The sequence below is a fragment of the Periplaneta americana genome, chromosome 3, assembly GCF_040183065.1.
Source record: "Periplaneta americana isolate PAMFEO1 chromosome 3, P.americana_PAMFEO1_priV1, whole genome shotgun sequence".
Taxonomy (NCBI): domain Eukaryota; kingdom Metazoa; phylum Arthropoda; class Insecta; order Blattodea; family Blattidae; genus Periplaneta; species Periplaneta americana.
In genome coordinates, this window is record NC_091119.1 from 206,401,501 (window position 1) to 206,473,589 (window position 72,089).

The 72,089-nt window shown below is 35.2% G+C and overlaps 3 protein-coding genes across 4 annotated transcripts; all 3 read left to right on the forward strand.

Annotated features, from left to right (window-relative positions):
* Window positions 1-389: 389 nt before the first annotated feature.
* LOC138697185 (uncharacterized) lies at window positions 390-14,899 on the forward strand. The gene is made up of 9 exons (XM_069822751.1): window positions 390-523; window positions 3,535-3,653; window positions 5,274-5,373; window positions 5,497-5,540; window positions 5,652-5,687; window positions 10,554-10,671; window positions 12,484-12,569; window positions 12,828-12,855; window positions 14,714-14,899. The coding sequence occupies exons 1-9, from the start codon at window positions 397-399 to the stop codon at window positions 14,770-14,772; spliced, it is 717 nt and encodes a 238-aa protein (XP_069678852.1). The 5' UTR covers window positions 390-396; the 3' UTR covers window positions 14,773-14,899.
* A 4,328-nt stretch (window positions 14,900-19,227) lies between these two features.
* LOC138697186 (uncharacterized) lies at window positions 19,228-42,938 on the forward strand. Of its 2 annotated transcripts, XM_069822754.1 has the most exons (10): window positions 19,258-19,368; window positions 25,202-25,271; window positions 26,304-26,422; window positions 28,617-28,704; window positions 30,656-30,699; window positions 30,801-30,836; window positions 34,849-34,966; window positions 36,614-36,699; window positions 37,808-37,835; window positions 42,776-42,938. In XM_069822754.1, exons 1-10 carry the CDS (start codon window positions 19,354-19,356, stop codon window positions 42,832-42,834), a joined length of 663 nt encoding a protein of 220 aa, XP_069678855.1. In that variant the 5' UTR covers window positions 19,258-19,353; the 3' UTR covers window positions 42,835-42,938. The 2 variants fall into 2 exon arrangements, with proteins under 2 accessions (XP_069678853.1, XP_069678855.1); XM_069822752.1 differs by lacking the exon at window positions 25,202-25,271 and having other exon boundaries at window positions 19,228-19,368.
* Window positions 42,939-48,533: 5,595 nt separating this feature from the next.
* LOC138697187 (uncharacterized) lies at window positions 48,534-66,611 on the forward strand. Its single transcript, XM_069822755.1, has 9 exons — window positions 48,534-48,649; window positions 50,896-51,005; window positions 53,582-53,690; window positions 57,071-57,117; window positions 58,213-58,248; window positions 59,712-59,832; window positions 62,505-62,584; window positions 62,691-62,718; window positions 66,393-66,611. Exons 1-9 carry the CDS (start codon window positions 48,571-48,573, stop codon window positions 66,440-66,442), a joined length of 660 nt encoding a protein of 219 aa, XP_069678856.1. The 5' UTR covers window positions 48,534-48,570; the 3' UTR covers window positions 66,443-66,611.
* Window positions 66,612-72,089: the final 5,478 nt, after the last annotated feature.

Genomic DNA, 72,089 nt, shown 5'->3' on the forward strand with positions numbered 1-72,089 from the left:
AAGATCAATTTTAGGCCATTTTTAAGGACATTTTTGAAAGATTTTAGGTCATCATGATTTATAGGCCATCAAAATCCTAGCCCTACTTATCAGAAATATAATTGTATTTTTCTGTAGATTTACAATTAAATCATTCGAGATATTTAGCTGGCAATAAAGAAAACGAATCACGTTTCCATCAAATACAGAGTTTTCAAGTTAGCACTTGTCACAGAATTGTGTGGCTCGTTAGGGCACTTCATAATCATACAATGTGACACACAAATTTAATTTAACTTCATTTCATTTCCTGCGAAACAGAATAAGCGTTATTATTAGAAATTTCGATGACAGTGCAATACAGTCACACAATGCCCTAAGGTCAATCGGAAGTGAGCTTCCGTGGCCGACATTTATATGCACATATCTGGCTATCTACTCTGCTTATTCTCTTCCATCATGCACTGGGGTTCGGAAGTATTTCTCGTCATAGTCACGCATTTCGTCACATCCGGTCACGGATTCGAAGAGGTTTATAATCCAGGTAAGTTAATGATTACTCAGTTATGTCAACATATTTCACAATACTTCTATATATGGATTAAATGTTAATAATTCAATACAATAATTATTAATATGTTCCCAGCCTTAAAATGGGATGTAATAATTTTCGAGGCGATTTGAAAGAAATCTTAAGTTATCAGTAACATAAGACATATTATTCAAAGTCCCAAGACAGTTATGCAAATCTAACTTTCAGGTAAAGCTATCTGTGAAACAGACTTGAATAATTTCAAAGGAAAATTGTTCCGGGGCCGGGTGTCGATCCTGGAACCTTTGGCTGAGCGCGCCAACGGTCTACTGACTAAGCTACCCAGGAAGACACCCAACACCGTCTCAATTTTTCCCAGATAGTTGTTTATTTTATTTATTTAGTAGTTTATTTTACGACGCTTTATCAACATCTCAGGTTATTTAGCGTGTGAATGATATAAAGGTGATAATGCCGACGAAATGAGTCCGGGGTCCAGCACCGAAAGTTACCCAGCATTTGCTCTTATTGGGTTGAGGGAAAACCCCGGAAAAAACCTCAACCAGGTAACTTGCCCCGACCGGGAATCGAACCCGGGCCACCTGGTTTCGCGGCCAGACGTGCTGACCGTTACTCCACAGGTGTGGACGATAGTTGTTTATGTTACTACGTTCGAAATTAAGGTTTTACGTATAATTTGAGAAATTTACTGTTCCTTATAATTTTACAAATTAATATTAGAATTTAGTCATTGTGTGATACATAAGAAAATTCTTTCATTCACACTTACACTGATTTACAAGGGGTAATGCTGTACTCTTAAATAAATCCTGCAATACGAATTTCTTCTAATGCGGTGCTTGGTTTCTTTTGTGAACCTCTGTAATCATATGCATGCAATTCTGAATTGCATTTCCCTTCTTATTGGACTTCCAATAGCTTTACGTATATTATAGCCCTTGAAGTTAGACTGAAACGTGTTTTCCTTTCGAATTTTGTGATGGAGTCCAACATAAATTTTGCTGCATTTTCGTACAATATCGTATAAATTATAAGATTAATAGTGGTGGTGTTTAATTATAGGCAATATAGTTTAAATACACATACAAACATATTTTCATTTACAATTTAATTATGAGTATTTTCTTGAAGAAACAGAAGAGGTATTATTGCTTAAGTTTCTGTAATTGTCTTCTAAGTCCATATTCAATACATTATTTCACTTTTATAGTTTCTCCATCGCTCATTGAAGTTACGGTATTAAAATAATGTTGTATGAACTAAAAACCTAGCATAGCCTACACAATGTACAGTAGGATTATTGCATTTCGAAATATAATAATAATAATAATAATAATAATAATAATAATAATAATCAGTATTAGTGGTGTGAGAAGAATTCGCAGTAGTAGTAGTAATAGTAGTAGTAGTGGTAGTAATAGTAATAGTAGTAGTAGTAGCAGTAGTAGTAGTAGGGGTAGTAATAGTAGTAGTAGTAGTAGCAGTAGTAGTAGTAGGGGTAGTAATAGTAGTAGTTGTAGCAGTAGTAGTAGTAGTAGTGGTAGTAGTAGTATTAGTAGTAGTAATAGTAGTAGCAGCAGTAGTAGTGGTAGTAGTAGTGGTAGCAGTAGTAATAGTAGTAGTAGCAGTAGTAATAGTAGTAGTAGTGGTAGTAGTAGTAATAGTGGTAGTAGTGGTAGTAGTAGTGGTATCAGTAGTAATAGTAGTAGTTGTAGCAGCAGTAGTAGTGGTAGTAGTAGTAGTATTAGTAGTAGTAATAGTAGTAGTAGTAGTAATAGTAGTAGTAGTAGTAATAGTAGTAGCAGCAGTAGTAGTGGTAGTAGTAGTGGTAGCAGTAGTAATAGTAGTAATAGTAGTAGTAGCAGTAGTAATAGTAGTAGTAGTGGTAGTAGTAGTAATAGTGGTAGTAGTGGTAGTAGTAGTGGTAGCAGTAGTAATAGTAGTAGTTGTACCAGCAGCAGTAGTAGTAGTAGTAGTAGTGGTAGTAGTAGTAGTATTAGTAGTAGTAATAGTAGTAGTAGTAGTAGTGGTAGTAATAGTAATAGTAGTAGTAGTAGTAGTAGTAGGGGTAGTAATAGTAGTAGTAGCAGCAGTAGTAGTAGGGGTAGTAATAGTAGTAGTTGTAGCAGTAGTAGTAGTAGTAGTGGTAGTAGTAGTATTAGTAGTAGTAATAGTAGTAGCAGCAGTAGTAGTGGTAGTAGTAGTGGTAGCAGTAGTAATAGTAGTAGTAGCAGTAGTAATAGTAGTAGTAGTGGTAGTAGTAGTAATAGTGGTAGTAGTGGTATCAGTAGTAATAGTAGTAGTTGTAGCAGCAGTAGTAGTGGTAGTAGTAGTAGTAGTAGTAGTATTAGTAGTAGTAATAGTAGTAGTAGTAGTAATTGTAGTAGTAGTAGTAATAGTAGTAGCAGCAGTAGTAGTGGTAGTAGTAGTGGTAGCAGTAGTAATAGTAGTAATAGTAGTAGTAGCAGTAGTAATAGTAGTAGTAGTGGTAGTAGTAGTAATAGTGGTAGTAGTGGTAGTAGTAGTGGTAGCAGTAGTAATAGTAGTAGTTGTACCAGCAGCAGTAGTAGTAGTAGTAGTAGTAGTAGTAGTGGTAGTAGTAATAGTATTAGTAGTAGTAATAGTAGTAGTAGTAGTAGTAACAGTGGTAGTAGTAGTGGTAGCAGTAGTAATAGTAGTAGTTGTACCAGCAGCAGCAGTAGTAGTAGTAGTAGTAGTAGTAGTGGTAGTAGTAATAGTATTAGTAGTAGTAATAGTAGTAGTAGTAGTAACAGTGGTAGTAGTAGTGGTAGCAGTAGTAATAGTAGTAGTTGTACCAGCAGCAGTAGTAGTAGTAGTGGTAGTAGTAGTAGTAGTAATAGTAGTAGTAGTAGTAGTAGTAGTAGTAGTAGTAGTAGTGTTAGGAGCAGTAGTAGATTACGTTGCTTACGACGAAGACGGATCTTTTACTTAACAGCTATTCATGTCATTTCTGATTATCAATGACGCTACGTTTGTTTCAGATGATTTAGATGTCTTACAGTTGAACTTCAATGAGGAGGACAATCACCTTTTCACACTCTCCAGACATGTGAGACAGACTGAACAAGACGAGTATGCCGAAACTGTTGAACGCAATATGGTGAGGAATCAGTTAATCCTTTAATTCTAAGTTTACTTTCGCTCTCGTATCCTTGTATTGTGACTTTAAATGAAGTGAAGCGAGACCGAAGGTCATGTTCAAGGTGTGTTCTATCAAGGAAAGTGATTAATAATATTCCTTTTAATTGGGTATTTTAATTTTCTTAAATATTTCAGGCGATTAAAATATAATCTGTTTTGCGTTGATATTTGTGTATACAATTTTGAAATTAATATTCAAATCCTATTTCAAGTGACTTTATTACTAAATATAAAGTATAAATAGACTGTTCTGTGATGCCTATTAGTTTATATTATTGCTACAAGTAGGTCTATACAGGGTGGAGGTGAAATAACCCTGCAGATTGTAAGGAACGATATGGTATACTCAAATGAATAGAAAATCTATATTACGTTTTGTGATTAAATGCACTTTTAAATATAGAATTAAGTTGGAAGTTTCAGCAGCCTGACAACATCACCGCTAACACAGTCTTATTTCTTCTCGTAATTTAGGTGTAAGAATTAAAATGTGCCTCAGTGGAACGTACAGCAGAGTCCGTATAGGTCAGTTTCTGTCAGATGCGTTTCCAATTCACTGTGGACTAAAGCAAGGAGATGCACTATCACCTTTACTTTTTAACTTTGCCATTAGGAAAGTCCAGGATAACAGAGAGGGTTTGGAATTGACCGGATTACATCAGCTGCTTGTCCATGCTGATGACGTGAATATGTTCGGAGAAAATCCACAAACGATTAGGGAAAATACGGGAATTTTACTGGAAGCAAGCAAAGAGATAGGTTTGGAAGTAAATCCCGAAAAGACAAAGTATATGATTATGTCTCGTAACCAGAATATTCTACGAAATGGGAATATAAAATTTGTAAATTTATCCTTTGAAGAGGTGGAAAAAATTAAATACCTGGGAGCAACAGTAACAAATATAAATGATATTAGGGAGGAAATTAAACACAGAATGAACATGGGAAATGCCTGTTATTATTCGGTTGAGAAGCTTTCGTCATATAGTCTGCTGTCAAAAAATCTGAACGTTGGAATTTATAAAACATTTATATTACCGGTTGTTCTATATGGTTGTGAAACTTGGACTCTCACTTTGGGAAAGGAACAGAGAGTAAGGGTGTTTTAGAATAAGGTTCTTAGAAAATATTTGGGGCTAAGAGAGATGAAGTTACAAGAGAATGGAGGAAGTTACACTGCACAGAACTGCACGCATTGTATTGTTCACGTGACATAATTAGGAACATTAAATCCAGACGTTTGAGATGAGCAGGACATGTAGCACGTATGGGTGAATCCAGAAATGTATATAGTGTGTTAGTTGGAAGGCCGGAGGGAAAAAGACCTTTAGGGAGGCCGAGACGTAGATGGGAAGATAATATTAAAATGGATTTGAGGGAGGTGGGATATGATGGTAGAGACTGTATTAATCTTGCACAGGATAGGGACCGATAGCGGGCTTATGTGAGGGCGGCAATGAACCTCCGGGTTCCTTAAAAGCCGTTAAGTGAATAGTACAGAAGAAAACATCACATGCTGTAATTCAATTCATATGAATTTCTGGATCTTGTACTAAATTCACCTGTCAAATTATTTCAGATGTGCTGCCAAATCAAGCGTGATCCGAAACGTGCCAGAAAGGAGCGTAACTGGGAAGAAGAAAGGAAAATCAGGAAGACATGCGAAGCATTGGCTCCTCGTAAGTCCTATCTGTATCATACAATCAGTGGAACAAAATGTAAAGTGTTGGACTTCAATTACGTTTTGAGTTTATTTTTTAATACAAAGTGATTTCACTTGTTTGTTCATATTTTATCGACAGAAAATGCAAGCGAGACCTCTGAGGAGAGATTGAATAAAATGACGGTGAGTTTTAATTCCTAGTTCCCTTTCAATAGACTGGAAAATTATAGATGTGTCATAATTCCATATGAACTACCATGACTACAAATTTATAAACATTTCTATTCCTTCCAGTGTTATGTTGATTGCTCGTTCAAGAAGCACAATGCTGTAAGTATTCCATGTAACATTTGCTTTGGTTACAGTTAGAAGAATAATATTTCAATACAGAAAGAGGAATTCAGTATCCTAGCAACAGAGTTTGAAATTCTGCCCTTGGTATTGTGCAGTCTAGGCTAGTGTTTAATGTGATATCAGCGGTTCAATTATTGAATTATGAATTGCAGAAATTAAATATGTCCATTTGAGTAAATTTTTAGGGACACAAAATACTGTTTATGCTCGACCATGCCGAAATGTAGTAATTATACACCTGGTAGTAGCCCTTTAATGCACCTCATTAAAGTACACCTATTCATATAGTTCAGTTGTTCAGCCAATGAGAAATCACCATTGTAGCATCATAAAACCGCAATTATCGATTATTCTCGGATATGCAATCGAAAGACAACTAACGAAACGTCACGGAGGCTGGAAATCCAATACTGTCGCAGAAGGTTATATTCTGTTACTATAATAATTAGTGTTAACTGTAAATAATATTCAAATAAATTCAATTTGTCATCTCGTTTTTGAATTCTAAATCAATTTCCAGGTTATATCAAGATTAATATTCATGTTATTCTCTAGATTACTGCCACACTGACTACTGCGATGTTATATAAAGTAACCACAATGCAAATTTGAGCAGAAGGCTACAACGTGTGCATAATGCGTGCGTCCGTTATATTTGTAATATTCGTAAGTATGATCATGTTTCCCCGTCTTTCCAAACTCTGTCTTGGCTAAGGCTAAGCGATCGACGAGCCCTGCATTCTCTTGTTCTCTTATTTCAAATTCTGCGCACCGCTACCCCAATCTATTTGGCTTCTCTTTTTCAAAATTTATCCGCATATCATCGGCTAATTACAAGATCTCATCATAACAATTTACTCATTATACCTCACAACAAGACATCTTTATATTCTTCATCTTATACAGTTTCAGTTGCTAGAAATTGGAACTCGCTTCCGAGTGATGTAAGGGGTTGTTGGACAATAACTTCATTTAGGTCAAAATTACATAAATTCTTACTTAACAGATTAATTGCTGATTAATATTTGTTACTTATAATGAAACTAACATCTGTCCATTCTTATTATTATCATTAATTTCTCTAAATATATTTACAAAATCTCTAATGGCAATTACATTAATATTCTTATTATAGAAATATATTTTAGATTTACATACATATATTTTTTTTTCTCCCTGTAACATAGTTCTAGTAAGCTTATATTAAATTAATTTTCATCATTTTACTAGCTATCCCCAATATTAAATTAATTATAATTGATTGAATTAAATTAGCTCATAAATTAAGTTACTACTTTACCTTATAGGTGTATCTAAATTTAAATAAATATGTAGTCTACTAGTCGTTAAATTGAACAATATAGCTGGAGAGCCTTTTAAGTGTAGTGTAAATATTTGTAATTTAAATATGTATTGTATTGATTAAGGCTGGTTGAGTGGAAGAGAAGACCTTAACTCTGCCAGCGAAAATAAAACATTATTATTATTATTATTATTATTATTATTATTATTATTATTAAGGTCAATGACATTCGTTCCTCGGAAAAATCAATACTTTCGCGTCTGCGCACATCTCAAATTTAGAAGGTCAGTTCCGCTCTTCACTTAAATAACCATAACATGAATATTTATGAATAATTTCAAGTTAGAAATATGATCGAGCATAAAAAGTCGTATGGAACTTGCCTAAAATGGTAATTAAGACGCTCGTATGAAAATTATGAACTCGCCTGCGCTCGTTTCATAAACAAACATACTCGCGTCTTAATTACTACCAATATAGGGTAGTTGCATAATGTACTATTATCTTCAAATGCGTTTGGTATTTGGAAGCGACTATTTTCATTAAAGCACATCAATAAGTTCTTGTGTTTGACATAGGCTACATGAAATTTATTTTTTTTTTCAATGTTTTTCCGAAAAAAAAATTGAATTGCCTGGACATATGGAGTTTATGAAATTCACGACTAGTAACAATTATTTAATTTCTACAAAATAACTTCTAGGTGAAGAAGGCAGAGAAGGACATTTTTTTTTATCTTATAAAGCACTTTGAATGTATATTTAAGCCAAGAAATTGAAAAGAGTACACACACACACACACACACACACACACACACAAACATGCGGAATTATATGTGAATAGCATATTTAATTATTCAAATTTCTTCACACCTATACTTACTTACTTACTAGCTTTTGAGGAACCCGGAGGTTCATTGCCGCCCTCACATAAGCCCGCCATTGGTCCCTATCCTGAGCAAGATTAATCCAGTCTCTATCATCATATCCTACCTCCCTCAAATCCATTTTAATATCTTCCCATCTACGTCTCGGCCTCCCTAAAGGTCTTTTTCCCTCCGGCCTCCCAACTAACACTCGAGTTATGTGTAGGCTCTCTTTTCCAATAGTCGGTTTAAAAATATCCTTCCGTCCTACTATAGCATTGAAATCCCCCAATAAAATTTTCATGTGATATCTAGGTAAGTGATCAAAAGTCTGTTCCAATTCCTCATAGAAGCTATCCCTATAAAAAAACAAAGAAAAACCATCTAAATTCTTTTAGTTTTTAAAACATTCCATATGACTTTGACTTCTAGTGTTCCTGCAATTCACCGTAACTTAGCCTATTTTCTGCCTTCCCCTTAGTGTCCGCATATGATCTATATCATATCGTCTATCATTTGATATCTTCTTCTGCCCCGAACTCTTTTCCCGTTCACCATTCCTTCCAGTGCATCCTTCAGCAAGCAGTTTCTTCTCAGCCAGTGACTCAACCAATTCCTTTTTGTCTTCTTTATCAGTTTCAGCATAATTCTTTTTTCACCCACTATTTCCAACACAGCTTCATTTCTTATTCTGTCTCTCCACTTCACACGCTCCATCCTTTTCCATATCCACATTTCAAATGCTTCTAATCGCTTCTCTTCACTTCGTTGTAATGTCCATGCTTCTGCCCCATACAATGCCACATTCCACACAAGGCACTTCACTAGTCTCTTCCTTAGTTTTTTTTTCCAGAGATCCGCAGAAGATGCTCTAACTTTCTTTAGCCATGCTATCCTCCTTGTAGGTATCTAAAATGCGTTCAATTTAAAAGAGAAGAAAATATTGAAAAGTACGTAACATACCTGACTATGAGTAAATTTATACGTCTCAATTAAATTAGTAATCAAGCAAGAATCAATACTTTGTGGCACAAATGCACTGAAACGGAGGGACATCATTTCCAACGTATTATGCTGTTGCTGACTATGGTTGTGTCCCTTTTAAATTGAACACTCTGTATTACTTTAATTTCGGACTTGGTTATAACTTACGTGTAGAATTTTATTATCAAAGCGATTTTGTAATTATTCATTAAATACGTGCAGTCTTAGAAAAACGTTTTGTCTCACAGACACTTTATAAGTTCCAGAAAGGAGGCAGTGCGCATGATCAGACATACAACGAAACAAAACTAATTTTATTACCTCCACTACCTCTTGTGAACCAGGTCGCACGTCCTCTGATCATACGCACTTCCTCCTTTCTGGAACTTGTAAAGTTTCTGTGCGACAAAACTTTTTTCTAGGACTGTACGTATTTAATGAATAATTACGAAATCGCTTTGATAATAAAATTCTACACGTAAGCTATAACCAAGTCCGAAATTAAAGTTTCTGTGCGACAAAACTTTTTTTCTAAGACTGTACATAATTCAAGACGTAGATGGGAGGATAATATTAAAATGGATTTGAGGGAGGTGGGATATCATGATAGAGACTGGATTAATCTTGCTCAGTATAGGGACTTATGTGAGCGCGGCAATGAACCTCCGGGTTCTTTAAAAGCAATAAGTAAGTAAGTACATGATTCAAATATTTACTTAAAAGAAGACTGATTTAAGGCAAGCTACACATTTGTAAATGTCCAAACATCTCAAACAACTTGTCGAATATTAAAGGGTGGCTAGTAAATTATAAAACTGTATAGGTATGGAAAGTATCATACAATGGTGCACATGATATTAATGGCAGTTTTCTTTTACACAGTAATAATGACAAAGTTCTGGGTAGAAAATTTTGAATTCCAAGTAGAGGTTCAGCATGATGTAAACATCTATGGTTAACGACAAACAGTGTATTGCTAGAAGTTAACATATGAGGCTATCAAATGCAAAACTCGCCTTATCCAGGTAAAGTGATTTGTCAGAAAACAGGAAAAACCTCTGCAAGACAAACCGTAAAGATTTTGAAATGTATTTTAATGCTATCATTTTCTTACAAAGCCCTACAACTAACATGCATCATATGAAAAATCAGACACCAATATTACGACAGTGAAACACAATTTAATTTTGGATAAGGCGAGTTTTACACTGTACTGTTGTGGATAAGACATGCTTTGGTTGTTACAACATATGCTTTTATAAAAAAAATAGCTTTACTTTTCTCATTTACTATTCACTATCTTTGCTTCACAACATAAATGAATAACTTCTTATAATTTAGTGCAAATACACATACTATTCTTTATACAGAATGTCCCATTTATCTCGTGCGCCTATTTCTTAATGGTAGTACAGCAAACATTGGATAAGAAGAGTTTTGCTCTAAATTATTAGATGGATCAGACTTGGTTTTGTACGAAGAACTGTTATGGATATGGACAGTTTTGCATTTATAGTAGTTTTCTGAGCTCTATGGAAGAGGAATTAGACAAGATTTGCACAAACCGACTATATCAGTGGATAGAGAGCTGCAAGTAGTACAACATTCCATATGTAACTCACTTTTTTTTTAATTTTGGATAAGACGAGTTTTGCACTTGATAGCCTCATATATACGCAATATTTTCCAGACTGATTCCAGTGGAAACATACTGCTCGATGAAGCCATGACGTTTTTGGAAGATGAAGGTCTGAGCGGTGAATTAATTTTAGATAAAGTAAAGTTATTCTGCGGAAACTATAGTTCAGGTAAGCATATTTAACGTTTTATTTTTGTTATTATGTCATACAGTAGGAAAGACTATCGGAAAAGTCAACAGTAACAGGTAAAACACAAGAAAAACAATCGCAATATTGCCTAAATCTAAAAATCTCGGTCAACCAACAAGAGACAAGTCGTTTTAAGGTATTCTTTTCAAGATCAAAAATTTCATTCGGCAATTTATCGTATATTTATCGAGTAATTATGCATTGCCTTTGACAGTCTACATTTAGGAATGTCAAAGTAATTCTTCTTCCTAAGATCATAAGTGAGTGAACAACTTACAAGGGAACCTGACAATTCATGGTGCTTGAATTGATTGAAAATACATTTTTAAGCTAATATTCGTTTGTTAAGAAACGTGGTGATAGTCGTTCGTTTCGCTTTTTCCTCGGTGTAAGTAGCAACGATTTTCAAGTCAGTATATTTCGTAAACGAGGCAAAGATGAAACGAAAGATTAACGTTCTTAAAGAACCAAAATTATCTGAAATATGCATTTTCATTACATTCAAGCACAGTGACCTGGGACGCTTCCCTTGTTAGATTTACTTGGAAAAGATTCACATGAAACGTTTTCTAACGTGTGAAAGCTGAAACAAAATATTAAATTTAATTTTAATTTAATAAAAAATATCATTCGTTCACAAATGGGGGTACTTAATAAACGTGAGGAGTATAAAAACAGCCAATGTAACACAGTCTAATGTGAAGTACTTAACTGTGATATTAATTTCCAAATGAATCCAATTCTCTGTAATGACAGGATTATTATTATTCATTACAATTTCAAACAACTCATTGGCGTCATATTGATGCGTTAATCCTTTCGACTATCAATTGCATTGTTTTCTGCAGACTAGGCCGCATGGAATGAGGAAGCGATTATGAAGTAGTTAACGAGAAGGCCCCGCCTTGTTGAATTTAAATGCGGGGAGTATGAAAACAGAAATAAAAAGAAACATCAAACTCTCCAAATTCTTACAAACTTTTATTTCAAATCGTTACTATGGCAACCATATTCTCAATAGCAATCACGAATAGCCTAAAAGTTTTACGCAATTACAATGGATTACTCCAATTTCTTATCATTTTTTTATGCTCGACCATGCCGAAATATAGTAATTATACACCTGGTAACAGTTCTTTAATGCATGTAATTAAAGTTCAGGTTTTCGATTATTCTCGGCAATCGAAAGACAACTAGCAAAACGTCACGCAGGCTGAAAATCCAATACTGTCGCAGAAGGTTATGTTCTGTTACTATAATAATTATTATTATAATTAGCGTTAATTGTAAACAATATTCAAATAAATTCAATTTGTCATCTCGTTTTCAATGTCGAATTCAATTTCAAAGTTATATCAAGTTTAACGTTTATCTTACTCTCTAGATTATCTCAAGGTCGTCGACATTCGTTGCCCGGAAAAAATCAATACTTTCGCGTCTGCGCACATCTCATAATTTACGAGATTGCACAAGATTAGTTCGCTCCCCAGTCACATAAGAATAACATGAATACTTATGAATAATTTCAAGTTAGAAATATGGTCGAGCATAAAAAGTCGTATGAAACTTGCCTATAGGCCTAATGGTAATTAAGACGCTCGTATGAAAATTATGAAACTCGCTTGCGCTCGTTTCATAAACATCCTCGCGTCTTGATTACTACCATTATAGGCTCGTTGCATAATGTAATTGTTAAATTTCAGACTAGTGAAAGATAAACCAGCTAAGTTGATATGACAATATTAATAATATAAGCTTGATGAGACGAAACCTACGTTTTATGATTTGCAGAAATGACGTCGAAAGATGCCAAGAAGTACACCTGTCCCCGTCAGTCACTTCATTTCATGCTTTGTACGAAGGACATTATTCATAAGGTAACCACTATTCAATTCAATTCAGAATTGTTAATTTAAATTAATGCTAGCATAATTACGAACTTAACGTCGCCTATGGATACGTGATATAAATAAGATAAAAATTATAGAGGATAGGGGAAAGTAAAATATTATAATAAAGTCTGTCTGTATAAAACATAGCTACGATTGTGACCTTTTGATAAATGTTGATGGACTGCAAAATACAGTCCATTTACCTAAGATTTTATTTCCAAATATTATTTCCTTTTTTTACAGTTCTGTCCAGAGGAAATGTGGAATAGACGTAAGTAGTTTTCTTCTTACAAGAGTGTAAATCTACGATATCCATTAAAAATGAATTAAACATCAAGATCACATTACGCCATTATTGGCATTCGGCACAATACTAAACATAACGGTATTGGCAAAAAGTGGACGTAGAACTGTTGTAAATCCCAGCGTCTACAGCGACACAAGATTATGATCACTAGGTCTATTGTCAGCTAATTCAGGTGTGGAAGAATGAGTAGGTGAAGCGCCGACAGACCGATGGACGATGGATCAATATTTAAAGAGCGGGGGAGAGGTAATGGTTGGGAGGATTAGGTACATGGGTGGACGAATGGAAGTAAGACAGGTGAGAGGGTGAATTGATGCAAGAGAGGGAATTGGTTGGAGAGGAAACGGAAGAGTTATTATTATTATTATTATTATTATTATTATTATTATTATTATTATTATTATTATTATGTCTCGTCACCAGGATATTGTACGAAATGCAACTATAAAAATTGGAGATTTATCCTTCGAAGAAGTGGAAAAATTCAAATATCTTGGAGCAACAGTAACAAATATAAATGACACTCGGGAGGAAATTAAACACAGAATAAATATGGGAAATGCCTGTTATTATTCGGTTGAGAAGCTTTTATCATCCAGTCTGCTGTCAAAAAATCTGAAAGTTAGAATTTATAAACAGTTATATTACCGGTTGTTCTTTATGGTTGTGAAACTTGGACTCTCACTTTGAGAGAGGAACAGAGATTAAGGGTGTTTGAGAATAAGGTTCTTAGAAAAATATTTGGGGCTAAGAGGGATGAACTTACAGGAGAATGGAGAAAGTTACACAACGCAGAATTGCACGCATTGTATTCTCCACCTGACATAATTAGGAACATTAAATCCAGACGTTTGAGATGGGCAGCCACACCTGTGGAGTAACGGTCAGCGCGTCTGGCTGTGAAACCAGGTGGCCCGGGTTCGAATCCCGGTCGGGGCAAGTTACCTGGTTGAGGTTTTTTCCGGGGTTTTCCCTCAACCCAATACGAGCAAATGCTGGGTAACTTTTCGTGCTGGACCCCGGACTCATTTCACCGGCATTATCACCTTCATATCATTCAGACGCTAAATAACCTAGATGTTGATACAGCGTCGTAAAATAACCCAAAATAAATAAAAATAAATAGATGGGCAGGGCATGTAGCACGTATGGGCGAATCCAGGAATGCATATAAAGTGTTAGTTGGGAGGCCGGAGGGAAAGAGACCTTTAGAGAGGCCGAGACGTAGTTGGGAAGATAATATTAAAATGGATTTGAGGGATGTGGGATATGATGATAGATAATGAATTAATCTTGCTCAGGATAGGGACCAATGGCGGGCTTATGTGAGGGCGGCAATGAACCTCCGGGTTCCTTAAAATCCAGAAAGTAAGTTTCCAAAGCATTCTTTTAATCCCCGTAGACGGTCGTATTATCTTCAGACAAGAATCTAGTTCTCTGTAGGACCACCGAAAGTTCTCAACATGGTTTCCCTCTTCCCAGTTAATACTTTCGTTCCTCAGTAAAGCCTCTGTAATTCTGTAAACACAGTACTGTAAAATTTGCTGTACAAAATTCATAATTCTTAAGTAATGCAGCATTATTTTAATGCACTGTTGAGGATTCATCATTTTCAGCGCAATTTCTCAGCACAGATTTGTTCTTTCTCTGTTATATATTAGAAGAAAATACCATGAGATTACTTCAGATTTATTTTGTTGCAATAGTTAATAAATTTACGCTTTTGAAGACATTTCTTTTCGAACTGAAGTAAAGCCATTATTTTAATAATCTTGTAGGTAATATGAATGGCCAAAATCAACCCAACTTCTGTGTGTTTCAGGAAATATTGACGATTGTGAGAAACTTAAAGAGAAACTCAAAGACGAGTACAACGAGTAACAACTGTACGTAGAGTCAAAACTCATTCTCAGAAACTCAACTGAACATGTAAAATAATTGTAATTCAATAAAGTGAAATGTTCGAAAACTTTTGGTTTCGGATATAATAAATGGTCAATGCCTGCAGTTTCAAATGAATTCTTTAGCTGACAAGTTGAACACAATTGTGTTATTTACTAGGGCATTTGATAAATATTGGTAAGAATACTGTAAACAGCGCTTCTAGTGGTGAGCATCGGAGTCTTTTAGTACGTAATAGAGGAGCAATTGTTGCATAAATGTGGAGTTTTAAAAATCTTTATGCTCGACCATGCCGAAATGTAGCAATTATACACCTGGTAGTAGCCCTTTAATGCACCTCATTAAAGTACACCTATTCATTATAATTCAGTTGTTCAGCCAATGAGAAATCACTATTGTACCATTATAAAACCGTAAGTATCGATTATTCTCGGATATGCAATCGAAAGACAATTAGCGAAAAGTCACGGAGGCTGGAAATCCAATACTGTCGCAGAAGGTTATGTTCTGTTACTATAATAATTAGCGTTAATTGTAAATAATATTCAATAAATTCAATTTGTCGTCTCGTTTTTCAATTCTAAATCAATTTCCAGGTTATATCAAGATTAATGTTCATGTTATTCTCTAGATTATATCTAGGTCAATGACATTCGTTCCTCGGAAAAAATCAATACTTTCGCGTCTGCGCACATCTCACAATTCAGGTCAGTTCCGCTTCTCACTTACATTACCATAACATGAATACTTATGAATTATTTCAAGTTAGAAATATGGTCGAGCATAAAAAGTCGTATGAAACTTGCCTATAATGGTAATTAAGACGCTCGTATGAAAATTATGAAACTCGCTTGCGCTCGTTTCATAAACAAACATACTCGCGTCATAATTATTACCATTATAGGCTCATTGTATAATGTACTATTAAGTAACCATATTATGTTAATAATGTCTGATTTTTAGCACATACAATGGCCCTAATAAATGTTCAGTACGTGCTTCATAAAAATTCAAGTTGCAAGAGGTAAAACAAAAATTCAACTGTGTGCTTCATGGTATTAAATTAAGCTTATGGGACAGAAGTTCTACCACAACGAATACTTGCAAGATGGGTGGAAGCGAGAATTTCACTTTCAATCAAGAGCTGACAATCAGAGTGCTTTAGATCAATCAGTGAGAGAGACATTCAGAAATGATGCTGCAGATGGAGTTCGCCATCTCCCAAGGATTTGGCAATATATTGTTGACATGGTAAGGGACTATATTTTAAGTATGTACAGCCAAAAATATACTTAATAAATTTAGTAGGAAACAGTAACTATGTTGCCATTACTTTTTTAATGCCCTAATATACAGGGTGTATCTAAACTGGTGTCAAATATTTCGGGGACGTGTTCCTAACATCAAAACAACTAAAAAAGTTAATAAGAACACGGGTCCGAAAACCATTCGTTAGGGAGGTATTAAAGGATTTGTCCCCTTCATTGACCGCTGATTGTTTGGTGGTTTTTTGTTTGTTTGTATTTTGTAGAGCGAAGAAATCAGAAGAAAATGTATTCTGTGAGTGAACAGAACGAAATGATTTGCATCATTTAATTGATGATGTGCTTCTGGACGTCATCCAACGAACGTGTTTTAACACGATGCTGCTCCAGCTCATTTTAGTCTGATAGTTCGTAATTTTTCAACGATCGATTTTCCCAAAGATGTATTGGTCGAAGGGAATTCATTGCATGGCCTCCTCGATCACCTGATTTGAATCCAATGGATTTCTTCGTCTGGGGACATTTAAAGTCCCTGGTTTATGCGACTCCTGTACTTAATGTTGTTATTCTGAGAGCGTATCCAAACTGGGTTTGACGAAATACGAAACACTCCAGGGATTTTCAACAGAGTACGCCAGAGCATGTAACGCAGGTTTAGGGGACACCAAAGCAGGAGGAAGCCACTCCGAGTAATTTTTGTAAGATTAAATTTTGTCTTGTAACTCTGAAATAAAATATTTTGAGACCAATGTCCATATGAACCTTTCGTAATATTTTTGTGTTACGAACACATTCCCGAAATATTTGACACGAATTTAGATACACCCTGTATTGCGATGCGTAACTATACAGGGTGCATAAAAATTTAATGAGGATATAAATTAATGTAGGGCAATAATTTTGAACAATATAGCTATAGCCGAGATTGTCACACTTGTTCTATGGAGCGTCGAAATTATCGACGTTACATTTAAATATGACCCTATGGTTAAAACTTGATAGTAAAGGTTGGATAGGCTGTAACGAATCAGCTGCTGAAAGAAGAGCAACTTCACATTGAATGAAAACTACGAAGGGTTTTAACACGTGGCAGTTACATATAACAAAAAAAAGCTAAAGGAAAACTATAAGCCGAAAGTATAAACAAAACAAAAAATACAAACAAATATAAGAAGTATAAATAGAAATTTTTGCAGTCGTGGCCCATATTTTAAGGAACAATCCCGGAATTTATCTGGTGTGACTGAGTGAGACCACGATAAATTACAGCCAGGACTGCCTGATTTCAATGGAACTCAACCTGATTTCAAGGCAAGTCACTCGCTTACTGCACCGACACTAAAGGCCCATTCACAATGAAAATTAAACATAACCGTAACATAAACACAGACGTTTACGCTCAGACTACCAAATGGGATCATTCACAATGATTCACATAAGCATTAACATAAACATTACCGTAAGACGTTAACATGAAAGTTTCCAAACTCCAAACTTTCATGCTTATGCTTACGTGATTTGCAAACAGAACACAATCGTGGAGCGCTGAAGTATACGACAGAATATGAGGAAATGGCGTCGTTGTTATGTTTCCATGGTTACCAAGTATGTTTGCTGTTATGTTTATGTTCCCATCGCGAATGATCTTGATTTTACCGTAACGTTTATATTCTTAATTTAACGCTTACGTTATGTTTAATTTTCATTGTGAATGAGCCTTAACACGTTTCACTATAACCATAACATTATCGGTATTCACTGAGATTGCAAAAATTTTAATTTCGACTATAGGCCCAACACTATAATTTCACTCTCACAACACACTTCGCTCTAACCATAGCTCAAATCACTATTCGGATTTAAGTCATTTCTTGATGTAGCCTATAAAAACACCTACACCACTGTCTATTAGTAAAGTTTTAAGCCCGGGTTTAAACAACTGGATGGTTCTTGAAACATTCTATTATGTCATAATTCTGCAGGTAAAGCACTGCAGTCCCTGATAAGTTGGTTGAAAATGAACATTTTCCAATATCCATTCTCTGTTTTCTTGGGTTTATCTTATGAGAATTATAAGTTTTTTAATAAGTTGGACTCTATTTTACTTTTCATTTCTTTCAAGACAGGCTCACTATTGCATATTTCGAACAGTGTACACACGATTCGATTTTTTCCTATGCATAATGAAATTTAAGTTATTCATTCATTCATAGTTTCCTGCCCAAGGACAGGTCTTTCACTGCAAACCCAGCTTTCTCCAATATTTCCTATTTTCCTATTTTGCGTCTTCCGCCATATGATCCGTATATCTTAATGTCGTCTATCATATGATGTCTTCTTCTGCCCCGAACTTTTCTCCCGTTCACCATTCCTTCCTGTGCATCCTTTAGTAGGTAGTTTCTTCTCACCTGGAGATCCAACGAATTCCTTTTTCTCTTCCTGATTAGTTTCAGCATCATTCTTTCTTCACCCACTCTTTCCAACATATCTTTATTTCTTATTCTGTCTGTCCATTTCACACGCTCCATTCTTCTTCATATCCACATTTGAAATACGTTGTAATGTCCACTATTCATATACGGGAAAAATCTAACTGTGTGTAGGCTGCTGTCCACGAGAAATCGATTCGAATTTATTTATTTATTTATTTATTTATTTACTCATTCATTTATTTTATTTATTTATTTATTTATTTATTTATTTATTTATTTATTTATTTATTTATTTATTTATTTATTTATTTATTTACTTATTATTTTGCTAATAACTGTAACATAAAATATAATATATACAGAAAAGCTTTAGCTCGCCCCTTGAAAGAGTAGAACTCATGTCCATGCCCATTTCGAGAATTTCCCGTACAATATGAAGGGGCCCTCAATACCAGTATGTAATGTTATACCAGTTTTTTAGTCCATATGAGGCACACAATATTTTCACGGGACAGTTCTTCGAACTTAAGACCGTGTAGTAATGCAGATTGAAGTCTTCTGACTCTTTTAATTAAAAATTACATACATTGCTTCCGTTAGTGATTTCACTATGTTTGTCGTTATATTTTTTCAACATCCTGTATTCATACAATTCTCGAGTACAATGCAGCACATTCATATGTAAAGCTCCGAGGTCAATCGGAAGCAGACTTCCGCTACGTCTTCGGGGTTGCACCTAACATTTACAGTACTAAACAAATTTCAAAATATACTACGTTCACTCCGCAGCATCATGTGTTTCGGATATGGTTTAGTTCTTGTCTTCGCTACACATTTCGTCTTATTCAGCACCGGACTTCAATATGTTTATGGAACTAGTAAGTAACTGATTGTATTTCACTTCTGTGTATTTCTTTCACAATATTTCGACATGTAGAACTGATATCATGGAATTATTACATTTATATGATTGTTATTGTTGTTCAGTCAACTGTCCAAAGACAGGTCTGAACCTCATAGGTGATAACCAGACAATGGATGCGGGATGACTTAAGGAAAAGTGAAGTTGTTTCGTATCGGAGTAGCCTATATGGCACGTGCCGCGCCGTCCGTCTTTTGTGTACCTGGCGAGTACAGCAGCGTACAAAACGAAGGAACCCCGGTCCGTTCATAGTAACATTGCAACGCAATATGTGCAGTTGTGTTATCCTGCTCAAGTATTTAGTACGAGTTGAATAGTGTAGTGCTGATCCATTCATAATGTCGAAGGCAAAACGTTAAATTCGCTCAGAGATACGAAATGCAATTAAGAAGTATGAGAGTGACATGTTATGTATTAACGAAGACAATATCGTATGTAATGTATGTAAAATTGAAATAAAAACCAGAACAACTCAGGCTATAGAGAAACATTGCGTCCACACCTGTGGAGTAACGGTTAGCACGTCTGGTCGCGAAACCAGGTGGCCCGGATTCGATTCCGGGGTTTTCCCTCAACCCAATTTGAACAAACGCTGGGTAACTTTCGGTGCTGGACCCCGGACTCATTTCACCGGCACTATCACATTCATCTCATTCAGACGTTAGATAACCTAAGATGTTGATAAAGCGTCGTAAAATAACCCACTAAAAAAAAAAAGAAACATTGCAACAGTACATCGCACAGGAAATGCGTTTAAATGAAATCTGAGAAACTATCTACATCATCATCATCATCATCATCATCATCATCATCATCTAGTTGTGCGGGTCTAAACGACACGTGTAACATGATGCTCAGTTCAAATATTCCTCTAAAGAAATTGAGTGATCCCCCATTTTAGAGGTTTTCTTCAGAAATTCTCTCTATACAAAAACTGTTTAAGCGATAGGCGAAGACGATTCAGCTTCGACAACTTACGAGAATATATCGTCGTTTACTGCAACGCTGGTAATTGCATCAATGATGACGAGGACTGAACCTTTGCAAGGTATGTACTACAGTACGTTATTTTTCTTTTCCTTCTGACTGTACGGAGATACAGTAGCATGTTGAAGTCGTCTGTTTACGTTTAAAACCTGTTGAGCCAATGATCTGAATGAAAAAAATACAACAAATAGTAAATGTGCACCTACATTCAACGATAAGTCATCCCGCATCCTCTGTCTAGTGATAACAAAAGGCAACACTTATGAGGCAACTAGACCAGGAGATAATGGGGTAGGGTGGTCAGTTCCTTTCCCCCTTCATAAAGTAGGTAGGCAGGCAGACAGACAGACAGATAAATGAATTTATTCACCAATATCATACATACAGATGCACTACACTATTGGAATTTTCTCTTAAATCCAATGCACGGGTCTTTTGACCGCACTTGCTTCACAAAGCAAGTCCTACTTTGTAAGTTTCACCCCCACCCCTCACCTGTGACTAAATCCAACCACTCTCCATAAAGTACACAGATTAATATGTAAATGGTACAAATAAAACAGATTATATCATATATCTTAACCCAGTGATCGCCGAAAGCTGTGTCGCGACACATGCCCCTGTCTCCACTCAAGCGTAACCATGGCATCATATCCCCACCCTCTGTTTACAGCCTTCACTTCGATATAAGTAAAGACATTTATCAGCAGCGGACGTACGCATGTATTGTTACAAGTGTGTAGGATAATATGTTTCGATGTCTTTTCCAAAACAGATAGTAAGTGAAAATTTAATTTTAAGGAGCATGGGAGGAAAAGTATTTATTTTGTGCAGATGGCAAAAATGAGATAATTAATTTGTTGTAAAATTTTAAATGAAGTATAAAAGAACATTGTACGTTGTGATTATTCTTCTTGATATGAAGACTACCACTCCCTTACCTGTAACTTGGATATTTTATTAATAAACGAACAATAAAAAGTATTCGCTTCTATGTCTTAATCGGGGTAAAATACTTCCACGTTTTTTCCAACGTATGAGTGTAATTTGAATATTCAATAAATAAATAAACAATACAAAATATCGGCTTCTAGGTAAGTCCTAATCGGGGTAAAATACTTCAACGTTTTTTCCAACGTATGTAGTGTAATTTGAATATTTCATAAATGAATAAACAATAAAAAGTATCGGCTTCTAGGTAAGTCTTAATCGGGGTAAAATACTTCAACGTCTTTTCCAACGTATGTAGTGTAATTTGAATATTTCATAAATATATAAACAATAAAAAGTATCGGCTTCTAGGTAAGTCTTAATCGGGGTAAAATACTTCCACGTTTTTTCCAAAGTATGTAGTGTAATTTGAATATTTCATTAATAAATAAACAATAAAAAGTATCGGCTTCTAGGTAAGTCTTAATCGCAGTAAAATACTTCCACGTTTTTTCCAACGTATGCAGTGTAATTTGAATATTTCATAAATAAATGAACAATAAAAAGTATCGGCTTCTAGGTAAGTCTTAATCGGGGTAAAATACTTCCACGTTTTTTCCAACGTATGTAGTGTAATTTGAATATTTCATAAATGAATAAATAATAAAAAGTATCGGCTTCTAGGTAAACCTTAATCGGGGTAAAATACTTCCACGTTTTTTCCAACGTATGTAGTGTAATTTGAATATTTCATAAATGAATAAATAATAAAAAGTATCGGCTTCTACGTAAGTCTTAATCGGGGTTAAAGACTTCCACGCTTTTTCCAACGTATGTAGTGTAATTTGAATATTTCATAAATGAATAAACAATAAAAAGTATCGGCTTCTAGGCAAGTCTTAATCGGAGTAAAATACTTCAAAGTTTTTTCCAACGTATGTAGTGTAACTTGAATATTTCATAAATAAATAAACAATAAAAAGTATCGGCTTCTAGATAAGTCTTAATCGGGGTAAAATACTTCAACGTTTTTTCCAACGTATGTGGTGTAATTTGAATATTTCATTAATAAATGAACAATAAAAAGTATCGGCTTCTAGGTAAGTCTTAATCGGAGTAAAATACTTCCACGTTTTTTTTAAGCACGCAGTGAAATTTATAACTTCATGACCAGCCTGGTATGTTTTTCTAATTTCAAATATCTGCTGATGTAAAGTACACGTTCTTTTCATGGTATATAAGAAAATAAATTCATTTTATTTTATTTATAATACAAAAATAATGAATAGGAGGATAAAAAATTAACATGGAAAAAAGTGTGTGTAGTTAATAAGTAGAAGAATATTATATTGCTTTTGTTTTTTGGTCACAGTCCGTCTCTGCACTGTTATTCACTGCATTACCTGAGGAGATACCCACTCCACCCTTCTCCCTGCGATAGTGGTGTGCGGGTTGCATTTCTATTATGTCACAATTCCGTGGTGTTTGGCAACCAGTGTCTTAACCTAACACACAAACAGGCATAAAAGTGTATAGTAGGACCTCTATTATCCGTTGGAATTAAGGGGGTGAACTGAACGGTTAATCGAAAAAATCGGATAATCCGTACCATAAAATATTTTCGTAAATTTAGTGAATAATGCTTGCAATCTCCTAAGCTCCTCCATGGTTTTGTATTGAATTCGCTGGGTAGTGGATCAGAACTTCACTGATTTAAGTCTGGTTGTTTGTTAAGTTGCAATGTAGCTCCTTATAATGGCTATCTCTTGAAAGACAGGAAGAGTGGGCGTCTCATGTTGTAGATTTAGGTACTTTATACTCTTTATCCTTGATTTTTATTAAATTGCATACAGTTGTGATTCCAATTTCGTATTCTGACATGAGCCACATTTTCTCGTTCCCCAAACAACTCTATCTGATACTTAGTACAACACGATTTCTTTTGATACTCGTGGAAGACATTTTATATAGATATTATACAGTACAACAACTTGAACAATAGATCATACTGTGTGAGGGTAAAGTCTTGTAATAATTCTCTCTCGAAGAAAGTAACGTGTTAATATAATGTACAGAACTTCATATATTTATGTAGCAAAAAAAAAAAAAAGAAAGAAAGAAAGAAAGAAAGACAGTCGGATAATCCAACAATCGGTTAATACGGTGACGGATAATCGGGGTTCTACTGTAATTCAAAAGTTACCATTATCCCTTCGTCAGTTCGCATCATAAACTTCAACAGATGTTCTCAGCTGTCTGATCTTCAAGAGGAACAATCCCGTCTTTTGTTCGCATTCTCTGTTCCCCATGAGGTCAAAACATGCAAGCGAACCGCTATGCTGAACTAACATCGAGGGTGGTAGATATTTTCTCCGGATATGTTATGTTCCTTTTTTTTTTTACAACTGGCTAAAATGTGTGTCCAAGAATCCTTTTCTACACATAATGGGCAGATGCGCTCTCATTCTTCCTTGACAATTTTATTACCCTTCCATGCCCCCAGTCTTAGCCACGCTCAACCTACCCTACTGTCTTTGTTACAAGAATTTATGTAGTCACACCTCCCCCAGTTAAGCATGAGATCTGATTGTAGATGTAGTGAGGACTTTTCCGAACATTGGAGCTCAATCTCTTGCCTCTCGATATCAATTAAACGATTGTAATTTTATTGTTCATGTTATAATTGTAATCCCCTGGTAGAGGGGCAGAGAAGGCCTGACGGCCTTGTGTCTACCAGGTTAAATAAATAAATACTAAAAATACTAAATCTTCACATTACGCCATGCATTTCTCCTATTATTTTCTCCTTTTTCCCCATACCCATCCCATTTCTATATGATGCAGCCTTCTCTGCAGTTTATAAATCCATCCTTTTTCCCCACCTCTCTCTTTGCTGAACTATAACAAATCAACCGTAAAAGCGAGTGGTCATAAGATTATGGAGATATTAATACAGTAGTCTGCACTCAAAGTGATGTGCAAAAATTGTATGGAATGAGGGTTGGAAACAATTTTATTGAAAGCAGATCTGAATTACTAGCCAAAATGTACTTCCAAGAAAATATGGGACATAACTTAGTGTAATTCTTATTGAATGCTTATTTTCACACCTTCCTTCTCTCATATTATAAGACTGGTCCAGCACAGAAAAAAGTTTAAATTGGGATACAGAACATTATCGAGGATATTTATAACCATAATAATTATTTCACTGTCATATGCATCAAACATTCTTTCCTGCGGAAGATTTTGAAAGGAGAAACAGTCGAAATCAATTCAATTTCGGCAATATAAGTTTTACAGGAATATAAAACTTTATAAAATACGGAAATTAAATAGTTTACCTAAACACAAAAGTACATTGAGGCTGTAATTTGGTCCTGAAGTTTTAACTACGATACCCTATATATATTAAATTATGAAAGAACTCAAATAAAAAAATGTATATACAAATTGCCTCAAAACAAAATTATGAAAACTATATACTTTATAGGCCTACAACGACGTTAAGAATTCGTGAGAAAAAAATGTTGGTAAATAACATTTAAACTGTAATAAATACTCAAAAGTCAATTTTTACATTTTTGAATCCTATTTTCTGAATATTGAATCCTCTAGATTCAAAACCCCTAAAGACCATTTTGTTCGTAATTGAGTTACGCCAACATATTGCTTGTTAAGAAAGAATTCGAATGATTTATGCAGTTTCAATTCAAAAAGTCACTGTTAGGTTGAAAATTTCCTCTATTTCCCACCAGTTACTGTTAAAATCCTTCAGTTTGTTAGATAGTATATAGGGGGTTTTGAATCTATAGGATTAATTTGTGCATTACAAGTACCAGCAGTAGTGAAATAATCAATTTTTATTCTAGTGCACTTTTCTGACGAGAGTGTCTCCAGTGTTTTCCTATGGCGACCAAACACCGGCATGCAAAGCGGTGGGTTAGTTCCAGAAACATCCGTCGGTATAGATCAGGGATGTCAAAACGCCTTAACAGCGATTATTGTATTTATCTTGCTGAAAAGCGAACCTGATTGGATTTGTATTGCTTGTAGTATTAGCACGTAATTCAGGCGTATTGACATCCCGGCATAGATAATACAACATGAGTGTTAACAGTATACTGTCAGCAGTACAACTAGTAGTTAGCATAACAGCTGTTGTAATACTAATGATGACAGTGGATTGTAATGATTATGTCTAAGCCGAAGATATTCTCGTATTTTTTCCATTATACTTTAAGGGGAGAGGATGGTATTTTTGAAGAAAAATGACTAAATTTTCAAAACAAAAATCTTTAAAATACCCTTTGATATGTCTGGAATGCATTGCATAACATTTTGTGGGTATTTGTGCCCTTATCGGATGTTGAGACGTCATTTTTAAACTTCCTGCGCTACGGATTTTTAAATCACACGCCCGCTTTTATCGGTTTCCAGTAACTTCATTGTTTTTGCTACATTGCCAGACAAAAATGGATATAATTTCTGTAACTGTTAAAGATACATACATGAAATTTAGAACACACATTCTTTAGACTATTAGGAAACTTTTCTCTGTAACAGAATTTTGTTAATTGATTTCATTTTAAAAATACGTCCGTTTGTTTGCAAGAAAGGAAATCAGGAAATTGTTATTAAATTTTAATTGTTTATTTTACAAACGTAGGGACTAATATCAAAATTCTGTTACAGACAGTTTGCAGAACATACTTTTGCAAATACATTGCAAAAACTGTTTGAATCTATCTTTAAAAACGGTTTAGATATATCGGTTTTAGTACAATCCTGCATTGGGTATATTTTTTTCAAATTTGAGCCCCCTAATAATTTTTTTAAATATTTTTATTTGGTTGAGTTGCCACAGCTATGAGCTCTCTAAATACAAAAAAATCAATAATTTACACCAAATAGGAAAAGAGTTTTAAAAAATACCATCCTCTCCCCTTAGTGATAACACTGTGTATGTTACAGATATTCTTAACATGTTGGAGTTAAACTTCAACAAGGACAAAAATGAACTACTGGACCACTCAAGACAAGCGAGACAAACTGGCGAAGAAGAGTACGCGCAAATTATGGAACATTCTCTGGTAATGAAGCAGTAAAGTCTGTCATCCTAAACAAATTCTGTTTGTCCTATTAATTATTAAGTTAAAACTACATACAAAAATTTATCATCTCCTTTCGTATTGGGTCTATAAATGTACAGTATATTTTGTTTTCTCATTTGGAAATACATTATATATAATATAATGTAATATTGCAAGTCTAAATTCCGAGTGATTGTTTAGAAGTTGTTTCAAATTCAGTAATTTTAAGGCGGAGTGCTCAGTTTTAGTCATGTTGAAGTGTTTATTGATTTCTTGTGGAAGTTCTAGAAATAGTTCTCCACAGTTTACCAATATTTCAATATTGATGGAATAAAGTATTAATGTATGTTATTTCTATATATGATTTCATAAAAATTTGTTGGGTATTGTTTAGTTAAGTTTGAATACTTATACAAAATTAATAAGTTTCAATTGTGTACAAATTGAGTTTAAAAAGTTATAAATAGAAACACTCTGTGAAAAATTAATTACTACAATTAATGAGAGCTAATTTATTATCGTTTGAAGCAGATTAATTCGTTTCTAAACTGTTCTAAACTTGACGGAAAATGAACATCTCTCCTCCGAGCTGGAATTTTGTCAAAATCGCTGCGATGCACTTAGCTGTGGGCATACATGTACGAGGAAGGGTCAAAAAGTAACCTTAATAACTGTTTTATTAATTGATTATGTACAATAAGACTACAGACACTTCATCACTTATTTTAATATTCGATACACTTTTCTATTTCGTTGACTTAGCAACACTGAATTTGTACAGAAGTATCAGGTGTGGGTAATTTTTGAAAAGCTCTTAATGAGCATTATTCAAAAATAAAAAAATTTCTTGGGTGTTCCATTTAAATAAGAGAGTTGGAGGTACTTCCGGTAAAACCGGAAGTAGAAAAAACTCGGTAATACCATTATTGAGTTCTTAGCATATGGTTATCCCCATGTACCAATTTTCATGTCACTGAACCACATGCTTCAAAAGTTATTTAAGTGGTTATTAAGGTTACTTTTCGACTCAGCCTCCTATAACGTATTAATTGTATTGTATTGTATTTATTAACATTCCATGGTATTCATACATGCTTACAGCTAGAATATGGAACAAGTCAAGAAACTTAATACTATTACAAAGTCTTAATTTATAGTCACAGTCTAGATGAAATATATACAGACGAGATTTACAATATAGTCTACTAGTACAACACAAAGTTTTAGTATCAATTTCATGAAGTGTTATTGAATGTCATGAATTCACCTACAGAATAGAAGCCGTGAGAAATTAGGTACTTCTTTAATTTGGCCCTAAATAATCTCAAGTTTTGAGTTTCATTTTTTATATCGATAAGGAGGCTATTAATAAAATTACTGCCATAGAACGCACTCCTTTTTGATAGCACGATAGACTTGCCGATGGAGTATGAAAATCATTTTTTGACGTGTATTTATGCTATGAACTGTTGAATTAGTTACAAAGTTTTCAGGATTGCATACGAGGAAGATTATTAATGAAAAGATATACTGACAAGGCATGGACATTATTTGTAGTTTTTTGAACATAGTCCTACACGATTCCCTAGATTTGGCACCTACTATTATTCTAATTACTCTTTTTTGTAATAGAAATATACTGTTACTATCCGTGGAATTTCCCCAGAATATTATTCCAAAAGTCATTACCGAGTGGAAGTATGCAAAGTATATTGTTTTTAAGGTATTGATATTTACTATCTTTTGCATAGATCTAATAGCAAAACAAGCTGAATTTAGATTGGGGGTAATTTCTTTAATATGATTTTTCGAATTTGACACATTATCGATTTTTAAGCCAAGAAATTTGGTTGTTGTTGTTTCTAAAAGGGCTCTATTATTAATTATTGCGCTAGAAATTTGCGACATTCAATTTGGACAGGATTTAAATTGAATTATGTTATTTTTGTTACAATTTAATACTAATTTATTGACTGAGAACCAGTCACACATTTGAAGAGAATTTCCCCTGTTGAAGATTGGAATGTGTTGGAGTTATTGGCTGTAATTACTATACCTGTGTCGTCTGCAAATAATATGGGATGACCTACATCTTTTACTAGGGGGGCAAGATCATTTATAAACACTAGAAAAAGTAGGGGACCTTATAGTTGCTATCAATAAGAACGAATTCATTTCACTTCTATTCTTTCAGATATGTTGTCAGTACCGCTCAGAAGGGGAACATCACCAGAAGGAACAAGAAGGAAAAATAACTGAAAAATGCAGTGCCCCCTACACAGGTATGTTTCGTGCTGTGACAGTTGTATTTTATGACAGAGGTTTCCAATTGCGTACAGTGGTCACTTTCTCTCTGTTGACTGCCAATTTATGTTCTATGGTACCTACTACTAATAATTCTTTAGCCACTCTGAAATTATCTATCGGATCAATCCAGTACAAATGTGTTTCTAACATCTTTTTAAGTCTTAAATACGATATATTCTTTCTTTTTGTTTTTATTTTAGTTGACATTACACGTCTCGTAATCTTTCTTTTTTCTTTCTACTGTATCTTCGTTTTTCTTGCTTTTTTTTATTAAGTTAGATTAATTACAGACTATAAATTCACCTAAGTGATTTATCTGTGTTTAAATTTAAGTTCTTTTATATTTATATCCTTGTGTTTTATAACTAACTTTTTTGTGTAATAATAGACTATATTTTTACCTGTAAATTTATTTGTAATTTATAATTTTTAAGTAAATAAAATAATATTATTTCAATGTACCGAAGTACATATGATATTTCCATGCAGATATTCTGCGTCATCATACGATGGAAGAGTAATGGAACGGAGAAAAATTCTCTCCGGCGCCGGGACTTGAACCCGGGTTTTCAGCTCTACGTGCTGATGCTTTATCCACTAAGCCAAACCGGATACAACCCCGACGCCGAACAGAATCGTCTCTGATTGAGTTCCAACTCTTGGGTTCCCTCTAGTGGCCGCCCTTTGCACTACGTCATAGATGTCTATGAACATCGGACCGAAGTCCACACATGTGCTCAGGTGCACTCGTTATGAGTGACTAGTTGGCCGGGATCCGACGGAATAAGCGCCGTCTTAAATCACTTCGTGATTTACGCATATCATATATGATAAAATAAATTTTCGTTTATAAATTCGCCTATGCCACTATGTATTGGTATGATGCCGATATCTTTATATAAGATTCTTAATTTTCGTTATTCAAATTCTCATAATAAATGTTTTAAAATGTTGAAATGTTAAATACTACTGATTTGAATTTCGTGTTTAATTCTAGTACGGAAGTAGCTTTGATGTATCGATAGTTATACGATGATTTATAAAAAGTTTCAACAAGCGTTTTCCTGTTATTTAGTTAAATGTCCGAAAACAATGAAGAATACTTATTAGAAAATTTCGTCATTAACTTGTAATATCTGAAGGTAAAAAGTTAGCCCCTTCTCATGCCTTGAAGACACTTGAAGAACATGATGGTAGAGCCCCATGCACTACAATGAGGTGGTGTGGCCGGCACCACGCCTTTTACCCCCGGGAAAGACCCGATAGGCTACTTAATTGGTAGGAGGCTGGGTGAACTTCGGGGCCGTTCTGGAAGTTTGACAAAGAGAAAATCCCGTCATCACCCGGGTCGAACACTGGACCTTCCACCCCGTTGCCAGCTGCTCTACCAACTCAACTACCAAGTCGCCCATGTAGTTTGTAAAAAAATGTAATAATGCAAACACTTGTACATTAAAATTTATATTTTGGAGAAACGCTTTCGTCAGTTCAAATGTCATCAGGTCCTTCTTGTTGAAAAAAATGTTCAATGAGCACTCCATTTACACCAAGTATATGACGTTGGTCATTAACTCTAGTAACATGATGTTATTTTTAAAGCATGTTTAAGACTTTAACTCAAGGTTAATTCTTAACTCTTCTAGAAATGTATTTTGTAACAATAATGATTTAGGGCTTGGGATAGATGATTTGAATTTGCAATTTATAAATTCAGTAACAAATTTGACAAATACAACAGGTAATTTTAACACCTCGTTCAACAAAATAAATGTTGACCGCTGTTCGCAAGTAGGATAGCCCGTTTTAAGATACCTGTTCAAATTTCCATGGTTGAAGTCTGCGTGCAAGATTCAGCTAATTAAACTTTTGATTTTGTGATTTTAATACAAAGCGATACAGATTAATTTATTCGAATTCTGTTCACAGAAGATGCACACAAACCTGGCGCCAAAGAAGTAAACGACATGACGGTAAGATCAAATTAAGGATTCCGCGTTAACATCATAAGAATGTTGTTATTTCATACCTAACACATAACTTCACATTTATCGAGATTTTCAATTTTTTGCAGTGTTACCTTGAGTGCCTCTACAAGAACCACAACTCTGTGAGTACTCCACCTAACGTGGACGTTTCTTAAGATTATGGAAGAAAAAAAAATCAATTCCTGTAAGATTTTCAACACACAAACAATTTGCGCAACAAGAGTCGTCATGCAAACACGTTGGCTGTGTATGTTGTGGATTAAGTTTCAATTCAGTCGAAAGTGTTTGAAATTATTTACGCAACACATTGTTGCGCAACAGTCTGAAACGTGTGTGGCAGTGATTAACAAGACGCACACAAACAAGACAAAGTAAAGTGGCAAATAATTCCTGTACGGACGATATCTCTACTCTCATATTTGAATCTATTGTAAAAGGATATGTAACCATTTCCAGTAGCTCACCAAACGAGGTAGGATTCATCCGTATATAATTTTTGTAAGCTGCAAGTAAATACAGATGCTTGTTTATGCGGATGACGTGAATATGTTAGGATAAACTCCACAAAAGATTAGGAAACGCACAGGAATTTACTTGAACCAAGATAGATTTGGAAGTACATGCCGAAGTATATGATTATGGTCCACACCTGTGCAGTAACGGTCAGCGCGTCTGCCTGCGAAACCAGGTGGCCCGGGTTCGAATCCCGGTCGGGACAAGTTACCTGGTTGAGGTTCATTCCGGGGTTTTCCCTCAACCCAATACGAGCAAATGCTGGGTAACTTTCGGTACTGGATCCCGGACTCATTTCACCGGCATTATCACCTTCATTTCATTCAGACGCTAAATAACCTATATGTTGATACAGCGTCGTAAAATAACCCAATAAAATAAGTATATGATTATGTCTCGTGACAACATAGTACTAAATTCAAATTCAAATTTTTTACAATTTACATTTGAAATGAATACATATGAATAGATACCCGAAATGAGCATATGCTCGTGCTCGGGTACAGTCCAGTAGTCTACATAAATTTTACAGGGATCAAATAATAATGCTGATGATAGAAATAATAGTAACAATAATAATAATAATAATAATAATAATAATAATAATAATAATAATAGCATAATCGTGACATAAATGATACAAAGATTGTAATACAAAATAATTAAATAATAATAATAATAAAATAATAGTGATAAAACAAAAATATTTACAATAATAAAATAAATACTAAGACGGATAAAATAAAATATAAAACCACTAGCGAGAGTTAACACAACTTAAATAAGCATATAATAACCGGAAAAAATGCCAAACTCGAAAATCAACAGAAAAGTTCGTTGTATCGTAGACGACAGCAACCGCCGTATTGACATTGTGTTGTGCATTAATGGTAGTAGGGGGGAGCCGAAAGTAACTGCCGTTCTCTTCGAATCTTCTCGTACAATCATGGGAAGTTAAAGGTGCAAAAACAAAATGTATACGAGTCAAACTGTTCATTATTACCAGGATAACTACAAATAATACTGAAATATATTAATCTAGTTTCAGTTATAGATCTCCCCTTTTGTGCAAGAGGTATCATATCAAAATATTTTATGAATGGCGGGGAAAATACAAATTTCAAGAACTCTCTAGTGACAAGAGATAGCAATGAAAATATAAAAATTGGAAATTTATCTTTTGAAAAGGTGGAAAAGTTCAAATATCTTGAAGCAACACAAACAAATATCAACGTCACTCGGGAGGAAATTAAACGCAGAATAAATATGGGAAATGCGTGTTATTATTCGGTTAAGAAACTTCTGTCATCCAGTCTGCTGTCAAAAAACCTAAAAGTTAGAATTTATAAAACAGTTATATTACCGGTTCTTCTGTATGGTTGTGGAACTTGGACTCTCACTTTGACAGAGGAACAGAGGTTAAGGGTGTTCGAGAATAAGGTGGTTAGGAAAATATTTGGGCATGAGGGGAGTGAAGTCACAGAAAATGGAGAAAGTTACACAGCGCAGAACTGTACGGATTGAATTCTTCATCTGACATAATTAGGAATACTAAATCCAGACGTTTGAAATGGGCACAGCATTTAGCACGTATGGACGAGTCCAGAAATGGATATAGAGTGTTACTTGGGAGGCCGAGATGTAGATGGAAGGATAATATTAAAATGGATTTGAGGGATGTAGATAGAGACTGGATTAATCTTGGACAGGATAGGGACCGATGGAGGGTTTATGTGAGGGCGGCGATGAACCTCCGGGCTCTTTAAAAGCTATTTGTAAGTAGTAGTAATAATAATAATAATAATAATAATAATAATAATAATAATAATAATAATAATGGCTTTATTTAACCTGGTAGAGCTAAGGCTGTATGACCTTTTATACTCAACCAGGATTAAAACTTGCTTACATAATTGAACATACAACTATATCGGATTTAACTAATTACATACAGATAAGATTTACATAATGAGATCAAATCAAAAGAGGTATTTAAATAAAAATTTACCTAATAAAGTAAAAATAAACATAGTGGAATGCATATTAATATTATTAGAATCAAACACGAATCACATAAAATCAGAAGCGGATAATTCTATAAAGTGTACACAATAAAAATAAAAATAAACACATTGGAATACATATTAATATTAAATTAGAAGCAAGTAGGATTCACATAATTGAACCAGAAACCGATCACTGAATAAAATGTACACATAATAATAATAATAATAATAATAATAATAATAATAATAATAATAATAATAATAGTCAACACCTGTGGAGTAACGGTTAGCAAGTCTGGCCGTGAAACCAGGTGGCCCGGGTTCGATTCCCGGTCGGGGCAAGTTACCTGGTTGAGGTTTTTTCCGGGGTTTTCCCTCAACCCAATATAAGCAAATGCTGGGTAACTTTCGGTGCTGGACCCCGGACTCATTTCACCGGCACTATCACCTTCATCTCATTCAGACGCTAAATAACCTAAGCTGTTGATAAAGCGTCGTAAAATAACCTAGTAAAATAAATAAAAAAAAATAATAATAATAATCATAAAAAGAAGAAGAAGAATAAATGAAACATAGTGTAATATAACTCATCATAAGATATTCTTCTAATTAATAATTGGAAGAAAAGTTCGCTAGCCCTTGACTTCAGGAGGCAGAGAATTCCAGTGACGAGAAGTAGCAACAGTGAAAGATGAGGAATACAGAGATGATGTGTGGAGTGAAATTTCTAGCGTGTTATCGTGTTGTGACCGAGTATTTAAGTTATGATAGCGAGGAAGATTGTGGAATCGAACAAATAAGTAATAAGGGGCAGAAGTGTAAAAAATTCGGTATAGCCTAAGAGAGAAAGAAAATGTAACTTTCTCGTCTCGTAAAACCTGAGCCACGATAATTTATCGAAGGAAGTTGAAAAGTGTTCGTAGTAGTGTACATTACAAATGAAACGAACACACGCATTATGAACACGTTGCAGTTTCTGGGATAAATCCACCCCGAGATCACTGAATAAAGCGTCACAATAATCGAAATGAGGCATAATAAGATTCTGTACAAACATCTGCTTTAATTTAGCTGGATAGTGGTACAATCTTTTTAATGAGTGAAGAGTGAAAAATACTTTCTTGCATGTGTGTTTGATATGCGTGTCCCAGGTAAGGTTAGATTCAAAATGAACTCCCAGGTTTTTTTACAGTTGAATTGAATGGAATGATCGCTTTATTCAGAGTCATTGGAGGAAGGTTCAGCTTATTAATATCGGGGATTAATCTCCTGCCAAATCCTAATTAATCACATGGTGCCACATTAATAGCAATTGTAATTTTTCACACCCTTTTCTTCGTTTCCCTTCATTAAAATTTAATATCTATGTTTACATAATATGTATAATAATTTTTTTGAGGATATATTGAGTCCGTAAGAGCTACCCTCAATGGGAGGCAGTTTACTATTATTATTATTATTATTATTATTATTATTATTATTATTATTATTGCCCTCAGCTTCATTTTGCAAGACCTTTGATCTATTTTTATCATTCTGCTTTCAAATATCTGGATACCGTTGTAAAACAAATTAATTCAACTTAATTTGTTTACACAATCTTTTCTTATTTTAGACGGATTCAAATGGAGACGTCGTGCTTGAGGCAGCCATGAAATTGTTGAAATCTTCTGGGTTCAATGTAGACTCAGTATTGAACAAAGTACAGTCCTTCTGTGGAAAGTACAGTAAAGGTAAGGATGTACAGTTACGTTAAGTATCACATATCTGCAGAAATTTTCCAAGTTATATCCGTTTTAAGAATACACATATTGGCATAGAGCTGGGGACGGAGCGGTTCGGTTCGTAGCAGGTACTGTGACGTCATTACTCGGTTGATCCGAGTACAGTACCGAGTACAAATTTGTGGCGGCAGATTTAAAATTTTGATGGATTGAGTCGATTTTAGAACGTACTTTGAAAGTGAAAGCAGACGTATTTTAAAAGCGTTGTAGTAAAGAACTTTTGCTTTGCCAATTGACGAGAAAAAAAAGTTCTTCGCTTCATTGCAAAATGACGGTTGCAAATATTATGTGCGTGATTATAGCTATTTTCGGAGTTATTTTATATGAACGGCATATTTAACCTTCAGTATTGTTATATATCGTCGTCTGAATGCAAGAACTAGGTAACTCGAAATTTGCGTTTTTTAGTTACCTCTTTTATAGCTTAGCAAAAATCGCACAAAATGTAATGCAAGAACTTGGTGACTGATCGAACGATACCAGCGACATCTATTTTCCAATATAACAAATAGGTAAATGAAAACGAGACATATTCCTTAGTGTAATAAATAAGTAAATAAGTAATGTCACAAAATATGGAAAATCAAGTTACCTAGTTGTTGCATTCACACGACGATATGACAGACGAAATAAAACTGATAAAATAATTTATAATACTAACGGCTAATAATGCCCTTTCCTGTTATAATTGGAATGGAGAAACGCTGAAAGATGATATCAGACTTGTATGGGATATCGATCTAGTGAACAGTGTGGCCGGGAGAAAAAAGGTCTTAAGTAAAAAATTTTATACTTTTCAAGAGAGCAGTAGAAACATTGAAATTGGTGTAAATTATAGACCTTTTAATGAAGAGGTTTTTCCTGAATATTATTTGTTTTTATTTCTTCTAAAGTAGGTAATGTTGCTCATTTAACAATTTTCTTGATTATTTTCAAAGATAGCCGCACTTAAACCCTTTTAAGACTAGAATTCAAACTGAGTAAAAGGGACTATTTAAACGTAAGACCTTTCCCATGCCAAAATAAATGAGAAATGTAAATTATTAGGAATGCAAAATGGGTCTTAAACAATTATAAGACTGTTTACCCTGGTGCTTGAAGTTTTAAAAGGAAAGGGCATCAGTATATGATAAAATGACTAAAATACAAGTTAGACCTTTTAAATAGGGAAGCATGGAAAGTAAACATGTGATGGTTTGTAAGGAATAAAGTATTAAATATTCTTAAGTCCTTTATTCTGTGTGTGCTCGATTCAAAAAGTATTTAGGACATTTGGTAACGCTCTGTAAATCTAGTCAGGAGTCTTATTTGACTTCAGCCGTTTTACCAGATTGTAGAGAATTGTTTCCGCTTTCAGAATATATAAAAGTCTCATTTTTACAAAAAATTGACTTAAGACATTTTTCCTCCCGGCCACATTATTAGAGGTAAATTGAAAATCAACTTTTTTCTGCGAAAATGTGTTAAAAGTGGAAATTTCAAAAGTTACGTTAGGACTACAGACAGATAATCCGGCGTACTGAGTTATGTTAATGTTTCGCTATTTATTGAATACAACCTTGATGAACTAAAGGTGTAAATTTTTTATAATTATAGAAATGACGTCGAAAGACACTAAGAAATACACTTGCCCCCGCCAGCCACTTCACTTCATGCTGTGCGTGCAGGACGTTGCTGTCAAGGTGGGTTCTTATTCCGATTAGTTAAATGACTGGTTAAATATTAAATTATGTAGCTAATATTTTATTTAAACTAAAGACTTCAAAGATAATGATAGAGCAATATACAGGGTGATTTATTATTACGTGTAAATACTTTGTGTGTGTAATGTAGAGGTGAAACTAAGACTAAAACGTTCTATGCAACTTTTTCTCAAAACCTTTAATTCCAGAGTTCCAGTAGATGGCACCTAAGTCGTAGTAACTCCACAGGCATTACTGTTCTCCCACACATTTGGTGTGGTATTGTGGGGAATCAGTTACTCGGACCTCGAGTTCACCTCTGCGGTTGACTGGGGAAATCTACCGCGCATTCTTGGAATGCGAATTGCATGGTCTGCTACATGATATCCCTTTTCCAACGCGAGTGAACTTATGGTTTATGCACAATGGTGCTCCTGCGCATTACTGCCACAACGTAAGGGCGTATCTCAATGCTGCGTATCCAGGTCAATGGATAGGTCGCGCAGGACCAACTCCTTGGCCAGCCATGTCACCGAACATGAACCCTCTGGACTTCAAGTTGAGGGACAGCACTTTGAACATGCGTTACACTAAGAATTGTGCAAATGTGTAAAGTCTAGAAGAAATTGCTTTACATTCTTTACTGTGTTTGGTTTCAGTTCACAAAACGGGCATAAGTGGACTGCCGAGGATATGGGTTTAGTGACTTTGGTTGTTTTTGTATTGAAGTCCAAATGCACTGTACGAAAGTTTACATTTGGCGTGTTATCCTTTATTTGTTTGGGAGCGCAAGTTCCACGAAAAATGACGTTAACTATGGAAATAAAGGTTTTAAGAAAAAGTTGTATAGAACGTTTTAGTTCTTAGTCTCACCTCTACATTACACACACAAAGTATTTACACGTAATAATGAATCACCAGTATAAAAAAGACAAATGAAACCGCTGTGCATAGAGGATAACCTGCTTCAAAGAATACGCTCCAGTTGATCTCATGTCCATTTGATGGTAATTCGTAACCTGGCTATGCTATGGAGATCTAAATGTCGAAGCTTGCTGCCTATTAAATGTAAACCTATTATTTAAATAGTAAATCTGTTTTTTTACAGTATTGTCCCAAGGAACTGTGGCAATCAAGTAAGTACCGCTTCAGAATAAGATTAAATTCAATATTTTCACCATCTATTAAAAATGAATTTCCCATTGTATTCTATACAATGATTATATCAGAGCTCGGATTTTTGTAACATGTAATATTTTTATGTCTTTTCGCAAACTTAAGTTGAATTAAACACATTACTAACTTTTAATGTGACATGAAGAAAATTGAATTTGAGCTCTGTTAGTTACAGCTGCTATAACTACAAGAAAAGAAATAATTTCTATTTCAAATCTACTCTTTAATAATTCCAAATAATAAATATAATTCCATCTACCAAAATGTTATATTCATGAAATCGCTATTAATATACAAACGTCCCCAATCCGATTAGATAAGCCGTAATTATACCAGAATTCCTTTATTAATTTGTTTACCTTTTTATTTAAAGACTTTAGTATTATTAGTTAGATTCTTAGAAGGTTGACATTATTTTTATTGGTCATATAATTGCATGTTTTAGCATTAAGTCTTATTTGACGAAAATGGTACAAAATCATATTTTTTTGTTGTACTACAATTTTTTAACAGTTTTCTAAATATTATTCACATGTTTTCTGCCAATAATAGGTAGAGATTTTGCTTCCGTTTAGTTACTTATTTCGTATTTCATTTATTTAGAATATCTGTGTTTAAATGCAGTTTGAAGGTAAATAGATTTGCCAGTAGTAAGTTGTCAAAACATAAAGTACAAAACAATTTAAAGAATATGGCGAGATTGTTGCTAGTCGGTCTTGCCTTCTCCCAAACATATGACGTTTAAGATGTTCCAATCCCGTTGTTTCAAGGTAGTAATTCATAAACAGTCAGTGGCCTTGTTAACATAGCTACAGAAGAATTAGTCACGGAGGGGGCAAGCGTTCGACAATTTTCACTCCTATTTCTCCCCGCCTTCTATTTTATAGGCTGAACAGTTCGCTATGCCCAATACAAGGAGATAATATTCACATAAAAATGCTGTAGAATGATGAATATAAATTCTAAGTAAATTTAGGATAACATTGAATTCGTTTTGCGTTATATATTCAAGAAGTTATGTTATATCTTGGTATTTAGGGTATAAGTGCAAGAATATCTCCAAATTATTTTTAGGTCATAGAAGTTCGACACTAATTATATTTTAAATATTATTATAATGTACCGAAGTACATATGATATTTCCATGCATATATTTTGCGTCATCATACGATAAAAGAGTAATGGAACGGAGAAAAATTCTCTCCGGCGCCGGGATTTGAACCCGGGTTTTCAGCTCTACGTGCTGACGCTTTATCCCCTAAGCCACACCGGATTCCACCCCGGCGTCGGAAGAATAGTCTCAGTTTTAAGTTCCAACTCTTGAGTTCCCTCTAGTGGCCGCCCTCTGCACTACGTCATAGATGTCTATGAACCTAGGACCGAAGTCTACACTTGTGCTGAGGTGCACTAGAAGGAACCCAAGAGTTGGAACTTAAAACTGAGACGATTCTTCCGACGCCGGGGTGGAATCCGGTGTGGCTTAGTGGATAAAGCGTCAGCACGTAGAGCTGAAAACCCGGGTTCAAATCCCGGCGCCGGAGAGAATTTTTCTCCGTTCAATTACTCTTTCATCAACTAATTATATTGCCAGACACTAACTACAGAATTAATAATAGACCTAATGAAAGCTTTGTACTAACTTTTTCATGAAGGTGAAGTGAAAAAATAACTCAAATATCTCATTTTTGAGATGGACGGTTAGATAAAAATAAGTTGGTTGAGAAAGCTACGCAAGGATGGAAGAATGGTTACTGTATGGAGTAAATTATACAAATTAAAAAGTCAAGAAACTTAGGATTGCATTTAGATTGGAATTTAACTTTTCAAAATAAAATAACCTACAAAGTTATGCAACAAAAATGTTTGTATAATTTATTCCCTCGAAAACTTATCCAAGTTCCACCACTTAGTCTCAAAATGAATTTCATACAAACGTTAGTGATGTCTCGCTTAGATTCTATATTAACGAACCTGAATACTGATCTCGTCGACCGACTACAATATCTGCGTTCCTGTCGTTTGCAAATTTAGAAAAATTCGATCATGTAATAATAATAATAATAATAATAATAATAATAATAATAATAATAATAATCTATACTAATTTTCCAAAAATAATTGGTGTTAACATGTATAATTAACCACCCTGATACCGAAAATCGCTTTTTTGGAATTTTTGTTTGCATGTCTGTCTGTCTGGATGTTTGTTACCTTTTCACGCGATAATGGCTGAACCGATTTATATGAATATTGGAATATAAATTAAGTTCGTCGTAACTTAGATTTTAGGCCATATGGCATTCAAAATACTTTATTTAAAAGGGGAGTTATAAGGGGGCCTGAATTAAATAAATCGAAATATCTCGCTTATTATTGATTTCATGACAAATATTGCATAACAGAAGTTTCTTTAAAAATAATTTTCGATAAGTTTTATTCTATACAAAATTTTGATAGGACTGATATTTAATGAGATAAATGAGTTTTAAAATTACAATAACAACGCCATCTAAGGCGCTGTACTGAAATAAAAACAAATGACTTCGTCTATAAGGGGGCTTGAACAACAACATCGAAAGCTATTAAACACAGCCTAAGAGAATGTTTCTGTGTTTGTATGAAGTAATATCGGAAGCTAATTAATTGTTTAATTATTATTTCACCATTGGAAAGTGTAGTTTCTCTAGATGGACATAATTCTACAATGTTATTACAGTAACTTCTGAAACATATAGCAAGTAATATAAAGTATACACATTAAAATTAAATGATATGATAATCTTCATTAAACTATGGTTGCATGTAATAACTATTAAGAAACATGTTAAAGGAATTGTCATTGCACCAAATGATTGCTCTCTGGACCAAAATGACCGCATTTTAATTATGTACATACAATTTAAATTAAGTAACATATTAAACGATTTATCCATCCATCAAACACGAATGTTCCCTGGATCAAACGTTCTATTTTAATTATGAATTACTTTAGGCCTATATTTATTTCTAAGAGGTGCAGCGGAACGCACGGGTACGGCTAGTAATAATAATAATAATAATAATAATAATAATAATAATAATAATAATAATAATAATAATAATTGTTTATTTTAAATGGCAGAGTTAAGGCCATTAGGCCTTCTCTTCCATTCAACCAGTAACCAGTAACGCCGTAATTAGAACTCTTGTCCTGGAACACACTTAAAGAAATTTCTCCAATTCTCTCTTTTTGCTATTTAAAATCATCCTCACCTCCACACCCACTTTCCTAGTATCTCGCTTTGGTTACCTTTCACTACCTCGAACTTCGAACATGTCCTTTCTCTCTATTTCTCTGCACAGAACATCCTTCTACTTGTCATCTTTCAGTATATCACTTCCAGTGCTCTAGAATTCTCTCTCTGACCATATCCAGAGGTTGTCTGTCAGTATCACAATTCAAATGTAAATTACAGAATAATATTCCAATACTCAAGCCACGAAGCGTACTAGACCAAAAGATTATGACGTCATTGACTGATCTACGATTAGTTGAACGCCAAAGCCAATATACGCTATAAAACATAGTCCCGTAAATGTTTAATTATAACTAACGATTTACACATATTTTGTCAGTTCAAATCAGTGCATTGTATTAACCATTATGTCAGATTAAAAGAAAAGTAATGTATCTATAAATTAATGAGTACTTGATCTTATCTGTTTACCACGGCGTAGTGATACATTAGTATGGTTCTTGGCTTGGTTAGATAAAAAGGGCCATATTCATGGACATTCTTAGCGCGGGCTTTCGGTGGATGATCAGCGAACTAACGTTTTTCGTATTTATAAACCAGTGTCAGCGATATGATATGAATCCTGTTTAGCACGCTCGTAACCCGGGCTAGCGAAATGTCTATGAATAGCACCCTATGGAGGCGCACAACTTCGACTTACATCATAATACACGCTATTATAAATTAACTGTCTTGTAAGTTTTATTAATTTTACCCTTAACGTATAATGTACTGTATTCCTTGTATTGTATTGTATTGTATTTGTTAACATTCCATGGTATTCATACATGCTTACAGCTAGAATATGGAACAAGTCAAAAAACTTAATACTATTATAAAATCTTAATTTATAGTCACAGTCTAGATGAAATATATACAGACGAGATTTACAATATAGTCTACTAGTACAACACAAAGTTTTAGTATCAATTTAATGAAGTGTTCTTGAGTGTCATGAATTCACCTACAGAATAGAAGGAGTGAGAAATTAGGTACTTCTTTAATTTGGCCCTAAATAATTTTATGTTTTGTGTTTCATTTTTTATATCGATAGGGAGGCTATTAAAAATTTTTACTGCCATATAACGCACTCAATTTTGATAGCACGACAGACTTGCCGATGGAGTATGAAAGTCATTTTTTGACGTGTATTTATGCTATGAACTGTTGAATTAGTTACAAAGTTTTCACGATTACATACGAGGAAGATTATTAATGAAAAGATATACTGACAAGCCATGGGCATTATTTGTTTTTTTTTTAATAGTCCTACACGATTCCCTAGATTTGGCACCTACTATTATTCTAATTACTCTTTTTTGTAATAAAAATATACTGTTACTATCTGTGAGCATACCACGCTTAGGTTTGAAAATATTGATACTCACTACGTACGTATTTTGAACTTTGTCCATTACCACGCTGGGACAAACGAATAGTGAGGATGATGCTAAATTTTAAATGAACGAATGACGTATTAAGGACATTATTATTATTATTATTATTATTATTATTATTATTATTATTATTGTTACTAAAATTTTTCGGAATGGATGAAAATATATCATTTTAACAGTTTCATTCCCTAAAACATGATTACGAAGACTCCTGCTTGTATATTTCAGATAATCTTGAGAGATGTGAGAAGCGCAGAGAAGAACTCAAAGACGTGTTCAACGACTAAGGTCAGCAGCAAGAGCTCCTGCAGATGACTATAAACTCTGAAAATCGTTCAAATATCGATGCATGTAGTGCAATAATTCAATAAACTGTAAAAAGTAAAATGTACTGTTTCGTATGCAATATTACATTCAATTCTAACATTTTCATCATCATACAAATATAACTTAACTACTTTGACAAAAGTAATTCATTCATAGTTTTCTGCCCAAGGGTACCCTTTCACTGCAAACCCAGCATTCTCCAATCTTTTCTATTTTCTGCCTTCCTCTTTGTTTCCGCATATGATCCATATATCTCAATATCGTCTATCATCTGATATCTTCTTCTGCCCCGAACTTGTTTTTTCGTCACCATTCCTTCCAGTGCATCCTTCATTATGCAGTTTTTTTTAGCTATTGTCCCAGCCAATTCCTTGTTTTTTTTTTTTTCCTTTCTGATCAGTTTCAGCATTATTCTTTCTACACCCACTCTTTCTAGCACAGTTTCATTTTTTATTGTCTGCCAATTTCACACACTCTATTCTTTTCCATTTCCACATTTCAAATGCTTCAAATGTTTCTACACAATCTGACAAAAATTCCATCGAAGAACAGCTTTGAAGAATAGGAGATATGATTGGATGATTGGTACGTGGGATCTGATGTGAGTATATCTACAAACTGGTGTACACGTTAGGAAAAAACTTCAAATTTTAGACTTTCTTACGGAAGAATAGTTACTCCTTTGAATATATCAGCATTGGCAGCACAGGACGACATCAGCATTAGGAGCACAGGACATCAGCATTAGGAGCACAGGACATCATAATTAGGAGCACAGGACATCATAATTAGGAGCACAGGGTGACATCAGCATTAGGAGCACAGGACATCATAATTAGGAGCACAGGGTGACATCAGCATTAGGAGCACAGGACATCAGCATTAGGAGCACAGGACATCAGTATTAGGAGCACAGGACGACATCAGTATTAGGAGCACAGGACATCAGCATTAGGAGCACAGGACATCAGTATTAGGAGCACAGGACGACATCAGTATTAGGAGCACAGGACATCAGCATTAGGAGCACAGGACATCAGTATTAGGAGCACAGGACATCAGCATTAGGAGCACAGGACATCAGTATTAGGAGCACAGGACGACATCAGCATTAGGAGCACAGGACATCAGCATTAGGAGCACAGGACGACATCAGCATTAGGAGCACAGGACGACATCAGCATTAGGAGCACAGGACATCAGCATTAGGAGCACAGGACATCAGCATTAGGAGCACAGGACATCTGCAGTAGGAGCACAGGACATCAGCATTAGGAGCACAGGGTGACATCTTCTAACACAAAATAGAAACATATTATTTATTAATGAATGTCTTTGAAAGGGCATGATATTGTAAACTTGAGTTTCAGCAATAAAATAAAAGAGAGATAGCATGAAAAAGTTAACATGTTTGTGAGTTATGAGGGAAACGCTTCATCACTGCACATTGAACTGCCACCATTTTGAATTTTAAAAACATATATATATTATTGTTTTTGTTTCCATATAGTTGAAGGACAGAGTTTTACACATGCCAGTTTTCATTATTGTACAAGATACAGTAATGGAGGAGAAAAATGTTGAATATTTCCAAACATTTTACTGCTGCAAGCTGTACCTAGCCCCTTAAGACATCTACTGGCACTTCATAAACATCCTATCATAGTATATCGGGGCAGCGTAACTCCGCCTTCCAGGTGCCCCAACCTTAAAAGTAGGTTACAAATAAGCCACTGCCAGGAGAGACCAGAAATGTAAAATTACAACCTGGTGACAGTGGGGAAGAATAATATTAAATCCCTATATGCTATACTCAGAAAAATTGACGGTACTACCGTTTAATAATTACGAAGCTAGATTGATAATTAACTTGCTTCTTATTTATAAAATCAGTCCTCATATCCGGGTGGAGAGAATTGTTGGGGAACGAAAAGAAATCATGGGAAATCATGTGCTTATTTATTTAATGACCCTTTTCTTAACATTGAAGCAATTTAAACTTTGTGCATCAGACATACAGACGTGGAGAGCTTCTGTCAGTGTATGCATGGTACCAAGTTTCACACGTGACGTCGCATTGACAGCAGACAGTCGGTCATGATGGCTGAATTTTAACCAAAAAGAATGTTCTATTCTAAGGGAAGAATATGAGCTAGTGCTTAGGAAATAAAGAATAGAAAAGCAAGAGGAGATGATGGAGACCCCACTGAGTTAGTGAAATGATTGGGTGAAGACACAAAGGAAATTGTATTGTTATGCACTAACATTATATGAGAACGGTGAATGGCCTAAAAATTTTACAGAGACAGTGTTGCTGCCGAAACCGAAGAAAAAGTTTTTTTAAGTAACTTATTTTACGACGCTTTATCAACATCTAGGTTATTTAGCGTCTGAATGAGATGAAGGTGATTATGCCGGTGAAATGAGTCCGGGGTCCAGCAACGAAATTTACCCAGCATTTGCTCATATTGGGTTGAGGGAAAACCCCTGTAAAACCTCAACCAGCTAACTTGTCCCGACCGGGAATCGAACACGGGCCACCTGGTTTCGCGGCCAGACGCGCTAGCCGTTACTCCACAGGTGTGGACTCCGAAGAAAAATAATGCCAAGAAATGTAAGAAATCCAGGATTATCAGCCCGATATCGCACTTGGCGAAGATTCTCCTGAGAATAATGAATCAACATGTCTATTCTAAGATGGACGGGGAATTAGAAGACGAGCAGTTTGGCTGCAGAAAGGAAAAAGGTACGAGAGATACAATTGGACTGCTGTGAACAATCGGGGAAAGATTCCTAGAGAAGAATAAAGAAGCGTATGTAGTACTTGTAGATTTGGAAAAGGTATTTGACAAAGTTATTGCATTAAACATATGGGGATCCTCAAGAAAATTGGCGTGAATTGGAAATATAGAAAACTATTCAGTAATTTTCCTATGAAACGAGTCGAAAACAATATCGAGAGAAAAAATGTCAGCGGCAAGTGGAATAGGGAGAGGAATACCACAAGACTGTCATTTATAACCTAGTCTGTTCAACATCTACTTGGGGATTTAATGATTTTGATTTATTTTATTGGGTTATTTTACGACGCTGTATCAACATCTAGGTTATTTAGCGTCTGAATGAAATGAAGATGATAATGCCAGTGAAATGAGTCCAGGGTCCAGCACCGAAAGTTATCCAGCATTTGCTCGTATTAGGTTGAGGGAAAATCTCGGAAAAAAACCTCAACCAGGTAACTTGCCCCGACCGAGATTCGAACCCGGGCCACCTGGTTTCGCGGCCAGACGCGCTGACCGTTACTCCACATGTGTGGACCGGATTTACTGAAGAACTGTTTTAGAACATGGGAGGAGTGAAAGTAGGAGGAAGAAGAATTATGTGCATAAGATTTGCTGATGATGCGGCGTTGTTAGCAGAAGACGAAATGGTACTAAGAGATATGACAGCTGTGAGCAGTATGAGGTGAAGATAAATGCTAAATGCTAATGCTTATTAGAAGAAAAAGGAAGAAGGTAAACTTGAAAATTCTAACTGAGGTTGTGGAATAATTTGACAGGTTCAAATACTTGGGATGTACTATAAGCTGCTGGACAGGAGGTCGAGAGGAGGATAGTAATGGCAAAGGAAGCTTTTAATACAAAAGAAATATTTACTGTGCACCTCCGAAAAAAATAACTGAGGAAGAGACCAGTACGAGTAAATGCTTTGTGTGAAATATGGCATTGTATGGGGCAGAAACATGGACATTACGACGAAGAAAGAGAAACGAATAGAAGCATTTGAAATGTGGATATGGAGAAGGATGGAGCGTGTGAAATGGACAGACAGAATAAGAAATGAAGCTGTTGGAAAGAACGGGTGAAGAAAGAATGATGCTGAAACTGATCGGGAAGAGCATAAGAAATTTGTTGGTCAATGGCTGCGAAGAAACTGCCTACTAAAGGACGTACAGGGACATTATTTTATTTTTACTAACACTTTTAATATTAACCTGGCTAAACCTCTGGATCAACGCCATTTGCTACCCCTTTCAACGATTGGAGTTCGATGATACTGGCGTAATATACAAACAAATCACTTTATTAGATATAGGAGGGAAGAAAAGAAGTTCATCCATTTACGTAAACTAGGAAATATCGCGCTTTTGAGTTTGATCATTTTCATTAGGTTTTTGTTTAATCAAAATACAGTACAGTATTAACAATGACTGCTTTTACTCACGAACTGAGCTATCCATGCGGACGTATTCATTATGCAGTGTATATTATACTGTCTACAGCACATTAGCGTACACTATAGAGACTGAAGTTAAATTGAAAAATAATCATAACATGGATATTTAAACACATTTTTTTAAATGGTGGCCGTTCATTTCGATACGGGCTTCAGTTCTAATGTGCATATTATCGCACTATGGACTATTGTACCTAATCCCAATTACCAGTTTCGTCCTTCGTACTAGTAACTCATGTTGAAATAATTCTGTACCTACTCTATATTAGAGTACCTTACGTACTGTAAATTCAGTCTTCACTTCTGCCCGATCAGAAAAGATAAAATTACTCAGACATACTATCTACTGTTCGTACAAGTGGTTATGTCGTAGGGTCCTAGAAAGGGAGGAAATCACGTGACAGTTAATTACTTAACGAGGCCCTTTTAATTAAGTTATTTTAAACAGTTGTATAATATTACGTAAACGTCCAATTCCTAACAGAAATTCATGTTTTCAGAAAAGAGCTAAGTCAGCCCAGCCAGTAGCTGGCGAAAAAATACGACGTAGGCAAATGGACAACAGTACCTATGCCAAAATGATTCAATATTGAAAGCTCTTTCGTCCCTGGAAAACGTGAACATATTTTTGGAACGTACTGTTTGCTATGACCGTAAGGCTATTATGACTGTATATGCGGTCTTGGATCTGTGTGGAGGACGGTTGAACTTCATTAGTAGAAGGGGTGGGAGTGAAGTACATTCAAAAACTCAGGTACAATAAAAATTGAAGTAAAAATAAAATGATGTCTCTGTACTAGTAGGAATGGTAAACGGGAGAAGAGTTCGGGGCGGAACAAGGTATTAGATAGTAGACAACATTAAGATAATTATATGAATCAAATGCGGAGTCTAAGAGGAAGGCAAAAAAAAAAGGAAATACCGGAGAATGCTGGATTTGTAGTGGAGTGAGTGAGTGAGTGAGTGAGTGAGTGAGTGAGTGAGTGAGTGAGTGAGTGAGATGCAGTCTTGTAATAAATATGGAATATTAAACAACGTAACGGATACAGACTCGCATTTAACATTTAAATATGACATCTGAAGGTAAATCTAACTACTAGTGCCACGTGACTGAACCAGATATTAAGCATCTGTTCAACACCACAATGGAACAATCAAAAAGGGAGGACAGTTGTTTAAAATACAACACAATGGCGCACAATTCACTACTCCTAAAATGTAACTACACAAATTTTTTTGACATATACGCTCTTTTGTTAAAAAGATGATATTGTTGCCAATTTGGATGCGTTTTGTACTCCCTGTCTAGTTAACACAGGAAATATACTGTCGCATTTGAACAAAATTTTCTGTTGTTCGTGGAGCGTCAAGAAACAGGAAAATAAACATCCGCTGGAGACGATTGTAGTCAGGTATAAAAGCTGCAGCTGTTAGGAGCCTGCCACACTCAACACTCCACAATGGAATGCCTTCTGCCACTGATTCTGGTGACGTGTTTCGCAGCAAGCACCACAACGTTTCACATCAACACGGAATTCGGTGAGCAAATATTTTAATATACCTGTCTTTAGATTAAATTTAATAACTTCTGATTACTCAAACACTCTGTATATAGAAGAAGTACGAAATGGAAATATAAAAATTGGAAATTTATCTTTTGAAGAGGTGGAGAAATTCAAATATCTTCGAGCAACAGTAACAAATATAAATGATACTCGGGAGAAAATTAAACACAGAATAAATATGGGAAATGCCTGTTATTATTCGGTTGAGAAGCTTTTATCATCCAGTCTGCTGTCCAAAAATCTGAAAGTTAGAATTTATAAAACAATTATATTACCGGTTGTTCTTTATGGTTGTGAAACTTGGACTCTCACTTTGAGAGAGGAGCATAGGTTAAGGGTGTTTGAGAATAAGGTGCTTAGGAAAATATTTGGGGCTAAGAGGGATGAGGTTACAGGAGAATGGAGAAAGTTACACAACGCAGAACTGCACGCATTGTATTCTTCACCTGACATAATTAGGAACATTAAATCCAGACGTTCGAGATGAGCAGGGCATGTAGCACGTATCAAGAATCCAGAAATGCATATAGAGTGTAAGTTGGGAGGCCGGAGGGGAAAAGACCTTTAGGGAGACCGAGACGTAGATGGGAAGATAATATTAAAATGGATTTGAGAGAGGTGGGATATGATAATAGAGAATTGATTAATCTTGCTCAGGATAGGGACCAATGGCGGGCTTATGTGAGGGCGGCAATGAACCTCCGGGTTCCTTAAAAGCCAGTAAGTAAGTAAGTAAGTAAGTAAGTATAGAAGAAGTGCGTCCTTCTGTGTGTGCTAGTTCGAAGGTTCGATTAAGGGACACTACAAAGAGAGCGAGATGGCTCATGCGTTCCTCGTGGAACTTGCATTCGGGAGGTCCGTGGTTCGATTGCCGGACCGACCAATCTGACTGTGGTTTTCCACAGTTACGTAGGCAGATTTCGGGTTTAAATTTTCGTTGTCACGGTCCATTTCTCTTCCCTTCCAATGTAGAAAAAAAAAGTTTAAAATTTCATATCATTCACCTTCTTCATCTCATTCCATAGACATATATAGGTCAAGACGCTAGTCTTCGTTTGCTTAAGGGGAGGGCGACCTCTCCGCAAACGTTCCTGGGTTCCCAGCCTTCCGCAATATCTCTACCAGGATTCATTCCTCAAGAGGACTTTCAAGGGCGCTTCGACACTTTGGAAGGGCCGTTGGAATGGATCCTGTGCTGCTTGCTAACGTGAGCAGTATGAACTTAGGGCGGACGGGGGGAGTAGGTGGCCCTCATTGGGTAAGCGGGTGAGGGGTCACATGCGGCCGGTAGGGTGGTACACCTCATCCTCATTCGTCCCTAATGTAACCTAACCAAAGGGACACTATGTCTGAATTATTGACCAAGATGGTAAAAATAAATAATTTTTGTTTTTTTTTACATAAATAATTACCTTATACATTTCTTTATAAGAGATGACTTACATATGCTAGTTGCACATTGCAGATGGAAGCACAACTTAGGAAGGTAAACAAATATTGATTGTTAACATCATTCTAGAATGAGTTGAGTCTTGCACAAAACTAAAAGCAAGTGCAAGATAAAACAAAAACAAAAAAATATATATATATGTAAATTGTAGAAATTGTATTTAAATAATACTATATTTTTGTGTAAAAATTATTGTAAAGTGTGTAATGTAAGGGTTAAATTGATTTACTTGTATGTACTTTATGATCTATAATATAATAATATTATATATTTCTTTAACATTCTGGCCTATATTAACATCCGCCTCCTAATTTTAAAGGTCTGACAACCATTTTTAAAATGCCACACCAACTAAAAAAATTGCGTTTTCTCAAAACTACGTTTTTGGTCAATAATAAAGTTCCTAGAGGCTTCCATTTGCTCCGATTTACACGAAACTTTGAAAGAAAACTCAGCACATTGCAATACACAAAGCTGTGCATGGAATCCGCTCTTCACTGAAAACTTTTCGTGATATGAATGTTTAACTTCTAAAAATTAAAGTTAATTATCAAGCAAAAATTAAGACATTTTTATCGCATGAATCAATGTTCAAATTTCAAAATTCATGCTTACTTTTCTTTATCATGAAATGAAAGTCCTTCACAAAAGATTTTTAAAAGCAAAAACAATTCTGAAGCAGTCAGGGATGTACATACAAGATTTATCTGAATCCCATAATTGTTGATGGAAAGTATCATATTACTATTACTGTTATTTCACTTTTGCAGAACCCAATTTTCCAACGCTTGGTTCCTTCTTCAACCAAGGAAGCAGGACTCTGAAACTGTCCAGAGCAACTAGAGCTTCTGATGAGGGATATGCCAAATTTGACGAAGAGGTGAGCTGTATTTCATTCTGTGAAAACAGTATAATTTTTAAATTTGCTTATTTAATAACGTTCTTTGTCGAATTACAGATTTTCAGATTTTTCATTTTTTTAAGCCCTTCGCCGAAAAAACATTTCTCCTGTCTCAGAGACGTTATTTTATAAAATCCTGCCTTTTATACTGTTCTTGCAAAGAGCTAGTCAGGCAGATATAAAGCTGAAGCATGCAGGATGTCTTTCCCAGCTATGATGAATTGATTACAGCATTTACAGAGTTGCCCGAAACTATCCATAAGATTTGAATTTCTGAAGCCAGTATAGACCTAACACTAGGGTTTTAGATTAGCTGAAAGATTACGACATGATGATTTGAGAACATTATGGTAGAAATTCTGGGAATTTTCAGACTTTCCCAGCTCTGCCAAGATTCTGGAATTCGCTACCTGCTAGCATCAGGGACTGTCGAAATAAAATTGAATTCAAACGCAAACTTACTAGGCACTTGGTCAGTAATTGATTTCTTGTAAATAGTTTCCTTAATCTATCACAAAATATTTCAATATCCAGTAATTTAATCACTATAAAATTTTGTTATTCTAGGTTTAATTTGTAATTCAGTAAATATAAAATATTCTTTCTTTTCTATGATAAATTATCTAGCTTTAATTAGTCAGGTAATCTTTTCGTACTTTGATTGTTATTGTAATTGTAATTGTAAATTTGATACTAATTGTAATTTAATTGTAATTGTAAATTTAATACTAGTTGTAATTTTATTCTTCATATTATAGTTGGAATCTCCTGGTAGAGGGGCAGAGAAGACCTGACGGCCTTATCTCTACCAGGTTAAATAAATAAATACTACTACTAAATACTACTACTACTTTCGTTTGGCATTTTTGATAAAATTTAACGTTAAATAAGCAATTTAAATAATGAAAAGTTAAATCCAGAGGCACTCAGAGCTAAGAATTCCACCGAGAAAACTAGAGTGTTGTACTTGGGAAAGTTTTCTAAAGCTGATTCACAATTTCCGAATTCAAACTTCAGGTAGATGAGTCACAAGGACTGCAACATGAATCTTGTAGACAACATGTAACTTACGAATGAAACTCTTAACAGTATCAAAAGAAAATACAGGCAGTATTTTTAATGGTGTTAACTTTACTTATACGTCAGCGCGTGGTTCACAAGATCCATGCTGCAGTCCATGTGACTCATTTACCTATTGTCTTCCTCCGACGAGTTTAGCGCTGGACCTGAGGTATTCTTGCCATCGGTGCGGGGGGTGCAGGTAGATTCTTTTGTTGCTACAGCCAAGCCGATCGGAGTGGGAAGTATTAATCGTCCAAAAATATGCAGTCTTCAGTTTGTAGTAGTGTGTGAATATTTCATATGCATATTGTTTACCTAGGCCTATATGGTTTTGTTATTAATATATTAAATATATTGTTGCAATTTTTGCTCAAACATCTCCCTGATGTTAGCTATGTTAATATTATATGAATTACTCATATTAAATATTTTACCGTTACAAGTCATTTTTAAGGAAACATGCTGTGGAAAAGTTTTTGGTTTTATTCTATTGGAATTTTAGAATATGTGTGATTGGTATCGTGTAAAACAGATTCCTATAATGTCATGCGAAAATCATTTGTTGGTGGTATCTTAAAATACAAATCAAGTAGTTTTACTTCTCAAGTGAGTTCAGCAGTACAGTATATTTAAATTAATCAATTTACAAATTTAATTCAATTCTATTAATCACTAAATTTTATAGTATGATTCTTCTTTTCATTTATATTATTTTAAATTTATTATGATTTTTCTTTTTATTTATTTTATTGTATTTGTATTTCTGGTGGTGTGATGGCCTTAACTTCACCAGAATAAATAAATAAATAAATAAATAAATAAATAAATAAATAAATAAATAAATAAATAAATAAATAAATAAATAAATAAATAAATAAATAAATAAAATTTTATACAATACTTTCCTTCTCTGAACACGTAAGTACGAATGGTTGTATCTCTATCTCGCCAAAAATACGTTAGAAAACTAATAGGCATACTGCTCTCGTAAATTGGGGGAATGTTTTCAGTATGATTGTACTTCCAGACTGCCGCTGTCACTGTTCCCTCCCACTCCAGTACCGCGCTAGACTAGTCGGAACCGCATTCCTCTCAGCACTAAACACCTCAGAGGATGACAGTAATTGTTAAATTTTGGAAGCTTGTGAATCAGGCCTAAAAACCCTATCAAATGACACCACATCCATCCTAGCACATTGTGACATTCTTAGCTTTCAGTGCATACAAATGCGAAGTCCAGTGCTAATGCCAGAAACTGATAGAGTTGGCAACACTGGTAATATCTAGTCATTACCATTGTAACACATTTCGCGTATACTAACGCTGTTCACACCACCATGCGGGTAGACCAGTCATTTATCGTCAGACAGCAAATAATTCTGAATAACAACGAACAGTAAAACTCTCGACCTGTTATGTGTAATTGAATCTTGTCATTACTAGCCTTAAGTTATCTATGCACAAAAAATTTCTATTCCATTAAAATATTTCAGAGATGTTGCAACACCTCGGAGGTTAGTTCCGATTCCACATTGACCAAGCAAGAAGAGAAAAATACGGATGACTGCGTAAAAGAAGTGCAAGACAAGTTCGGAGCATCTGGTGAGTTTCAATTTTTATTACAGAAATGGACACTAGAAAACATAGGTCTAAATATTTTACAAAGAATTTCAAGATACGACTACATTAAGATGTTTCTTAGATGTAAATATGAGATCGCATAAATTTCTCGTACAGGCTCGCAACTCCTCTATCTATCGTCCAATGCTCATTAAGAACAGAGCTTCAAATTCATGCTACACCTTAAATGAACCCCATATTGTGCTAAATTATGTTAGGCTATCTTTACCCTTGTCTTTCTGTGGCTGTTCGACATTCCGTGTTTGAAACGGGTAAATCTGTCTATTCGGGTAGAGTTCACACCTGTGGAGTAACGGTTAGTGCGTCTGATCTCGAAACCAGTTGGTCCGGGTTGGAATCCCGGTCAGGGAAATTTACCTGGTTGAGGTTTCTTCCGGGGTTTTTCCTCAACCCAATGTAAGAAAATGCTGGGTAACTATCGGTGCTGAACTCCGGTCTCATTTCACTGGAACTATCACCTTCATTCCATTCAGACGCTAAATAACCTGAGATGTTGATACAGCGTCGTAAAATAACCCGCTCTTCGGGTAGATGTTACTCTTGTCTACAGTATGATTCAGTAAAAGGTAAAAAAATTGCAGAAGCAATAAGAGATGCTCTACAAAACAGTTTGAGAAAGGGAAGTTTCGGTCTGCGAAGCCAGATTAAGAAGATATGAACTTCAATATGTATATCTCTATCGAGTAATCTTTTCCATATTAATTGAGGAGGTCAGAAGCACTTCCGTTACTTTTGAGAAAATGTGATTGGAAGTTAATAAGAGTTCGTAAATTCCGTGAAATTCTAATTTCAATTTTAATTTTACTGTGTGATGTTGTTAAAAGACATAACTCTTTGCCACTAAAACTTTAGATATTTTAGCTTTCCTAGATGCACTTAACTCATATTTTTTACAAATGTCACTTTTACCCCTTTGCAACTGACTCCCTTATTTATTTTTACACTTAATATTATTTACATTTCTAAATTACTTTCACATCACTGTAGCTAAATGACAGCTGTGAGCAGTATGGAATGAAGATAAATTCCAATAAGACGAAGACCATGGTCATAGGAAGAAAAGTAAAGAAGGTAAACTTGCGAATTCTAAATGAGGCAGTAGAGCACGTGAACAGCTTCAAATAAGCAGTAACATGAGCTGCTGCCACGAAGTCAAAAGGAGGATAGCAATGGCAAGGAAAGTTTTTAATAGAAAAAGGAGCATCTTCTGCGGACCTCTGGAAAAAGAACAAAGGAAGATGCTAGTGAAGTGCTTTGTGTGGAGTGTAGCGTTGTATGGGGCAGAAACATGGACATTACGACGAATAGAAATATTTGAAATGTGGATATGGAGAAGGATGAAGCGTGTGAAATGGACATACAGAATAAGAAACGAAGCTGTGTTGGAAAGAGTGGATGAAGAAAGAATGATGATTAAACTGATCAGAAAGAGAAAAAGGAATTGGCTGGGTCACTGACTGAGAAGAAACAGCCTACTGAAGAATGCACTGGAAGGAATGGTGGACGGGAGAAGAGTTCGGGGCAGAAGAAGATATCAGATGATAAATGACATTATGGATCACATGCGGAGACAAAGAAGAAGGCAGAAAACAGGAAAGACTGGAGAAAGCTGGGTTTGCAGTGAAAGACCCGCCTTTGGGCAGAACACTACTAATGAATGATCGTTAACAAAGCTGAGTTAAGCACGAATCACTTTGTACTTTACAATAGTTGTTCAAAATGATGGCCATGAACTTCAATGCAAGGATGTCATCGGCGCACGGGTTTCTGTCGCACTCTCAAATATCCCTGACGTCTTTTTAATCACAAGACAGGCTACTACAATCCTGGCAACTAATTCCACACCCATATTGATTGAGCACTTCTATTGTAAAAAGTGATTTTAGATATCCCTGTAGAAAATAATCCAGTTCATGTCGAGTGATCTAGCAGGGTACTAGAATAGGACTTCTTCTTCCAATCCAGCGACCAGGAAATATATCATCCAGATGGTTGCGGATTTCAACACTGAAGTGAGGAGGTGCTCTGTTGTGTTGCAGCCACATCCTCTCACGGACAGCAAAGGGAACGTCTTCCAATATATCTCAAGTAAAACTCTGCACGAATCGCAAGTATCTGAGTACTAGTGACTGTTCAGATAGACAGGCCCACTGAAATGATCTTGTAGTCTACAAAGTCGATCCAGCGAAACACACTCGCTCTCCTTAATCTGCCTTCCCAGGCCCCAAGTTCCTTATCTCAAAATTTTCAGTACAACATACTCTATTTACTTTTTATTTTTTTCGTACTCCTATCGAATCAGCCTGTAGATGAGTTCCAGCTAAGATGTGACATAAACAGCATGAAATAATTCTATTTCCTGGTTAAGATAATGTCAATTTATTGTTTTGTTTTAATTTTCGATACCGTCTATTTTCAAGTAATGATTATGTGTGCTTTAATTATCGCAATGTAAGTTAGTAAACGTGTAGATTTTTAGAATCAAACACGAAAAATGTATGAAATATTAAAGTTCTGTTTATGTACTGTAGTTGATCAAGTCAGAATTATAAAACAGTTATATTACCGGTTGTTCTGTATGGTTGTGAAACTTGGACTCTCACTTTGCGAGAGGAACATAGATTAAGGACGTTTGAGAATAAGGTTCTTAGGAAAATATTTGGGGCTAAGAGGGATGCAGTTACAGGAGAATGGAGAAAGTTACACAACGCAGAGCTGCACGCATTGTATTCTTCATCTGACATAATTAGGAACATTAAATCCAGACGTTTGAGATGGGCAGGGCATGTAGCACGTATGGGCGAATCTAGAAATGCATGTAGAGTGTTAGTTGGGAGGCCGGCGGAAAAAAGACCTTTGGGGAGGCTGAGACGTAGATGGGAAGATAATATTAAAATGGATTTGAGGGAGGTGGGATATCATGGTAGAGACTGGATTAATTTTGCTCAGGATAGGGATCAATGGCGGGCTTATGTGAGGGTGGCAATGAACCTCCGGGTTCCTTAAAACCACTAAGTAAGTAAGTTATGTAGTTGATCTTCGTGTGGTACAGAAAGTAGCCAGAACTTTTTTGACTATATCAGATAACCTATTTCTGATCATCTACATAACTTATTAAACCAAACATCTTAATCGGCGAAGGATATCCAACTACTAATTTAAGTGGCGAGTAAATTGCAACGCCGCAATTATAGACCGACCTATGTCTCATTACTGCGCAAAAGAGCTTCGCTTACTTACACAGACCTACTTTCTCGACAGGATATTTGTTACCAAATCCATAATTTGCCTGCAATTAAGAGGACAATATAAAATTAATAATCTATGAATCTCTGTTGCAGTTACTATGGCTTACATAATCAAGCACGTATTTTCCAACGAGTCAGACGTAAGTAAATTTAAATGTATATTTATAAATCTTAAATCTGTCTTAATTACAATCATTTTTCCAAGTTAAATTTACAAAACAAAACACTACTGGAGGCACAGTTCAAGTTTCAGACTCTCAGTGGAGCATAGCCTGTATAAATATAACTTTTCGCCAGTGTTTCTTTTTTAGTAGCAATTAATTACAAACTTAAAATGTTAATGTTTTGTATTATCTTTTCGTTTTGTGTTACTGTAATTGTAATCGTTCTTGTTTTGTAAACGAACGTTATTAATTTTTTTTTTTTTTTTTGCTGTATGTACTCGTACATATTTCTGGTGGCGTGGAAGAGAAGGCCTGAGGGTTTTAATACGATCATAATAAATTTATTTATTTATTTATTCATCTATCTATCTATCTATCTATCTATCTATCTATCTATCTATCTATCTATCTATCTATCTATCTATCTATCTATCTATCTATCTATCTATCTATCTATCTATCTATCTATCTATCTATCTATCTATCTATCTATCTATCTATCTATCTATCTATCTATCTATCTATCTATCTATCTATCTATCTATCTATCTATCTATCTATCTATCTATCTATCTATCTATCTATCTATCTATCTATCTATCTATCTATCTATCTATCTATCTATCTATCTATCTATCTATCTATCTATCTATCTATCTATCTATCTATCTATCTATCTATCTATCTATCTATCTATCTATCTATCTATCTATCTATCTATCTATCTATCTATCTATCTATCTATCTATCTACCTATCTACCTACCTACCTATCTACCTACCTACCTATCTATCTATCTACCTATCTACCTACCTACCTACCTATCTATCTATCTATTTATTAATTTATTAAATATACACATTATAAAATTAACAAAATTGTATCACACAAATAATAAATGAAAATTATTAGAGAATGATGTAAGGAGATGCCAAACCAATGCTTTCCTACCAAAAAAGTCGACTGAGCCGTCAAAGTTTAATTCGTGAATGTGTTTCCATACGAATTATGGTTATATTCAAATTCATAAATTTGCAAAATTGCATGTAATTTTATCTTTTTGTCTTTCAGTGCTTCACTCAATGTGTTTTCCGGAAGAACAATGTGGTAAGTACTCTATCTTACTAATTTTACACTCGAGATATTTCTCAGTTAAAAGTTGCATTACTACCTAAAGCCTGTGTGATGTATCTTGTCTCACTGTGAAAAGAGAGAGAAAGGAGATATGTCTTACTTCGACTGTGTTGTTATGGCGATGGGGGAGTGGAGCGGTGCCGTCCATCCATCCAGTGGCGGAAGGGACTAGTTGATACATTCTGTAGCGCAAAATAAAATAACAAATTATATCTCTTCGTACCGTGTAGTTCCGTCACTGAACTTCTATTTCAAGAAACTGACTTCCGGCAGCCTGTACAATAACAAGGTTTTGAAAGGAATCCTGAAAATTTACAACCCTCCTATAATCTCCACCCTCATTTGAAGAGACTTGGTTTTATTGCTGCTGAGACAAGATAAACCTTACCAGGTATACAAGTATTGTACTATGTGTGTGCTCAATACCATAAAGTAGTAGTAGTTGTAGCAGCAGCAGCAGCAGTAACAGTATATCAGTATCATTGACAATAATGGTAAACATCATCTCTGATATTTATTAGCTTCATTTAAGCCTGTTATGTCTTCATCTGATTGTGATCAGTAAGAATCAGAATTTTAAGTAAGAACATATTTTGATCTGTGGATAAGCTTCGGGGCTTCTACCGCCTTGTCTTGGTGTTATTGGCTGACGTTTCGACCGCTGTGTTGTGGTCATCTTCAGAGCAGTTGGATAAGGCAATAGTCTGTGAGCTCGTATATATATATATATATATATATATATATATATATATATATATATATAGTTCTGTATGGTTGTGAAACGTGGACTCTCACTTTGAGAGAGGAACAGATGTTAAGTGTATTTGAGGATAAGGTACTTAGGAAAATATTTGGGGCTAAGAGGAAGAACAAATTTTGTTTCAAAGTACACACGTTGCTGATTTCTAGTATGTCGGCATTCCAGCACAAATATTTTCAGCATAAAAAATCATAGAGAATATAGATGCATATTTCACGGTTTAACAAATATGCTTATATTAAAACAATGAAAGATAATTTGTTTCTGTGGTCAGATCGGAAATCATCAACATTTGTTTATCACACGATGCAAAGGAAATTAGTCTGTGTTGAATAAAAACATTGGGAAAAATATTTTACCCAGTACCCTTAAGTAATCTATTTAGCTTTACTGAACACACGTAAGAAATTACTACCTACTGTAAAACACAAGGCAATGAAGTATGACGGATAATTTCGGAAAAACAAGGCAGTAAAGTTACGTTTTTAAAAGCATTTAAAATGCTATAGGATGCCTTCTACCAAAACACAAGTTATACTTATATATTAGGTACTGTTGTGTTGCTTCTTGTGTAAAATCGTGAACTTCCTCTTATGGAAGTAAGTAACCAACTTATAAGTTCATTGGAAAGACAGGAAGAATATCTTATTACGCGTTTTTTCTGTATCCTTAACAGCTGGACGACAACGGGGCTGTTATTGCCTCGGCAGCAACCAAGTACTTGCTGCAATGGTTCGGCGAAAAAGACGAAGCCACGCAGGAGAAAATTTCAAACATTTGCAGTAAAAGGAAATCAGGTATGTGTGAAACAATTATATTGCCGGCTCTTCTGTATGGTTGTGAAACGTGGACTCTCACTTGGAGAGAGGAACAGATGTTAAGTCTATTTGAGAATAAGATACTTAGGAAAATATTTGGGGCTAAGAGGAATGAACTTACAGAGAATGGAGAAAGTAACACAACACAGAACTGCACGCATTGTATTCTTCACCTGACATAATTAGGAACATTAAATCTAGACGTCTGAGATGGGCAGGGCATGTAGCACGTATGGGCGAATCCAGAAATGCATATAGAGTGTTAGTTGGGAGGCAGGAGGAGAAAAGACCTTTGAGGAGGCCGGGACGTAGATGGGAGAATATTATTAAAATGGATTTGAGGGAGGTAGGATATAATGATAGACTGGATTAATCTTGCTCAGGATAGGGACCTATGGCGGGCTTATGTGAGGGCGGCAATGAACCTGGAGGTTTCTTAAAAGCCAGTAAGTAAATAAGTAAGTAAGTAAAACTTTATTAACGCCGACAAAATGATTTACTCGAACATCACCCCACAATAACAACCACAACGAGTTCCATCCAAATACCATCACTCACATTTGAACTTCACCTCTCGCTGAGGACGAAATGCTACTCCAGTATTCTGTACACAAATAAGCAACTATTTAAATGTTATCAGAAATATTTCATCATCATCATCATCATCCTTCACGAATTAGGCCTCTGTAGACCTGTTTCGGTCCCATCTAGCAGTCTTCTTAAAGGTCTTCCTGGTCGACGATGTCCTCTAGGTTTATACTGCATCATAATTTTTGGGATTCTTGAATTTTCCATTCTTCTTACATGATCTAGCCAATTGAATTTATATCTGCTGATTTTTTCTTCTACTGACTCTACTTCTAATTGTTCTAAAATTTCTTCATTCCCTTTTCGGTCTAAAAGATAAAGAAAGGGCACGAATTTCAGAGGAATATGTCATACGTAGCGTTGTTCATGGCGGTCTATATGTAATGTTTTTTTTTTTTTTAATTGGGTTGTTTTACAACGATTTATCATCTGCGATGGCTATCTAGCGTCTGAGGTGACAATGCCAGCAAGATGAGTCCAGTGCTCAAAGTCAACAAGAATTTACTCTTATTGGTTTGAGGGAAAACACCAGAAAAAGCCTCAACCAGGAAACTTATCCCAATCACGATTTGAACCTGCGCCCTCTTGTTTCACAGTCAGACATGTTAACTGTTACACCACAGCGGTGGACTAGATAGGGAAATCATATTGATTTTTTCTAACATAATAACATTATTGTCATATTTTTACATCCACAAAAAAATCAAAGCGTTAAGCATTATAAACAATTTGATTTAATTGGAAAGGATCAGAAGATCATCAATATAATATCACAGAATTTCAGGTACTAAATTAATTAATGTTACATGAATATAATACAAAAGATCTGATAAAGTCACTTATGATTTGTTCATGTCTCGTCTGTAGTTGTATCTAAGATTCTCGCTGCAAAGAAACTAAAGTATACCGATTGCGCTCTTCTAGTATAGCGCCTCTTTGGGATCTCTGTCGTGCTCGTTCTCAACTTCTTCAAGGTCCGAAGGAAGTAAATAAAATGGGAGTGCACAAAATGGAAATATTGCAGTCCATTACCCCAAATGCTGTTAAAATGTTTTCTATAAACTGCATATTATGTACTCTAAAATTTACAAGAATTTTTCAGAGTTCTCTTTTTTTTTTGTGCACGACACACCATTTTTTCTGTTTCGGCGATTTTTAACTCGTTTACACATACTACAGTATATGTTTCATATTAGAGTGTGTTAACTGGATTTTTCACAGCAACATGAAGCTTTAAAATTCAGGCTTCTCAAAACTTTGAATTTTCAGTTGTTTCCTTTTGAATTGGGCCGTCGATAAACATTGTTAATTAAGCCCTTTTACGCATAAATTGAGCTTCATTGAACCCTGCAAATAATTACACAATCTTTTAAATTTGCATCTTAGAAGTACTTACTTCAGTCAGGTCCAATTAGTACTGAATTCGACGGTACCTAAACTTCAGAATACACGGTTTGATTTCATGTAAGAATTCTGTGTTAAGGACTCGCTAACTTACGTACTTACTTACTGGCTTTTAAGGAACCCGGGGGTTCATTGCCGCCCTCACATAAGACCGCCATTGGTCCTTATTCTGAGCAAGATTAATCCATTCTCTATCATCATATCCCACCTCCCTCAAATCCATTTTAATATTATCTTCCCACCTACGTCTCGGCCTCCATAAAGGTCTTTTTCCCTCTGGCCTCCCAACTAACACTCTATATGCATTTCTGGATTCGCCCATACGTGCTACATGCTCTGCCCATCTCAAACGTCTGGATTTAATGTTCCTAATTATGTCAGGTGAAGAATACAATGCGTTCAGGTCTGTGTTGTGTAACTTTCTCCATTCTCCTGTAACTTCATCCCTCTTAGCCCCAAATATCTTATTTGAAAGATTTGTAACAAGCCGTTTTTTACGGTGATGGGTTGTTAGCTAAGTTTCCTATAAAACATGCACGTTGAACTTTACGGTCACAACCTGAACTTATTACTTTGGCAGTCACTATTTTAACTCCACTGAGGCAAATCACTTGTAATAATAAATGCGTAGTGAAATGAAGCACTAATTATTTTTTCAGGTAAATCTCCTGAAGAGGGCATCGCATGCAATAGAGAAGCTTTGAGGTTTACGATTTGCGTGTTCGACTTAACTAATCTTGTAAGTATCGCTTCAAATTGAACTAAAGTAAACAAAAATAATTTCAACCTATCAAATTGCATCTTGAAGAAATCAAATTTAAACATGTTATAATTTTCCATTCCAGTACTGCACTGCTGAGAACCAAATCACAAGTGAGTATTGTTCAATACCAAACCTATAAACAATTCTAATACAAGTAAAATGCGACAGCCTTCAGCAGTGAAATATTAAATTATTAAGTAGGTGAGAGAGAGAGAGAGAGAGAGAGAGAGGCCTACTAAGAATTGAAACACGGAGGAAATGAGTAACAGACGGGCATATAATCAAATAAACACGTTAATGATATATGAACCGTTGAGAGCAGAAGTGATGTAAGTCAAAAATGGGTAATGAGGGTTAAAGTAAACATTCTGTGAAATACAGCACAAAGTAGCAATTAATATTCAATTTATTTAAACTATTAGTAGTCAGTGGATAGCGCTACTTTGCGCTGTATTTTACAGTATTTTTACTTTAAACCTCATCACTCAATTTTGACTTACACCACTTCTGCTCTGAACGGCTCATATACAGTTGAGTTAATTAACAACAGAAAAATACTAGGGCATCGAAAAGTGATGGCAACGTAGTTACTGTTTCACACTAAATTTATTTAGGCTACATTTGACATCACATACTTCAAATATAGTATGTTGCCATGCCAGCAATACGTTGTCAAATTCTTGAAAGACGGCGGACTCCATCTGCAGCAGCATTTATGAATCTCTGTCACTGATCAATCTAAAGCTCTTCGGATGTCAACTCTTGATTGAAAGCGAATGCCTCGCTTCCACTCAACTTGCAATAGTTCAGTATGGCAGGACTTCTTTCCCAGAGGCCTCTTGTAATGCCCTAAACACTGGGTTGCAAGTTTTTCTCTTGCAGCTTGGATTTTTATGAAGCACCTCTGTTCGTACCTTTACTATAAATCAGAAACAGCCATTGTATTTATAAAACATGGCTAATTGTAAGTATGTATGTATTTATTTACACTGCAAGTGGGCAAGCACCCGGTGGCAGTGGTATACACAATATAAACAATACATAATAAAATGATAAGCAATACACAATAAAATTTGCAATACACAATACAATTATACAATACACAATACAATTTTATACACAATACAATTTTATACACAATACAATAAGAATACACAATACAATTTAACACAATAATTACAATTAATAATAAAACATAAATAAAATACCTAATTTTACAATACAACCTACATAATTAATTCGATACTTTCAATATTGCATATTTATGAAACAATCGCTACTCTATTACGTAGTACAATACTTCAATGATCACCGCTAGGAGCACTGATTTACAGCATTGTTGCCATTACTTGTCGAATGCTCTAGCAGTATTACTGTTGACTACACTAAATGGTACCACATGTTTATATATATTTGGTATAAACTTATTTGCAACATATGCAATAGGCCTATATCTTGTAGACAATATGTGCAATATGAACAGTGTTGCATTATTAATTGACCCTAATTTACAATACGAATACCGATACTTAAAAGTTTGTATCTTTGAAGATAGATATTTTTCTCAGTTGCTATCAAGCATGCATCCATTACACGGATCACAATGTGTCTATAAACAAGTACTTTTTGGTAGGTATCTTTTAAATGCCCTTTCCACGTTGTACTTTCACTTATTAAATAAGTATATAATAAATTTTCAATCTTAAGACATATCAACTTGCAAATGTTTATTTGCTACTTAATAAGATATATGAACGTTTTCGCCGTTTGGGGCATCTTCAGATATAACAAAAACATTATAAATTTTAACACTATTGACAAATTTTAATCATAATTGTATATTTTATTTATAACATGAGCTATATGAATAAAATATCCGGCCAATTCAATTTCAAATCTAAAGATTATATCAACAATTATCCTGTATTATTTCACATTTTACATAAAGCTCATGAATCTCATGCATTGCATACATACATTGTTCTTTATTCTTGTTATTTGCATAATTTATTATTATTATAGGTTCAGATTATATGTTTTTGTTATATCTGAAGATGCCCCAAACGGCGAAAACGTTCATGTATCTTATTAAATAGCAAATAAACATTTGCAAGTTGATATGTCTTAAGATTAAACATTTATTATACACTTATTTAATAATTCACTAGGCATATTGAAATATAAAAATGAATTGTAAATGTACTTTCACTTGCCTAGCTCCTTTTTGTATATTTTTCCATGAAACTTTTAATACATGGATTTTTGTAATTTATTTAGCGGGATATCAACCCGTACCACCCGTATAATCATGTTGTGTAAGTCTGCAAAATTTCAGATCGTGTGCCTGGTAGAGGATTTGAACCCAAATACTGAATTTGTTGACGATGTGTTTTGCCACGGCAATGTTGTTCAGTATTACATTTTTTCTTCCTTCTTGTTTCTCAATTACACAGTTTGAATTCTATCATATTGCCGTTAATAGAGAAATAATTAGGACTCAAATTCCTCAACATATTGCTGTATTGTTTTATATTTTGATTTATAGCTCTGTTTACACAGGGACATCATTTTATTTTTACTAACATTTCTAATATTAACCTGGCTATACCTTTGGATTAATGCTTGACAACCGGAAACACAGTTTGCTACTCCCTTCCACGACTGGAGTTCGATGATACTGGCGTAAAATACAAACAAATCACTTTACTAGGTATAGGAGGGAAGAAAAGTAGTTCATCCATTTACGTAAACTAGGAAATATCGGATTTCGAGTTTGATAACTTTCATTGGGTTTTTCTTTAATCAAAATACAGTAGTGTATTAACAATAAGTGTTTTCACTCACGAACTGAGCTATCCATTCGGACGTATTCATTATGCAGTGTATATTATACTGTCTACAGCACATTAGCGTACAATATAGAGAATGGAGTTAAAAATAATCATAATATGGACATTTAAACACAATTTTGAAAATGATAGCCGTTTTTTTCGATACAGACTTCACTACCTTTTTTCATATTATCGCACTATAGACTACTGTAGGCCTACCTAATTCCAATTACCAGTTTCGTCCTTCGTACCAGTAATTCATGTTGAAATAATTCTGTGCCTACTCTATAAAAGAGTACCTTACGTACTGTAAATTCAATCTTCACTTCTGCCCGATCAGAAAAGATATAATTACTCAGACATGCTATCTACTGTCCGTCCAAGTGGTTACGTCGCAGCATCATACAAAGGGAGGAAATCATGTGACAGTTAATTACTTAACGAGGCCCTTTTATTTAAGTTATTTTAAACAATTGTGTGGGTATAATATTATGTAGACGTCCAATTCCTAACAAAAATTAATGTTCCCATAAAAGATCTAAGACAGCCCAGCCACTAGCATTTACAGAGAGGCGAATAGAAGCAGGTGGGGGAAACCGGGATGCGACGCAGGCAAATGGAAAATGATGCAATATTGAAAGCTCTTTCGTCACTAGAAAACGCGAACATATTTTTGGAACGTACTGTTTACTGTGACCGTAAGGCTACCATGACTGTATATGCGGACTTGGACCTGTGTGGAGGACTTCATTAGTAGAAGGGGTGGGAGTGAAGTACATTCAAAAACTCAGGTACAATAAAAATTGAAGTAAAAATAAAATGACGTCCCTGTACATTATGAGCTTAAGAACCCTAAGTCTGGTGATCACAGTTGTGAGCAAGTACACAAATATGTAATCTGTGCAGCATGTGTTCAGTTTGTAATACCAGACTGTTATGTTTTTGTATTTCAGGTGAAGAATGCAATAAAGTTAGAGAAAGGGTTGGAAAACAATACGCATAAGAGTTGTCAGAAGAAGCACGACCGGCACCGAGGAGACCAAATGCGAATATGCTATGTTTGCTATGTAGATAGGATCTTTCTTCTGACTTGGCATGAAATGTGTATTATAAATACAATTAACTTGTGTTTCTGTTAGAGTTAAATACAAATAAAGTTCTTTTCAAATGTACGTCCTTGTAACAATCCCAAACCTGATTCAGTTCCCACATCAATTTTAAATCAGTTATATGGCATACTACTAAGTTGATCTAGAAAAATATTGCATGCAGATAGTCAGTTGGTTATTAAGACAACTTAGGATCGTCTACAGCAGCCGTGGCGAAAATGTGACTCGCGAGTACATTGTGGCTCGCATTGTTAGCTATGCGTTTCTCTTGCTTCCTACATCCCCCAATCCACACCCCTCTCACTCACTGAAGTCAAACTCCGTTCCATTTGTATTTATCTCTGACCTGCGAGTGGCGTATCGTCGCAATGTCTTACTCGAAACCATGTACCTCTACATAAACGAAAGTTTCAAGTAGGATGGGACAACGCATTTTTTTGCTGTCAATATTCATTCATTTTCATTCATTCATTTATTTTATTCCATAGATCTTACATGAGCAATGAAGCTTTAAGATGTGGAACATGTCAACATTTTACATTATTACAATTACAATTTTTACAAATTTTTATAGTTTTACAATTTAGTAATTTTCTACAATTTTTACAATGTTGTACAATTTTTTTTTTTTTTTATGATGAGAATATTAAATGTATGATTTGTTCACAAGTATTACGAGGAAAACGGTTGTATAACATAAAACGGCATTATAATTCATGTTACTTATGAAACATTAAAAGCTTAAGAATTATAATCATCATCATCATCATCATCATCATCTCTGTACGTCGATCCTTTTTCAGCAGATGTACGAATAATTCGGTTAGCTCTTCAATTTTAGACCAAATTGCAGGAAACTGCCTAATAACAGCAAGGCCAACAAAAGGCTTGTGTAGAAATATATTCCGGTAAAGCTGATATCGCAGAATCATAAAGGATATTCAGATAACAGTGTCCATATATAGTTAAGAAACTATTTGTGAAGTCACACCAAACGATGACTTTGAAATCCTGAAGTCCATGTTCGATGACAATGTCACACCAAACGATGACTTTGAAATCCTGAAGTCCTTGTTGGATGACAATGTCACACCAAACGATGACTTTGAAATCCTGAAGTCCTTGTTGGATGACAATGTCACACCAAACGATGACTTTGAAATCCTGAAGTCCTTGTTGGATGACAATGTCACACCAAACGATGACTTTGAAATCCTGAAGTCCTTGTTAGATGACAATGTCACACCAAACGATGAGTTTGAAATCCTGAAGTCCTTGTTGGATGACAAGGTCACACCAAACGATGAGTTTGAAATCCTGAAGTCTTTGTTGGATGACAATGTCTCTAACTGAAAGACCAAATATAATGATTATAATGATGATGATGGTGAGACCTGCGATCAGGAAATGAAAATATTAAAATAAAATCACTCGATTTCAACAATGTGGAGTACTAAAGGAGACGTAAACTTGCTTGATAAAAGTAATTTTTCATATTGGCCTAATTATATGTTCAATTGAAATCGTTTCATATTAAACATTCAAGGGCACAACCGATCCAAATAATTAACTTCAAAATACCAAAATACCCCTAGAGCTACTAGGTAACAAAATAAGATTTATCACCCTTGCTTGCAGTATTTCTTCATTGTTGTCCAATTTTATATCATGCCAGTGAACCTAAATTTGTAATGGTTCAATTTATAAATATGTCATATATCTTATAAAATTGCATACAGATTCACTTGGATTATTAGTAATATTTCTCTGCTTACGAAAATAAATTGATGTAACACGTGTTTTGAAACATAGGTCAAGAAAATGAATCGTGAGTAAGAATAGTATTGAAAACATGATAGAAATACTGAAGACATAGAATGAAAGGTTATGTCACATCTTCATGACATGCATTGATCATTTTGAAATAACTATGGTGTAATGAGGGGAGGTGAGTGAGGTTTGGGAGGAGGATTAATTGTACAGATATTGTTCAGTTAAGTAAAATAACGGATTGGTTTTTTAATGCATAAATGTTTAAACGGAAATACGTACTTTATTGCTTACACTGGCACCATTTATTATATTGTGAGCTTTATTAGTAACAACAATGTAATTTATTCGTCACAACAATAATTCCTTTCTACAATTCGCCTTAAACGCTCTCGTCAACAATTGGATTTTCACTCAACACAGTATTTGTTATAGCACTCCACCGATGACAATGACAATTTACTTGGACTAGTACGAACAACAATGAACTGTTAATCTTAACTAATATTTACAAAGCACTATTTACAAATCAGAACTATCAGTTCTCAGTTCACAGTTCTTCTATCTCAGTCACTCGAGTTCACAGTATCTCGAACCACAGACCTTCAGAGACAGTTCACTGTACTCGAACTCGGGTCCCTCCAACTGCGGCCACTGCACTCGAACTCAGGTCCCTCCAACTGCGGTCCACTGCACTCGAACTCAGGCCTTCGGATGCTGACGCAGATGCGGACGCACACTCGAGTCGAACTCCGGCTGGCTTACTTGCTCTGGCTTACTCACTGACTGAATAACTGAAAAACTCTGCTCGAGTTCGCTGGCGCTTCTTTTTTTATAGCAAAATCATAGTTGCGAGAACCTTCTACAGGTGTGTAGAGAATTATCTGGATATCTCCACTTCGACGCATTTCTGGAAGGGTCGGGAAGGTCCATTCCCCCTTACTCCGCATGCAGCAGTTGCGCGTGCACTCTCCCCTCGTCGCGTGGGCCTTTCCCTTTCCCCTCGTCGCGCCGTCCCTCATGCTTCATGATGCCCGCGCGATATGCTCTCTCTCGCGGGACGCTGGTCGTGAGTTCGAATCTCACGTCGCTGTCACAATATCTTATTTCACAGAAAACAAATTTTGCACCATTGCAGGCTTTAAAAGAGCAGGGGAACCTTCTGATCAGGTTTATGAAGTATAATTTTAGTGGTTTCAAATGTCATTGCTGTTTGAGCGTACATCTGTGTTGGAACGGAAAGCAGACCGATTTAAATCTAATGGCATACGAGAGCAAAATCCGTGACCCTCAGTTTACATAAACGGAGCCTAAAAAAAGACCTTGGACACATCACATTGCAATATTCAGACCTTCAGTACGCTTTCGTCGTGAAAGTTTTCATAACATAAATGTTGAGATTTCTAACTACACTTTGAAGCTTTTTCAATGAGCCAAATGGACGACTGTACTGCGTAACGTGGAGCTGGAGCGACACAGGATTTCCAGAACAAAACATGGCGAAATGAAATCAGAGAAAATTCAAACTGGAGCAAAGATCTTAGATTTTATACACAATGTTTGAAGACAAGGCAGTATAAGTGGTTAGTTATAAACCCATTCCGTTCCACTGACGAATATTAAAATACCAAATTTGAAACATGTAGTATACAGGGTGTAAACCAGACATCGCAAAACGTTACAAATTCAAGGCGCAATGTAAATACTACCCGCTACACACAAAGTGAAGGTTTTATACACAATGTTTGAAGACAAGGCAGTATAAGTGGTTAGTTATAAACCCATTCCGTTCCACTGACGAATATTAAAATACCAAGTTTGAAACATGAGGTATACAGAGTGTAAACCAGACATCGCAATACGTTACAAATTCAAGGCGCAATATAAATACTACCCGCTACACACAAAGTGAATATTTTATACACAATGTTTGAAGACAAGGCAGTATAAGTGGTTAGTTATAAGCCCATTCCGTTCCACTGACGAATAGTAAAATACCAAGTTTGAAACATGTAGTATACAGGGTGTAAACCAGACATCGCAAAACGTTACAAATTCAAGGCGCAATATAAATACTACCCGCTACACACAAAGTGAATATTTTATACACAATGTTTGAAGACAAGGCAGTATAAGTGGTTAGTTATAAGCCCATTCCGTTCCACTGACGAATATTAAAATACCAAATTTGAAACATGTAGTATACAGGGTGTAAACCAGACATCGCAAAACGTTACAAATTCAAGGCGCAATATAAATACTACCCGCTACACACAAAGTGAATATTTTATACACAATGTTTGAAGACAAGGCAGTATAAGTGGTTAGTTATAAGCCCATTCCGTTCCACTGACGAATATTAAAATACCAAATTTGAAACATGTAGTATACAGGGTGTAAACCAGACATCGCAAAACGTTACAAATTCAAGGCGCAATATAAATACTACCCGCTACACACAAAGTGAATATTTTATACACAATGTTTGAAGACAAGGCAGTATAAGTGGTTAGTTATAAGCCCATTCCGTTCCAATGACGAATATTAAAATACCAAGTTTGAAACATGTAGTATACAGGGTGTAAACCAGACATCGCAAAACGTTACATATTCAAGGCGCAATATAAATACTACCCGCTACACATAAAGTGAAGAAATGTTATGTTTTATTTAACGACGCTCGCAACTGCAGAGGTTATATCAGCGTCGCCGGATGTGCCGGAATTTTGTCCTGCAGGAGTTCTTTTACATGCCAGTAAATCTACTGACATGAGGCTGTCACATTTAAGCACACTTAAATGCCATCGACCTGGCCCGTAAAGTGAAGATTTTATACACAATGTTTGAAGACAAGGCAGTATAAGTGGTTAGTTATAAGCCCATTCCGTTCCACTGACGAATATTAAAATACCAAATTCGAAACATGTAGTATACAGGGTGTAAACCAGACATCGCAAAACGTTACAAATTCAAGGCGCAATATAAATACTACCGGCTACACACAAAGTGAAGATTTTATACACAATGTTTGAAGACAAGGCAGTATAAGTGGTTAGTTATAAACCCATTCCGTTCCACTGACGAATATTAAAATACCAAATTTGAAACATGTAGTATACAGGGTGTAAACCAGACATCGCAAAACGTTACAAATTCAAGGCGCAATATAAATACTACCCGCTACACACAAAGTGAAGGTTTTATACACAATGTTTGAAGACAAGGCAGTATAAGTGGTTAGTTATAAACCCATTCCGTTCCACTGACGAATAGTAAAATACCAAGTTTGAAACATGTAGTATACAGGGTGTAAACCAGACATCGCAAAACGTTACAAATTCAAGGCGCAATATAAATACTACCGGCTACACACAAAGTGAATATTTTATACACAATGTTTGAAGACAAGGCAGTATAAGTGGTTAGTTATAAGCCCATTCCGTTCCACTGACGAATATTAAAATACCAAATTTGAAACATGTAGTATACAGGGTGTAAACCAGACATCGCAAAACGTTACAAATTCAAGGCGCAATATAAATACTACCCGCTACACACAAAGTGAATATTTTATACACAATGTTTGAAGACAAGGCAGTATAAGTGGTTAGTTATAAGCCCATTCCGTTCCACTGACGAATATTAAAATACCAAATTTGAAACATGTAGTATACAGGGTGTAAACCAGACATCGCAAAACGTTACAAATTCAAGGCGCAATATAAATACTACCCGCTACACACAAAGTGAATATTTTATACACAATGTTTG

Coding starts and splice junctions, on each gene's coding strand:
- LOC138697186 (XM_069822752.1), top strand. CDS start 19,284: ATGTGTTTCGGATATGGTTTAGTTCTTGTCTTCGCTACACATTTCGTC. Junction 28,705..30,655: donor ATGCAGTGCCCCCTACACAG/GTATGTTTCGTG, acceptor TTCTGTTCACAG/AAGATGCACACAAACCTGGC. Junction 30,837..34,848: donor TCTACAAGAACCACAACTCT/GTGAGTACTCCA, acceptor TTCTTATTTTAG/ACGGATTCAAATGGAGACGT.
- LOC138697187 (XM_069822755.1), top strand. CDS start 48,571: ATGGAATGCCTTCTGCCACTGATTCTGGTGACGTGTTTCGCAGCAAGC. Junction 58,249..59,711: donor TTTTCCGGAAGAACAATGTG/GTAAGTACTCTA, acceptor TATCCTTAACAG/CTGGACGACAACGGGGCTGT. Junction 59,833..62,504: donor TTGCAGTAAAAGGAAATCAG/GTATGTGTGAAA, acceptor TTATTTTTTCAG/GTAAATCTCCTGAAGAGGGC.
- LOC138697185 (XM_069822751.1), top strand. CDS start 397: ATGCACATATCTGGCTATCTACTCTGCTTATTCTCTTCCATCATGCAC. Junction 5,374..5,496: donor ATGCGAAGCATTGGCTCCTC/GTAAGTCCTATC, acceptor TTTTATCGACAG/AAAATGCAAGCGAGACCTCT. Junction 10,672..12,483: donor CTGCGGAAACTATAGTTCAG/GTAAGCATATTT, acceptor TATGATTTGCAG/AAATGACGTCGAAAGATGCC.